Below are 72,089 nucleotides of genomic sequence, written 5' to 3' on the forward strand. Positions count from 1 at the left end.
AATAAATAATATACTATTCTCAATATTTTTATAAAAGCCTTTCATTAAGAAACTGGTTTAATGTATTTTTATAACGTAATTAGCACCTCCTATCATCCATGACCTTCCCCTCCCAGACCACAACTCCCTCACTCCCACCACACTAACAGGAAATCTGGATGCTACGTTTAATATTCCCTGCCTCCTTTTTCAATTTCTTATAACAATGCATATTTTCACTATATTTTATATAGTTTTCTGTGTCTTGTTAATTCACACAAAAAACACATAGCTGTATATATTCGTGAATGACTTTTTAAAAATAAATCCTCATGACAAGTATATAGAGAGATATTTAGAGCCACAGCACATTTATTTTCATATATATGTAGTATTCAACTTTGTGAATACACAGAAATAATTGTAATTTATATTCCTAAAAATTGATAATAGGGGTGGTACTTTATTTCCTTTTGCTTTGTTAGGATAAACAGTTCTACTCTAAATATACATTTACACATCTCAGTGTTGCACACAACAGCAAATAACTGCCAACAATTGGAATTTTGGATAGAACAAATACATTGTAACTTGGTGCAGACAATGCCAATGTGTCTTTTTAATGCTTGCTATATGAGTTACTTGGTCTTGCTAGATGAGTCTTCACTTGGTCTTGGTGTACACATATTTTTAATTATTGATTGATAGATCAATAATTAAAAATATGTGTTATTTTTGGCTTGGCCAATTTTGCTTTGACTTGGAACACTGAAAAACAGTTTTAAAGTTTACATTTTTCAAATTCCAAATGAACTAGTAATAACATACCCAATTCTTGTGTGTTTTTTTAAAATACCATTTTTTACAACCAAAGAGCCATTTTAAAAGGTAAGAATTCAAAAAAAGGTAAGAATTCCATACCTACAATGATTGAATAAATTCATGCACTTGACCTACTCAAGAAACTGCTACCAAAGAGATGAGAATTTTATGCCGATAGCAAAAACTCAAATTTTCAAATGTACCCAAATCTTAAAGTACAGTTAATACCCAAATTAATATAGCTCTATGAAAAACAGTGCTATGTGTTATTTTCAATAATTCCTACCCTTCCGCATAAAGGTACTCATTCTTAAGAGATTTATGGAAGAGATGGTTTTCTGGGATGCAAGAAATAACTTCATGGATTCATGAAGTTATTTAAATATGAACCAGTTCTGTTCTAATATAAGGACCTTGTTTAATACCTAACTTCTACTTTATTCTGAAATTCATAGACTTGAGCTTTAAGAAAAAAGTATGAATGAGCTGGATGTGGTGGTGCACACCTGTAATCCCAGTGGCTCAGAAGGCTGAGGCAGGAGGATTGAAGGTTCAAAACCAGCCTCAACAACTTAGTGAGGCCCTAAGAAACTTAGTGAGACTCTGTCTCAAAATTAAAAAAAAAAAATAGAAAAGAAAAGAAAATTTAAAGATGGGCCTGCAGATGTGGCTCAGTGGTCAAGTGCCTCTGGGTTCAATTCCTGATATTAAAAAAAAAAAAAAACTTCCCTTACAAAAGGCCTTGATTTCACAGACTCAGAATTGATAGCTAAGAAATAACTGTAAAATTGGATTCTCTAGCAATATCGTATCTAGAAGAGATCATCTCTTCCCTGCACTTTGCATTTAACAATGCAATCCAATTTTCAAAAAACACCAACACTGAAGTCCTATAGTATAGCAATGAACAAAGCACTAAATTCTACTGCCCATTGTAAACCAATCTCTACTTCTCTAACATGGGAAATAAGCAAAGACATCCACTGTAAAATATTTTAAAAGAGTTTATAGTTTTCTGTCATTTTACAGTTTAAGAACTTCAAACCCAATTTTTAAAAAAGGAAGAAAAAAATCACTCCATTTCTAAGGGATATATGATGTATTCTACCCAGGACTGGAAAATTCACTCACCAGAATAAAGAGCAAATGCCAAAATGATGAAAATAGATTTGAACCATAATGTGAATAAAGACATTGGATTAAAGTCTGTGGAAGAAATCCTTCAAACAGTTGTTACAATGGCACACGGATAAATTGCCTGTTTTCAAAGGATAGGCAAATGGAATCCAGGGCCCAATATTATAAAGTTTTTACTTGTAAAGAAATTTCTCCATTCCCAATTTTCCAAGAAATCTCCATACTGCTTTCCATATTGGCTGCACCAATTTGCAGTCCCACCAGCAGTGTATGAGTGTACCTTTTTCCCCACATCCTCACCAACAATTGTTTGTCTTCATAATATTGTTTGTCTTCATAATAGCTGCCATTCTGACTGGGGTGAGATGAAATCTTAGAGTAGTTTTGATTTGCATTTCTCTAATTGCTAGAGATGATGAATATTTTTTCATATATTTGTTGACTGTATATCCTCTTCTGAGAAGTGTCTGTTCAGGTCCTTGGCCCACTTATTGATTGGGTTATTATTTTTTTTGTATGTGCTTTTTGAGTTCTTTATATACCCCACAGATTAGTGCTCTATCTGATGTGTGAGGGGTAAAGATTTGCTCCCAAGATGTAGGCTCTCTATTCACCTCTCAGATTGTTTATTTTGTTGAGAAGAAACTTTTTGAGTCCATCCCATTTATTGATTCTTGATTTTAATTCTTGTACCACAGGAGTCTTATTAAGGAAGTTGGGGCCTAATCCCACATGCTGGAGATCAGGGCCTATTTTTTATCACTCTCCTCAGACTATACCCAAAGGACATAAAAACAGCATACTACAGGGACACAGCCACATCAACGTTTATAGCAGCACAATTCACAATAGCTAAACTGTGGAACCAACCTAGATGCCCTTCAATAGATGAATGGATAAAAAAAAACGTGGCATATATACACAATGGAATACTACTCAGCAATAAAAGAGAATAAAATCATGGCATTTGCAGGTAAATGGATGGAGTTAGAGAAGATAATGCTAAGTGTAGTTAGCCAATCCCAAATAACTGAATGCCAAGTATTTTCTTTGACATAAGGAGGATGACTTATACTGAGATAGGGAGAGGGAGCTTGTGAGGAATAGGCAAACTTTAGATAGGGCAGAGGGGTTGGAGGGGAAGGGAGGGAGCATGGGGTTATAAATGATAGTGGAATATTATGGTCATTATTATCCAAAGTACAGGTATGAATACACAAATTGGTGTGAATATACTGTGTATACAACCAGAGATATGAAAAATTGTGCTCTATATGTGTAATAAGAATTGTAATTGTAATGCATTCTGCTTTCATAAATAAATAAATAAATAAATAAATAAATAAATAAAAAGAAACTTCTCCAGTTGCTCAGATTCCTAGTCAAAGTAAACTATTCCCTCTCTTTCTACAAAGGCCTTCCAAGAGATGTAACAGAAAGCCCAAGACAAACCTCTGTGAAAACATTAGAAGGAGTATATGACCTTTAGATCTTTGGATAAGCCCACACATGAACCTGACTGCATTTAAAGTAACATTTTCACTTGAAATTGTGTCTTCCTGGTTGGAGTTGTAGCTCAGTGGTAGAGCACTTGCTAGCACATGTGAGATACTGGATTTGATCCTCAGCACCACATAAAAATAAATAAATAAAATGAAGATATTATGTCCCTCTACAACTAGAAAAAGAAATTGTGTCTTCTTTAGAAAAATAGGAGCCATTATTTCTGCAAGGAGCAATTTGAAACAACACTCATAACAATACTACATACTAGGGTTTCCTAGATTCTCCATATGACCTACTTCACACAGAATGATAATGGATTTAAGGACAATAGTTCTGTAAGATGTGGCTATCTTGTTCACTTTTCCTCCTCATCTAACACCTTCTAGCTATGTTTTTTATTGATCTTTGAGTGAGGAGCTAATGGGGGTAAGACAGATGGCCCATCACAAATAAAATACAAAGGTATTTTGTGTTCTCCATGGAGGCTGGAAAGTAAGTCATAAGAGGTGCCTCCTAAGAATTCCCCAGTAGATCTTCACTCAGCAGGAGACATGGGGACAAGTTGACCTTATGATCTTCTGAGGAGAGTGAGTAATAAGTGTAGCTACAGATCCTAAGACAGATATGATATGTGAACTCTTTCCAAGCAGATGAATTGGAATGGACTGACAGAATCAAGCAGGAGAAAGAAGAAAGAGAAGAAATTTTAATTCAGTAAGTATCTATACCTAGTAGCAGTTTTAAAAACTAAATACATATGGGAATTGCCTGGAGAAATCTTAGTCAGTGGATGTGACATCCATCAACAAGACTGTGACTCAATAATTAATAGATGAGTGCTCGTCATTGGTATGTTTGTAAAGTTTCTTGGGTGCAAGCCAGGTGTAGTGGTGCACGTCTGTAATCCCAGCAGCCCAGGAGCCTGAGGCCAGAGGATCACAAGTTCAAAGCAACCTCAGCAATTTATAGAGGCCCTAAACAACTCAGTGAGATGCTGTCTCAAAATAAAAAATAAAAGAGTTGGGGATGTGTCTTAGTCGTTAAGAGTTCCTGGGTCCATTCGTGGTACAAAAAAAAAAAAAGAATAAAAAACAAGTTTTGGGTGTAGCCAGATGTAGGGCACCCTGGAAAAGAGAAAGAATAGAATGTAAATTTCTGGGATAGGAAATAAGAAAGGATGGGGATTGAAGTACAGACCACACCATTGGTCTCCACTGGTGAATATTCTTACAGTTTATGTTAAATGATTTGAAATTTATCGTACTTTAAGTGAACCTCAGGCCACTGATGAACCTTCTCCAAGCCCTCAGCTCCTAGAATGTGGGTGTCACTCAGAATGAAGCTTGCCATTCTTTCTGAATGTGTTGTTACTCGAAATGTAGGTATCCTTAGAAAGATGCTTCCCATGGTCACCATACTTAGCTCTAAAGAACTCAGGGATCCTGCCTTCAAGGAGAAGCAGGCCACTAAAGAGCTCTGGAACTTTTCTCTAAGCATTTACAATAGCTTATTAGTAAATCTAAACCACCTGCCCTCACAGAAACAGCAGTTGTTGTGAATGAAATTGGGAGAAGATTCATAGACCTAATGAAGGTAAAGCCTAGATTCAGGTCACTAGTGTGGGGAACAGAACTCAAATAAAAATGCTGGGAGGAGCCCACCTGTGGAAAGAACAAATAACAAGCACTGACCTTAGAAACTACTCCACCCAAGGTGATTCAATTCCATTAAATTAGCTTGTAGAGGAATTTGTCTCCCAAGACATAGTTATAAACAATTGAATAATTTTCCAATGATTAGAGGAGCATAACAGGCAGATGTGTTCAGATAAAGAGTGGGAGAGCCTAAATTGTACTGCTGTCATTCATTCCAGGTGACTCTAGGCATGCCCAAAGTTGTGTCTCCTTCAAATGCAACAGCAGAGACTTAACATCATTGGCTGAAATGAGAGTGAACAGTGCTAAAATCACCCAGCCAGTCAATAAATAAAGCAACAACCAACAAATGAAAATGAATATCCTGGGGAGTGGAGTAGTAATTAAAGTTTTCCAAAGTTCCTCCTATATATTTTCTAAAATATTAAATTACCAACAAAGAGGAAAGTATGATCCATACACTGGGGGGAAAGAAGGCAATAGTAACTCCTATGCAAGACATCAAATGCTGGATTTGAAAGGAAAAAAACTTCAAAGCAGTTGTTATCATTTTGTTCACAGAACTAAAAAAAAGTTGGTTTAAAAGGTGATAGAAGATATGATGATGATGCCACACCCAATAGAGAATATCAATAAAGAGATAGGATTATGTTTCCAAAGAGAGGCAAATAGAAATTTTGCAATTGAAACACAACGAAAGCAGTTTTAAGAGGGAAATTCATCACCTGGAGGTCATTCCTCAAAAAAAGAAAAAAACAACAAATAAATGATCTCACACTTCATCTCAAAGCCCTAGAAAAGGAAGAGCAAAACAACAGCAAATATAGCAGAAGGCAAGAAATAATTAAAATCAGAGTGGAAATCAACGAAATGGAAACAAAAGAAACTATTGAAAAAATTGACAAAACTAAAAGTTGGTTCTTCGAAAAAATAAATAAGATTGACAGACCCTTAGCCATGCTAACGAAGAGAAGAAGAGAGAGAACTCAAATTACTAACATACAGGATGAAAAAGGCAACATCACAACAGATACTACAGAAATACAGAAGATAATTAGGAATTATTTTGAAAACCTATATTCCAATAAAATAGAAGATAGTGAAGAAATCGATAAATTTCTTAAGTCATATGATTTGCCCAGACTGAGTCAGGNAAGGAGCTTGATATCAAATCAGAAACACGCCGTCTGATAGAAGAAAAAGTTGGCTCCGATCTTTTATACTAGAATACTGTGTGTAGTATGTCAGACACTGTTTTAAGCATTTTGTATGCAAAAAATAATTAGATAATTATAAATAACACTATTTTTCCCTTTTTACAAATGAGATAACTTACACAACAGAGAATATATGCAATTTTACAAAGTCACTAACCTAGTATGCCCAAAACACTAAGACTTACAGCACAGTTGTCTAGCTCTTAGCTCTTAGTTCTTAACAATAAACTATAATTTCTTCCTCATAGTACTGAGAGGGAATCACTAAAATTTGATTTTCTTTATGAATATGGTTAAATTAATAAATGCTTTTGTAATACTATATGCATCATAGAATACTTTAAAAAGAATGAGCCAATTTGTATATAATGACCATAAAAGAAAGTCTTATTTAAATGTCATATGAATAAAGTTAGACACAGATAAGTTTATATAATGGGTTTCCATTAAATATGAAAGCTCTAGTTTAGAGAAATATAAAGATTGAGGTGATGAAGCTCCAGAGACTATTCTATGGCTCTTATTCAGTCATTCCCAACTGTAGTTGCACAATACAGTCATCTTGGAGGCTTTAAAACAGACCAATGACTGGAGATTGAGGAAGGAGGATAGCAAGTTCAAGGCCACCTTCAGCATCGTTGTGAGACCCTGTCTCAAAATAAAAAGTAAAAGGGACTGGGGAATGTGTCTCAGTGGCAAATCTTTCCTGGGTTAACTCCCCAGTATTAAAAATAACCAATGACTAAATGAGGACCTAAGTTGGAAAATGAAAATCAAATCTTAGTCTTGAAGAAGGAACTTCGATGCTAATGTTTGTATCAAACTCTCCAGGTGATTATCATATCTATCTATCTAGGTTTTAAAAGTACTAGCTATATTTGTATAGTGTAGTTCCTGGAACTTTACTTTTCTTTCCTTCTCTTATCTCTGTTCAAGAAAAATTGAAAATATTTCACATTTTATCTAATTTGAAATGTATAAAAATACTTATCGTTTTCTCCCTTGCTTGTTAGTTTGTGACTTATTTGTCCCCTTACTTTGTGAGGTAGGCATGCCTTTGATAATGTCTGCATGAGGCAAGTTCCAGGTCACTTCCAGGACAGGAGTCTTTTGTGTGTAATCTCTATTCACTCTTTTGTTTTCCTTCTACAGCCATCTTAAAAAGAGACTCTTCAACAAGGTAGAAGTCGACAAGGGAGCAAGAGTGAGCAAGACAGCTGCAGTCTCCTTTTGCACAATGCTTCCTGAGGAAGGTAATATGGAGCATAAGCTGTAGTGGCTTATACATGTAGAATTGCTGGCAGGACTTTTCTAGGTCTTGTCCTTCTGATGAAACTGCTCTGCTTCTCTGAAGTATAAACAAAACCCTCAAAAGTGTATGCACCCTTAAATGCAATACAGGTGATGGTTGCCTTAAGCATTTTTCCATCTGTCTTGGTGAACATGCTTATTTCTTGTCCATATTAGGGGTAGAGGAATGAAGGGTATGCTTACCCTTAAGGAGGAATAAAGGAATATAGAAACTCAGGAGTTGTAACTGTTCTCTCTTAAGTGGGAGGATGCAAGAAATATTCCTTCCTTCCAATTCCATTCATTGAAACTTGATGGGGCTGTGTAAGTATTCTGAAAGTTTCTCTGCAACATTCTTCCAAGATACCTGAAGAGGTCCAATGGCTAACTTCTCACTTGAAGACTCAAGTTGCTTTTTTCATCATGTTGGCATTTCATCTTTTTTCTGGTGAATACCTTTTCTAATTCTGTATAGAGCATTTCTCATGCCCTAGAAAACGAAGGCAAGATTTGATTTCACCCAAGAATTGGTTGTTTGTTTAGTTTAATTTCTTTGAACTGGTTAACCAAGTTGAATGCAGTGCCCAGGCCCCTTTAAAATTACATTGATGGATTTCCCCTATATCATAAAAACAGAGGAATCATGTGGCAAATATGTATGGTATCTGAATGTTCTGGAGCATGGAAATTTATCTCTTTTCCCACCTCTGGAGCTAGGGTACTTCAGCTAATTCCTTTCCCCATTTTTGAAGTTCATATTCTCCTCTGGGTTTTTTTAGAATAATCTCAATTATTTAATGTCTAAGAGTTTTACTTGTCAACTCTAACATCAAATCATTTTATCAAGTCAGTCTGCATTGATAATTCTGGGGACAATTAGTCTACCTTACGGCTCTTGATTGTCTTTACTTTCCTTGTGAGGTAATTCATGATGGCCTTGGAAAATTATTGAAAAATAGAGCAGACAGTTTGACTCTACATTCTAATTAGTTCTCTTCATATTTGACTGACCTTATATAAGTTGTTGTCTTTCTGGGGCGCCAGTTTCCTCATACATAGAACATAGGAAACAAGGAAAATGATAACTTTGAGAGAGGGTGTTAATGTTTTAAAAAATATAATATATATATACATATATAATATTTTATATAATATATTGGAGTTAGCAAAAATGTAAGATCAGCACTGCTGATTTTAGAATTAAGAATCAGTTTTGCAATCTTGTTTCCATATATATCAGTGACATAGGAGGCTCAGTTCACGGCACAGTTTCCTAATTGAAAGACCTGCATCCATTTCTTCACACAATAGGTGGGACTATATCAAAGAAGACACCAGTCATTTAATCCTTTTTTTTTTTTTTTTTTGCAGATCCTGTATTGCCTCAGGAAGCTGATGATGAGACAGAGGTAAGTTACTTTTAATTTATAAGGAGTTGGAAAATATTTAACGTTAAAAACTTCAATATTCACTGCTATGACAGAAACAACTCATTATAAAGTGAATTTAAGTTGGTATCTTTCTGTAGGATAAGATACAGCACTCCAGAAGTGGTTTTACTCATGCAGACAGTACTCTCTATTTACTAGCTGTATAGAACTCCATCATGCAGAAGTACAAGAGTTAATCCAATCTTTTGTATTTCAGTGTTTAAATTGTTTCCAACATTTGCAGTGACCTTGTGGATATGTATTTTTGAAGTAAATTTTTAGATAAGGAAATGGTAGGAAAACATGTAAAAATATATGGGGTGTTGTTAGATATTATCACGAATTTTACCACATGGGAAAATAAGATCCTCCACAAAAGTCATCCTAGTTTGCAATCCCACTAACAATGATGACTGCACCTTGGTCCTCACAGCTTTGCCAACAGGATATACTATCTTTTTTTAATTTTTGTGGATATCGTGTGTGGGAGTGAAAATTTTATTTGTATTTCTCTAATCATAAATGAAATGGGACATATTTTCATGTATTCTAGATCCATTTTTTTCATGTTCTATAGGATTTTTTTTTTTTTTTGCTTATACATTCTATGTACATTATTCTTGGGATTTGGTTTTCTATTGTTATTTTGATACATTTTAAATGTATTGAAAATGTGCCAGGGTCTTATAACTTGATTATAGGGCTTGTTTGCCATGTGAATATTTTTATGTAGGTTAAATTTGGTTATTGAGTCAGATTTAGAAAACTTTCAACCATCTGATTTTAGAGGAATTCACCCTTGGTAGTATCTAGTGTTTTTGTTATTTCATTTTGTACTTAACTTAGACATGTTGGGAGTTATTTTTAAATATAGTATGTGGAACATCTTCAACTTTAACTCTTTTTTTATTTTGGAAATGGAAATAAGTTTTCCCCAAATCATTTATTGAAATGTCCACCTTTGCCCCAGTGCCCCTTCATCATATATTAAACTCCCAAATGCCCTTAGTCTACTTAGGAACTTTCTCTTCTCTTTTGTGCCCGTTCTTTGAGTTGTAGCACATTTTCAAATTCTACAACTTTTATACCATGTTTCAACATCCAGTAGAGCAAATTCACCCAGCCTACAGATTTTGTTTTACAACATTTTCTTGTTGATAAATGCTGTTTTTCCCTGTAAACTTAAAGGTATCTGTTTACACTATGTTAAAGATGTTTCGTCATCTTATCTGAAACAGATATCTTTCCAATTTTCTAAGAATATTTTTGTTTTATTCAACACTGTTTATCATTTTTCAAGAGATTTATGCACTGCCTGTTAAGTACATTCCGAGCTACTTTGTCTTCTTTGTTGTCATTTTAAAGAGGTGCATTTGACATGAATTTTATCTTCCAACTGACTATTTTTTGTAAATAAAAAGACAATGAAGTTCTATATACTAATTTTATATCCTGGTAATGTATTGCATTCTCTAATAGTTTGATTTAATTTTAATCATTTCCTCAATCATACTGTTGCAAAAGATACAATGAGTAACTTTACTTTTTGATTTCTATTTCTTATGCCCTTTAATTGAGTTCTCAAATACAATATTAAATAATATTGGAGATAATGAACTTCTTTTTTTTTAACATTTTATTTTTTTCTATTTGGCAAAAATGCCTTCAGAAGGGGGCTGATTTAATGATGCACGAGTGTACGTATTAAGGAATTGTCCACTAAATTCTATATTCTTAAGTATTTTATTAGGAATTTATGTTGAATTTGTCAGTATTTTTAACATATTTATAGATATGAGCAAATGATTTTTTTCTCCTTAATATTATTAATGTTGTGTTGTATGAATGCCTTTCTAATATTGAATTATTAGGAAAAGATCCCATTTAGTCATTGCTTTTTTAAAAAATCGTGTTTGATCCTGTTTACTAATATTTTATTCAATAACAGCATAATTTGAAAATGGTATTTTTTAATTTTTTTTTTATCAAGCTTAGGTATATATATGGTTTTTGCTTTGTCAACACGTTTAAATGTTCCTTAACTTTTCTATTCCCTGAAACAGTTTGTATGATACAGGGACTATGCTCTTTTGAGAGTTGGACTCTCTTTTGAAATACTTTGGGCTTGCCCATTTTTTGTATGTGATTTTACTTAGTAAATGCTTACACTTTTTAAGTGGAAACAAGTCTTTTAAGTTTTCTATGTCCAATGGAGTTAAATTTGACAAACTGTGTTTTGTAAAAGCATCCATTTCTTATAAAATTTGGGGGGGGTTTGTAATAAAGCACACAATATAGTCTTTATACTTTTTCTAAGTTATTGTATTTCAATAAATTTTGCTTCTTAGTTTACATTGTATTGTTTTGACTTTTACATCTTTCTTCATTAATTTAGCTTGCTTATTTTATTTTTTCAAAGAACCTATTATTGATGTATTATTTATCCAATCTACTGGACTTACTTATGATTTTTCATTTTTCTAATTGCCTCTTTGTGACTTTTGTTTTTAGCCATTTGTCTATTTCTAACTTTTTCATTGGAAATTTAATTTTTTTCTTTTTTTCCATTTTTGTTGATATTGATAAGTACATAAAGGTATGAGTGTGATTGCTACTTTAAATGCATCAAATTGATTCTAATAAGGCTTTTTATCATTCAATTGTATTTTAGGAGTACTCTAACTTGAGTTTTTATTTTTCCTTTCATGCAAGTATGTTCTAAAATATTTTTGTTTATTTCAGGAGTGATGAACTTTCTTTTTGTGTTTTTTATTTTTGTTGTTTGTTTTGTTTTTGCTGTGCTAGGAATTGAACCCAGGACCTTGTGCATGTGAGGGAAGCACTCTTCCTAGCCCATTTGTTTGTGTTTTTAAAATTTTATTATTAATGTCCTATTTTATTCAATCATGATTAGTATGTCATTTATTTTAACTACATGAAAATTACTGACTATTCTTATCGTCTAACATAGAGGCTTTTTTTCTGAATGTCCGGTGTGTCCTTGAGGAGAAAGTATATTCCAGATTATCAGAATATCTCATTCAACATATATACATAAATCTATAATTATATTCTTTAGTCTGTGTATTCTAACATCTTTCTTGTCCAATGACGTGTCTTGAACTGAGAGTGGTATGATACAGTCTTCTGTTATCATTGTATTCCCTTCTTTGAGTTTTTGTTTTATAAATGTGCTTTTCCAGTTATGTAATATTTAGATATTTATGACGTTTTGTCTTTCTTCTTAATTGTAGGCTTTAGCATTCTAAAGTACCCTTTCTTATCATCTTGAGTGGCTTTTACTTGAACTCTGTTTTGTCTGATTGTGAAGTACACTCTGTGATTTCTCAATTCTGTTGTTCACCACATAATTGTGGTAAAGTTTATGCTATTTTTTTGCAAAAAGTGGGGTGTGATCATTATTTATGTGTTGGTTTTCTTTTAAAAAAGTGCCTGCATTACTTAAAAATCATTTATTATTAAACTGTTATTAGTGCAAGATTAAGATGAACAGAATACTTCTTTGTACACATTTATATAAGGGCAACAATTATGCGGTAAAATACGATTTATCCTTGTCCAGTATACATTTGCCTCTCTTTAGTTTGAACTTTTAATTCACCTCATCTTGAGTTTATAGCATATTAATATAGCCAAATTTAAAATCTGTTTTAGTTAGTGAATTCAATCCTTTTTCAAGTATTGATATAATAGATAAATTTGGTCAAAATAATTTTGCCATATAATATATATTGCTAAAATTACCTTTTGCTATCCTTTCTTATTGGTGTTTATTTCCCATGTGATTTTTTTCTTTGTTTTTATGTACTATAAAATGTTTTTCATTTAGAAAGACTTCTTCTGGTAATTACTCATAGTTTTATTCATTTTTCAATGCTTAGGGTTCTCTTTTTTAAAAAAAATCATATTTAATGAACAGAATATTTATATAATTATATACTTCATTTATATAATTATAATTTATTTATTAAATTATTGATTTATTGTGCTACTGGGGATAAAATACAGGAGCATTCTATATCTGAACTATATAGTTGGCCTCTTTTATTAAATTTTATTTTGAGATAAGGTCTCATTAATTTAACCAAGCTGGCTTCAAACTTGCAATCCTCCTGCCTTAGCCTCCTGAGTAGCTGGAGTTACAGGTGTGTGTCACAGTGCTGGCTTACAAAAAACAATTATTTTTCTAGTGTGTTTCTGATTTGTCAGTGTGTCATGACATTTATTCTTTCTCTCATCTATTCCTTATACACAAGTAATGAATTCATTTAATTACTTTTATTTATTTCCTCTTCAATATAAGTTGCATTTTTTACTTTTTCATGAGATATTTTCCACATTTTTTCCACTTGGGTTTCAGGATTAAATAAAAGTTAAATATATTAAATGCTCAAAAATCAGTTCTTTGATTAACTTTCCTCAATAATCCCTTATTTGGATAAAACCCATTATTAGTAAAATGCTAAAATAGGCTCAGTGTTGCTTAAGTAAGTATAATTTTTCTATTGCCTTAATATTTGTTCAGCTTTATTCTGTATTAGGGCCCCTTGTAATTTGATATTTATTCCTGAAATATTTTCACTTTAACTTATATCCTTTGCCTGAATTCAATTGAGTGTTGCTTCACGCATATTTTAAACAAGCAATATTGGTTCTAGAGTTCACATTAGGTAGAAGGATTTTTCTTCACATCCCCAAAAGTTTGCTAGTGACTATTTAACTCCTTTCATTATGAACATTTCATGAAAGGTTTATTTTGTTTTATGATTGTGTACTTTGGAGGTTAGGGGTTACAGCTTTAGGTATTTGGGTCTCAATTTTTTGTTGTTTATTTTTTACTTAAAGAAGATTTACATAGATGGAGACCACATTTTTTCCTAAATTTTCATGGACACAATTGTTTGGTAATGTGGAACCCTTTATAGGTTTCCTAGTAAAGAGTGCCCTCTTCTGACACTATAGAAAATGTGGTTATTTGTGTGTGTGTGTGTGTGTGTGTGTGTGTGTACACGCAAGCGCACGCGCATGTTTATTCTTTGGACTGCTTACTTCTCTCTTGAACTGCATTATTCTAAACTTCCTCACATGCTTCTTTTACATGTACCATTTACATTTTCATTTCTTCCTTCCCTCTTTGTTTTCAACTTTCACAGAAAAGGAATGTCTTTCTGAAATTTCCACCATGATTCTTACTTGGTTTTTAATTTCCTCCCTCCAAGCATTGCCTTGTCAACCAGGCTTTTTTGATTGTTTTTTAGTTTAGTTTTGTTTTATTTTTGTAGTTGTATATAGACATCATGCCTTTATTTTATTAATTTTTTTTATGTGATACTGAGGATTAAACGCAGTGCCTCACATCTGCTAGGCAAGGCCACTGAGCTACCGCCCCAGCCCCTTGATTGTGAATGGTGGTGGGCAGATCACTCTGTGGGAGAGTTTAGCTGCACCTTAGGTTCCAGGTCTCCACTTCTCTCTTTGCAGTTCTCCACCTTCTGTTCTTTGTGAGAAGTTTGATTGCACTGGAGTTTAAATGATAATCTTATCAAAATTTGGTTATTTTTGTACATAATGATAATGTCAAGTTAGTAGCTATTTTTTTTTGTCTTCTGGCTATGCTGAATACAAATGATTTATGTAGTTTTATGAGTTTTTCTTGTTAATTAGTATAATTTTTAAAGGATTCATAGAGATTTGGATAGTCTTCATTACCTTTAGTCTACCTGAAAATTAAATGCATGTTTAAAAATATTACCTAAATTTCTTCTGTGTGTACTTTTCTTAATAAAGTTATTAAAGCATATTCTTCATGCCATAAAATTCACTCAATTAAAATTCATGATGCAGTGATTATGTGGAATATTGAAGATTGAACCCAGGAGCTCTTTCCCCCTGAGCTACATCTCCAGTCATTTCCATTTTTTTATTTTGAGACAGTCTCACACAGTTGCTAAAACTGGCCTCAAACTTGCAATCCTCCTGCCTTAGCCTCCTGAGTCACTGAAATTACAGAAATGTGCCACTTTTCCCAGCCATAATTCAATGATATTTTTAAAATTAAATTTATCAAGCAGCAAAATTAAATTGTGATACAAACTATCACATTTGTAATACTGCAATTAGATTCCAGATACATATTTACTGTTCTTCACATTCCCTGCATCTCCCACTTTAGGAAACCACTAATGTAGTTTTTGCTTATAGGTTTACCATTTTTAGACATTTTATGTTAATTTGATTGTACAATATGTGATCTTCATGATTGGCTTTATTCACTTAGTATAGTGTTTTCAAAATTTATCCTTACTGCTACATGAATCAGTACTTCATGAATAATATGTCATTGATTGATCACATATCAAAGTTATTTATCCATTCATCAATTGATGGGCACTTGAGTCATTTCCACTATTTGTCTATTATGAATAGATTTAAAGGTCCCACTGCATTATAACAACCAGGAAAGCATAATTTAAGGATCTACCCATCTACATACATTGTAACAAAATAATTGACCAACTAATTCAAAGAGATGGTCTTATGTGTGATTAGAAGTTTTATGAGTTTTTCTTGTTAAAAATTAACAAGAAAAGGCTTGTAAGGCTTTAGTATAAATCCAAACACCCTAAATAAAATGTTAGCATGCAAAGTACAAAGTACATCAATATATAAAAATATTGTGAAAATGTAACAAAATTTTCTTTAGTAGCAATCAAATTAGCACACAATGCATTATATACTAAGGTTAAACATTACATCTTTATAATTCAATAAACAATTATAAAAGCTTTCAATGAATGTAACTTATATTTGATAAAATATTTTTTAAAAACTGGAATCTGTTATGGTGAATATAAATTTCAAAAATATCTAAAATTTAACAGTACAAAGTTTTAGTATTAACTACATATATGGTGAAAATACAAAGAAAAGAAGGTGAATGACAAATATAAAATTGAGACTAATGATTAAGTCTGAAATAGGAGTGGAATAGAATTTAAGGAGAGCAGCTGGTAGAGCTGCAAAAGTTATTAAAATGTTTTATTTTTCATTTGGTTTCTGATTACAGGGAGGTTTATTTAGTGATGGATCTATAATAAAAACATACAGATTCCTTATTGTCATTTTCATGTATGGTGCTTAATAATAACATTAGGAAGATTATTTTCAGATGTATCATCTCTATTTATACCTTTGTTGTTTCTGAATTATACAGCCAGGCTGTAAAAGTTACCCAAGACTGTTTTTTGGCAACAAGTCAAAGAGTCCAATTTGTGCTTCTGATGGCAAAACCTATGATAATTACTGTACATTTTGCCATGCAAATAGGTAAGAGCACACTAGTAAACATTTGCTTCTCTTGGTTGAACTAACAGTCCAGTATGCTAGGAACTACTATGTTTCTCTTCATCTACAACCATATACACAGTGAAAGAGCTGTTTTATTCCTGTTAAAACTTGAACAGACACACTTCAGTTTTAACCTAGAACTTCCACGTCTGAAAGTAGGTTAGCTTGAGCCATAGATATAGTACTGGCTTGTTTTCAAATACTTAAAATCAATTAACCATACTTCACTGAATATCATCTTTTATAATTACTAGAAGTAGACCAATAGATGTCAAGTGGGAGACTCAAGTAAACTGTGGCTCTCTCTCCTCTCCTTCCTCAGGTCCTCAGGCAGGACTGAGAAAGAAGCCCCACAGCAGGACAGAGGACACGTGAAGGGTCTGGTGGGTAGCAGGGTACACTGTGTAAAGTCGAGTACAAGAGTTCCACTTTATATCTTGTTTAAATATTTAGTTGTGGGGAAGCTTTTGGACTGACTTCTTGCTCTTTGTTTTTCCCTTTTTTTCTGAAGAGAACATAATAGCAAAATTACTTTAAAACACCTTGACAAATGCTAATCCTTGTGTTGTGGCGCTAGCATTCAGAGGACTCCTCTTATAATCCTGATCTGCTGTTGGATTCAACAGAACATTAGCCTCTAGGGTCTTATTAAAAGTCCTAGATGAGTAGGTGAATCCTCTTTTGGAAAGCCAGGGGAACCTATAAGGATTGGGAAATCCTTGTAATTTTCAATCCTCTAATTTCACACTTTTACTTTTGTCTGTTCAAATATTAGATGAAAATATGAAAGATCATTAGTTTAATTATATATTTATATCCTGAAATAGAAGACATTTTTCAATCATTAAATACTTTTATTGCATGTTACATAGTATTTACTTTATTAAAATAAACTTTACTTTTGTGATTATGCAGTGTGGTCACACACACAGGTGAAGTGTCAGGAAATCTACTCAGAGCAATGTTTCCAAATTGACTTTAGTGTATATGAAGAGTATAGGTAACTGAGACCCTCCCAGTTCTAATGGATCAAATCTTCAGTTGAAAGCTCTGGTACTTCTGGAGAAATTTTAACCAGTGACCTAGGTTACACACTTTTGTTCCTAAAATAAGTTTAGCATTGAAAGAAATGCAAATTCTATACCAAAGTGTGGGAATTTTTTTTTTTTTTTTACTATATTTGTTAGGGTACAGGGTAAACCAATAGAACAGACACAAAGAAGCATATACAGCTTAATCAATTTGTGATTTTAACCTATTTCTCCCATAATGGTTCTAAAGTGGGCACAAAGACTTGGGTTGGAAGAAACTCTACTCTCCATGACTCAGCTCTTCCATTTTCAGGTAACACATGTAGTAGTCCATTCATCTCTGTCAGTCAATGAGGATGGTGCTTAACTGTGAGCCCAAATACATATTTAAAATCTATTTTACTAAACAACATAGAATTAATCTTCAAAGACAACATTATTTCATAATCACTATGTCAAGCACTATTCCATAAATATTTGTGGTAATGGAAGGGTGAAAAATATGAAGACTATTTACTTAGCATCACAAGTATTACTCTTTATATATCCATTAGAATGAACTTTATTGTGCAACCATAACTTGTCCTCTGATATATTTGGTGTTAACCAAGTTTTTTTTTTTCTTTTGTATAGATCTTGTACAAGATGTGCCTTAGCAAACATTGATATAGTTACACAGGTATTTGTTCCTTGAGAGTTGACATGTTTATTAAACATCCAGCATATATCAGAATCTATGCATACTGCTAGACAGTAAACAAAGCAAGGTATGGTTGCTCCCCTCAAGGATCTGACAGCATATTATCTGACAGTCAAATTTATTTTCCAATAGTAAATGAGCAACTACTCAGTACCAAGAGCTCTGCTGTACAGTTTCACAAATACCAGACTTTTAATTCTTGTCAACTGGAGATGTGGACACATGTAAGGCTTTTATCAACCTCAGTTTATGTGTCCCCTTATGAGATTCATAAAACTCAAAATGAAAATTCAAAATGAAAGGAAAACTGCATTTTGCTTTACAGACAAATGTAATTCCACCACCGGCTTGACATGGTACAGGGAAATTGTGTTTTATCTGAAGGGTAATTTGCTTTGAGGCAAACACAACCTTGTGCTTAGTTGAAGAGTGAAACAAAACCTTCCAGACAATATCATAAGTCAGAATTTTCAGATGACTATAATTTTTAAATATAATAAAGTGGGCAATAAACTGTTTTCAAAATTGAAATGCTTTGAGCTTTTCTTGTCTTAATCAAGAATAAGTTTCATTACCTGACTAGTCTTTCATCCTTGGCTAACCAAAAGGTGCAATTATACCTTGTCTGCCTCCCCTTGTCAGGTCTGTGATTACCCAGGGTTTTCAGCATTTTATTTTTGAGTTTCAAACTTCTTTACTTATTCTAAATGCAAGTTCCTTATCAGATACATGATTTTCACATATTTTCTCTGGACTTTCCCTTCCTTCAATTTCTTTCTTCTTTTCTCCCTCCCTTCTTTTCTTCTTCATTTTCTTTTCTTTTGTTCATTTTTTGCAGTGCTTTGGGATGAATCCAGTGCTCCATACATCCCAGGCAAGCTCTGTATCATGATCTATATCCCCAGCCCTTTCTTTCACTTTCTTGAGGTGCCTCTTGAAATAAAAAAAATAAAAAATAAATTTTGATAGTGTCTAACCTATCTTTTTTTATTCTTTTGTTGTTTATACTTTTGATATCATCATGAAGAATCTGCTCCCAAATTCAATGTCACAAGGTTTGCTTTTGCATTTTCTTCTCACAGTAATGTAATTTTGCTCGCTATTACATTTTTTTCTTGTTCTCATTTTGAGTTACTATTTGGTGTGAGATTGGGGTCTAACATTTTTATTTTTAACCCATTAAGTCTAACATTTTTATTTTTAACCCATTAAGTTTTCAATTCCACAAATATTTAAAGAAATTGCCATGCATTCACTACTCTTATTTTCTTAGGGGCTCCTTGAGGTACTGTCTCCTGTCTTACCTGCCTCAGAACACTGATGATAGCTGGTATACTATGGAACCTGAGAAGTATGAAAAACAAAAACTGTAGTTTTAAAATAATGAGATAGCATGTGCCTCAACCTCATACCTGGTTTAGCATGAATTGAGCAGGCAGAGAAAAAACACAACCTGCATCTTCTCAAAAAGATGAAAGAAACAGACTCTGCCTAACATTCTGACTGTCCTGGGACAATTACAAAGCACTGGCGTTTGTCTTGCCTGTCCCAGGGAGCTGACAGACTCTGGTATACTCTATACACCTGAGAACAAAGGTATTTGAAGCAGAAAGGTTCAAAAAGCTCCCAGCATCTTCCACTGGGCTGATTGGTAAGTGTATTCTCAAAATGAGGCCAGTCAGGAAAGACTGGGAAAGGTGGCTGGTTTACAAAATGCGCTGAAACAAACTCAAAGTCAAGAAAATATGACTTTAAAAAAACAAAGGAATAAAAAAATAGAACAAACAAAAAAATTTAAAAAGCGAAAAAAAAAACTCAGAAATTGACCAAAAAAAAAAAAAAAAGAAAAAGAAAAATATCCAGAAATTGACCCTAATAAACTGAATACATATGATTTACCTGACATAAAATTCAAAACAACTGTCTGAAAGATGCTCAACAAAGTGAGGAAAATAATGAACAAGAAAAATGAGAATTTCAACAGAGAAATATAAAAATGTACTAAACAGAAATCACAGAGCTGAACAATGCAATAACTAAACTGAAATATCCACTGGAGAGGTTCAACCACAGACTACATTAAAAAAAAAAGGATCAGTGCCCTTAGTTTGGGATGCTATAACAAAATGCCATAGCCTGGGTGGCATGTGAACAGCCAACATATATTTCTCGCCATTCTGGAAGTTATGAATTCTAAGATTGAGGTGCTGGCAGATCAAATGTTTGGTGAGGACTCATTTGTTGAAACAGATAGTATTTTATTACTATGTTCTCATATGCAAAAAGGCATGAACTAGCTCTCTATAGTCTCTTTTTTAATGCTTATCATAAGGGCTCCATCTTTTTGACCTAATCACCATCCTGTTCCATTATTTTGGAATATTAGGGGTATTATTAGACCAATGACTATTGGGAGCCACAAATACTCACACCATAGAAATAAGCAAATACAAAAATAGATATTAGAAATGATCCAATCAGATGATCATTAAGAAAAATTAAAGAAAAGGGGCAAAGCTTAAAAGGTTGATGAAACATCATCAATTGAATTAATATATGCATCATGAAATTCTACAAGAATAGAGAGTGAATAGAGGAGCTTATTCAAGGAAATAATGAATGAAAACTCCCCAAATACAGAGAAGAAAATATCTAGATCCAAAAATCTTAATGATACCCAAATAAAATTCAAAGAAATACACACCAAGATGCATTATAATCAATTGTCAAAAATCAAAGGCAAAGAGTAAATATTGAAAGCAGCAGGAGAAAAAAAATGACTTGTCACATATAATAGAAACTTTCAAAAGACTATCAGAAGATTTTGCTGAAGAAACATTTCATGCCAGAGGTAGAGGGTGATACATTCGAAATGCTAAATTAGCAACAAATAATATTATGACTAACTAAACTATCCTTTAAAAAGGATAACAAAGGCATTGCATTCCTTAGCTAATAAAAATTAAGACCTGCCTTATAAGAAATGCAAAAAAAAAATAATTCTTTAAATTGAAATAAAATTCTAAAGAGTAATACAAAAACATAGGGATACATAAAAGTCACTAGTAAAGGTAATTGTTACAAATAACAATGTAACTTACAATTATGGGAAATCACTTTTAATTCTAGTATAAAATTAAAATACAAAATTATTAAAATAACCATAACTATTTAAAGATATTGAGGACTATACAAGATGAAATTTACAGCTGATTTGTTGTTGGAGTATAGAACACAATTGAAATACACATTTTGTATCCTGTTTCTTTGCAGAATTCATCAAGGAAATATTTTTTACATATTTTTAATTTTCAATGCACTTTTATTTAATTAATTTATTTATATGTGGTGCTGAGAATTGAACCCAGTGCCTCACACACACTAGGCGAGCACTCTACCACTAAGCCACCACCCAGCCCCAAGGAAACAAAATTTCAGTCCAATATACTTGTTGAACACAAATGCAAAAATTCTTAATAAAATATCGGCAAATCGCATACAAAAACACATTAAAAATATAGTGCACCATGATCAAGTGTTTTATTCCAGGGATGCAAGGTTTGTTTACATATGGAAATCAACAAACATAATTCAACACACAAATAGACTTGAAGACAAGAACCACTTGACTATCTCAATAGATGCAGAAAAGGCATTGGACAAAATACAACATCCATTTTTTGGTACACCACCAGCGAAGCTACTTGAGGGGTCTTTTACTCAGTACTGAGCCATGGGGGAATTAAGTCTCCCCTTGGGAAGGATCCCAGCATTTCCGTGTGTAGACTGCCCAAGGGGTGAGATCTCTGTCCTCACTCTACTAATGGGTCAGCTCTAGTAGCTCTGCAGTTGGGCATAATCCACTGGGAACTAACAGCCCATACCCTACCTTATTTGGCAAAAGAACATTCCATGGAAAACCTTTGAATTTTCCTTATATAAATAAACCAAACACAGGCTCTTGCTCTCTCTCTCTCTCCAGTGTGAAAGCTCAAACCCAAAGATGGAAGAACGATGTTGCCCGCACCTTTCAAAATTTTTGTGTGGTGTGGGTTTTTTGCTGCCTTTTTTTCTTAGCTTTATTTCACAGCCAGCTCACTCCATGCAAGGAACCCCAAATTCCATTACCCGGCAGGATATTGGAGAGATCATTTATGTTTAAAACACTAGAAAAAACAGGGATAGAAAGAACATAATTAAAACTGTAAAAGCTATACGTGACAAACCCAAAGGCAACATTATTCTAAACAGAGAAAAAACAAAAGCATTTCCTCTAAAAAGAGGAACAAGACAAGGATGCCCACTTTCACCTTTTTTCTATTCAACATTGTCCTTGAAAGTCAAGCCAGAATAATTAAGCAAAAGAAAGAAATTAAAGGGATAAGAATAGGTAAAGAAGAGCTCAAAATATCCGTTTGCCAATGACATGATTCTATATTTGGAAGACCCAAAAAAAACTCCACTGGAAAACTTCTAGAACTCATAAATGAATTCAGCAAAGTAGCAGGATATAAAATTAACGCCCATCATTTGCATTCTGATGAATCAGCTGAAAAGGAAATTACAAAAACCATCCCATTCACAATATCCTTAAAAAAAATACTTGGGAAGCAATCTAACAAAGGAGGTGAAAGACCTCTACAATGAAAACTACAGAAACTAATGAAAGAAATTGAGGAATTTTGCATGTTTTCTGCTTTAATAGTACCCTATGGTACATTATGAATTTATGTACTGACTTCACCTTTTAATTTATTTTAGTATCCACCTCTGCACAATAGGAAAGACATTTTCTGTGTTTTAACGCATTTGTTGCAAGCAAAAATTTAAAACTTCAATTAAATGCTAGAGGAATTTCTTTGTGTTATATTTTTGTGGCTGAAGAAATAATTTCATTCAATTCTTTAAGAAATCTAACATGACATTCTTTAATATGAAGTTTTAAAAAATTCTATAAAGAGAGAGAGGCAGACATATAGCAGCACAGAAAATTAAATTCTTGCCAGAGGTTTTCTTCAGCTAATTAAAATGTAAACCCAGTAAGATAGATACGTTAATTAAATCTTGGTTCCAGGAACAAAATTTCTCTTGAAAAAGTTTAAATGTCTAAGAATAAAGTACTAGAACAGCATATTATTTTGGGTGCTGGCAGTATGACCATTAAGCAATGAATCTGGATTGATTTAAATAGTTAGTTTCAGAAAATCAACACAATTCACCCCACATCAAAATTCCCTTCATCTTCAGCCAAGCCTAATGTTCCATAGAGCTGACAGAGTCTGTAAAATAGATTGTTACTAGTCCAATAGAATTACACAGAAAATGGGCCGTTCCAGCATTGGTGCAGATTGCAGCAAGAATTCTCCTCCACATTATTTTTAACATATATTCACACTTTCAAAGATCAAAATATACAAAAGTTTACCTCCCAGGCTTTCTGTCTGTACAGGAAACAACCAAGTTTAACAGCACTTGTCGTAAATTGGCATCTCAATACCCAATCTCAAATTATACTACAGAGCTATTGTAACAAAAATAGCCTGGTATTGGCATCAAAACATACATTAAGACCAATGGAATAGAGTAGAAGATACAGAGACAAACCCACACAGATAAAGTTATCTCATCCTTGACAAAGTCACCAAAAACATACACTGCAGAAAGAACAGTCTTTTTAGCAAATAATACTGGGGAAAATGGACACCATGTGTAGAATGAAACTATATTCCTATCTATTACCTGCATAAAAGTAAAGTCAAAGTGGAACAAAGATCTACAAATTAGAAATTTTGCAATTGTTACAAAAAAACATAGAGGCAACATTTCAGCATATATAGGTGCAAGCATCAACTTTCTTAATAAAACTCCTAAAGCTCAAAAAATAAAAACCAAGAATCAGTAAGTGGGATAGCACCAAATTAAAAACTTCTGCACAGATAAGGAAACAAAAGCATGAAAATTAAATACAAGGGATGGGATAAAATCTTTTTGTGTTACTCTTCTTACAGAGAATTAATGTCCCAAATGCACAAAGAACTCAGAACAACAACAACAAAAAATCACAAATAACCTAATCAATGAATGGGCAAATAAACCAAATAGACATTTCTCAATAGAAGAAATGCAAATGGCCAACAAACATGAAAAAATACTCAACATCCTTAGTAATCAGGGAAATGCAAATCAAATCTACATGGAGATTTCATCTCACTGTTGTTATAATAGCAACCATCAAGTATATAAATAATAAGTGCTGGCAAATATGTGAAGAGAAAGGTACACGTATACATTATTGCTGGGACTACAAATTAGTACAAACACACTGGAAAGCAGTGTGGAGATTCCTCAAAAAAATTAGAAATGAAACCGCCATATAACCCAGCTGTTTCACTCTTTGCTCTTTGGTATTTATCCAAAAGAACTAAAATCTACATACTACAGTGATACATGCACACCAATGTTTATAACAGCAATGTTCACAGCATCGAAATTCACAAAAGCCAAGTTATGAAACTAGCCTGGATGTCTGCCAACAGATGGATAGTTAAGAAAAAGTGTTGTGTATACACAATGGAGTTCTACTCAGCCCTAAAGGAGAATGAAATTATGTAATTTTCTGGAAAATGGATGGAACTGGAGAACATCATGCTAAATGAAATAAACCAAACTCAGAAAGTCAAGGGATGGATGTTGTCTCTCATATGCAGAGAAAGAAGAGATTTTAAAAAAGAGGTATCTTAAAAAATTGAAGACAGATCAAGAGAATTGGAGGGAGGAAAGGGAAAGGGAAGGAATTGGGGAATGAAATAAATAAATTATACTATATGCATATAGGAATCATATCACAATTAATACTACTTTTATGTTTCATTATAATACACCAACACACACACCCACACACACACACACACACACACATACAAACACACACATGACTAGTGGAGTGAGGGATGGGGTAGAAAGGCTGATAGGAAAAGAGGAAGTGCTAGGGAATGAAATGTAACACATTATGTGCATATATGAATATGTCACAAAGAACCCCACTATAATGCTCCAATTATAATGACAATGCACCAAAAAAGCATTTTTTACTCTAATATTAATATAAGACTTCCAAACTACAATAGAGTCAAGACCTTATAAATTAAATGGAGTGGAGGGAAAGATGTTAACATTAACGCCTTGCGTTGGGTTTAGGTACCTCCAATTTGCCTACACTTCTCATCATTTATGAAACAGATCCTATAAGAAAACGAGGCGATAAGTGGGCTTGTGGGAGTGACAGATTCTTACATAGAGAATTTTGCCTTTTGTGATTCTTTTTTTGGTCCATAGACTAGAGAGTATAGGCTCGCTCTTTCTTTCCCTTTCTTCCTTCCTTCCTTCCTTCCTTCCTTCCTTCCTTCCTTCCTTCCTTCCTTCCTTCCTTCCTTTCTTTCTTTCTTTCTTTCTTTCTTTTGAGGTTTCCTGGTTGTCACCTTCTTCAGCTCCTAGACTGGGATTTATAGACACAAAGAAACATCAGGGAACTCCCCCTCATGTCATTGTTCAGTCCCACAGGTCCTTAGCTAGTCTGTCTTTTCCCCCCAATTCAGAATCTTCTCATGTTTATGTAATATGCAAATTCCAGGGTTATTGGTTTTATTTATTGGTCAAAATAGGCAATGGATACTTACTCCATATTCTCAGAAACATCTGTAATGTTTCACATATTTCAATTGTGTTAGTTAATAGTGTTTTTCAAGCCATCTCTAGCCTTTCTAATTTTCTGTCATCTTGTTCAACCAGTTAAAGAAAAAGGATGCTGAGATCTTTAACTATTGTTCAGTATTCATCTATTTCTCCTTTCACTTTTGTCCATTTTTTTCTTTATTTACTTTGATGCCCTGTAACTTAATACAGACACATTTCAGATTGTTATCTCTTGAAGTCTTATTTTAAAATATCTCTCTCTAAGGATCTCTGGCTATATTTCTTATTCAGAAATCTAATTTATATACCATTTCAGCTTTCTTGTAATTGGTATTGGCTTAATATATCCTTTATATTCATCTAATTTTTATATTTTTATTAGTGCATAATAATCATAATTAATAATGGGATTTGTTGTGACAAATTCATAAATGCACATAACCTATTATAATGAATCCAAGTTTTATATAGTTATAATTCACCATTCATTTACTTTTAAATGAACTTCATATTATTCTATATTTTAAGTGGGATTTTTGAAGATAGAATATAAAATTTGCATCTTGAGTTTTTCTGAGCACTGACAATTCCTTTTAACTAGTGCATTTAACTCATCTGAATTTAGTGTAATTATTAATATGATTTGGTTTAGGTTTTTTTATTGCTCTTTTTCTTTGTAACATCAATTCTTTTTTTTCCTTTTTTTTCTGACTTCATTTAGATTATCAACTTTCTTATAACTCTACTTACTTTCTCCTATTGGATTATTAGTAATGTATCTTTTTAATAGTTGCCCTAAGTTTTTCAGTGTATATTCAGTTTATAAGACTACCTTCAAGTAATACTATTAAATTTTTAATAAAATATGTGAATCTGTAATGCAACACCATTTTCATTTTCTCTACTCTTTGTGCTTCTGTTGTCAGCCTTTTTACTTTCATACAATGTTTTGTCAGTATTTTTACTTTAACTGTCAATTATCTTTTTAAAGAAATATGAGAATTCTCTTTTATGTATACTCACATCTTCACATTTCTGCACTCTGTTTTTATGTGTAAATCTCATGAGAGATTTCTTTAGCTATTTTTAGTTTGAATATTTCCTTTTTCACCTTCATTGATATAAATACTTCACTGGATATAAAATTCTAGATTAGTGAATTTTCTTCAATTTACCATTAATTTTTCCCCATAAAGGGAAAAAATAGCTCTGGGAAAAAACTAGATATCCACATTTAGAAGAAATAATGGACACTTACCTTACTCCATGTACATAATCAAACTCAAAGTGGATTAAAAACTTAAAATGTAAGACTCAAAACTGTAGAATTAGTGAAGAAAATGCAGGTGAAAATCTCCATGACATTGTGTTGACCAATGATTTCTTAGACATGATCCCAAAGTATAGGCAACAAAACCAAAAATAGACAAATGAAGTTACATCAAACTAAAGAGCTTCTGCTCAGCAAAGTAACATCTGAAGAATACAAGAGAAAACTCACAGAATGGGGGAAAGTATTTGTAAATCATACATCTGATAAGGGGCTAATATCCAACATATGAAAGGAACTTAATAACAAGCCAGAAAACAAACTTATTAAAAACTCAGCAAAAGACCTGAATAGACATTTCTCAAAAGAAATATTCAAATGGCCAAAATAAATAGAAGAAAAAATGTTTTTATCACTAATCATCAGGAAAATGCAAATCAAAACAACAAGAAGATACCATCTCACACCTATTAGAATGGACATTAGCAGAAAGATGAAAAACCGCATTGGCAGGGATGTGGAGGAAGCTGAACCCTTGTACATTCTTTGTGAGAATGCAAATTGGTACATTTGTTTTCAAAAGTATTATGAAGATGCCTTTAAAAAATTAAAACTAGAATCACCATTTGATCCAGAAATCCCAATTTTAGGAATTGAAATCAGTGTGTTGAAGAGGTATCCACGCTCATGTGGTGTTGCAGCATTGTTCACAATAGCTAAGACATGGAATCAACTGAGTAGCCATTAATAACAAATTGATAAAAAGAATGTGGCACAAATGGGCAATGGAATACTATCCAGCTTTCATAAGAAAGAAATTCATTTACAGTAACATGAATGAATCTAGAGAACAATATGCTAAGGAAAATAAGGCAGGCACAGAAAGATAAATACTGCATAATCTCACTTATGTGTGGAATCTAAAGAAGTCAAACTCATAGAAGAAAGGACAGAATTCTGGTTACCAGATGCCCTTGGGACAGAGGGTGGGAATGTTGACAGGGAAAGGGAAGATCTTAGTCAAAGGGTACAAGGTTAAGTTAGGAAGAACAAATTTTAACCATCTATTGTACATTATGGTGGCTATAGTTAATAATAATGAATTGTACGTCTCGAAATTAAATTGACCTAAAATCTACAAGTAGATTTTAAATGTTCTTTTTGCAAAGTAATATAAGTAGGTGAGGTGATATATATGTTAATTAGCCTGATTCAAACATTATCCATGCATTATCACATTGTACCCTGTAAGTACATAAAATTATTATTTTTCAATTAAAATAAAATAAAATTTAAAGCAATACTAACAAGTATGCTTTATGATATGTCTTTCTAAAAATAGTTTAAGAACTGCAATATTACCAAAGTTTGGTAAATAATAGATTTATTAAATACCTAGATCATTTCTAACTAAAAAGTTACTGAAATATTCACCACCAAGACCAACTTAAGATTATGAACTTTTGGTTTCATAATTTTATAGAGAAACTGTATATGAATCTGCTTTAATAAGCATATTTTTATCATACTGAAAAGTTGTACCATGAAAAGGCATATGCCTATAAAAATATGATACAGTCATAAAATTGGCTAATATGATACAAAGTTCCTTTTTTATTTGTTCTAATTAGTTATACATGACAGAAGAATGCATTTAGATTCATTGTACACAAATGGAGCACAACTTTTCATTTCTCTGTTCAGGATGTAGGGTCATACCATATGTACAGAAATACATGCAAAGTTCTTATATATAATTCACAATTCTCTACTTCCTGGTTTTTCCTAAAAAAGAGAGGTTACAAATGGCTAAAATTATAATAAATATGTTTTTCATCAAGCTGTTAGAAAAAATTAAAGTGAAAGGAAACAATTTTTATAAAAATATAGAGGAATGTAGGATGTGTTTTTGCTAAGACGAAAAGGAAGTAAATTTATCCTCAGTTGATAACTAGTTGATTTTTGTTAAACAAAGCAAAAGGTAACTTTTTTCCATTTCCAAGTTTTACCATAGGTCATAAACCCAGAATATAAGCAGTGAAGAACAAGTTGATGGTTTAAGCAGGCTAACAAGATCAGATTTGTAATTTAGAAGTATCATTCTTGAAATGCCTATATAATAAAGAAAATGGAAAAATTGCCCTTGCAGGTAAAAAAATAAGGCACATTTCATTCATGTATAGAAAGACTATATCATAAAGCTATTACTTTTCCCTAGTTAAAATTTCAGAAGTGTTGTTTCTTGATAAACTGAGAAGGAATATCTCTAAAATGTATCTGGAAAGACAGTTTTGTGAAATACCTAAGAATGCAGGAAACCATCTTCTAAGGTCTTCTTTGATTTCTCTCTTGGGGTTCTGTAGTTTTCATTGCATAGATCTTTCACCTCTTTCCTGGGAGCAAATTTACCCCTCACAAAATTATAAGACTGGATGGAATATTTTCTTTCTTCTTCCCATACACATTTATTGAATAAGTATTACGTGGTCTTGCCAGTGACCCGCACTGATGAGATGAGCTGGGTTCACCTCACAGATTGTTTCTTTTGCTGAGAAGAAACCTTTTAGTTTGATTCCATCCCATTTATTGATTCTTGGTTTTAATTCAATAGGAGTCTTGTTAAGGAAGTTGGGGCCTAATCCCACATGATGAAGATTAGGTCCTACTTTTTCTTCTATTAGACACAGAGTCTCTGGTTTAATTCCTAGGACCTTGATCCATTTTGAGTTAAGTTTTGTGCATCGTGAGAGGTAGGAATTTAATTTCCTTTCATTGCATATGGATTTACAATTTTCCCAGCACCATTTGTTGGAGATGCTATCCTTTCTCCAGTGCATATTTTTGGCACCTTTATCTAATATAAGATAATTATAATTTTGTGGTTTAGTCTCTGTGTCCTCTATTCTGTAAAACCATTGGTCTACCAGTCTGTTTTGGTGCCAATACCATGCTGTTTTTGTTCCTATTGCTCTATAGTATAGTTAAGTTCTGGTATAGTGATGCCACCTGTTTCACTCTTCCTGCTAAGGATTGCTTTAGCTATTCTGGGTCTCTTATTTTTCCAGATGAATTTCATGATTACTTTTTCTATTTCTATGAAGAATGCCATTGGGATTTTGATTGGAATTGCATTAAATCTGTATAGTACTTTTGGTAGTATGGTCATTTTGATAATATTAATTCTGCCTATACAAGAGCAATTAGTTATACATGACAACAGATGATGTCCATCACATTCCACCACCCTTGCTAATTCCCTGTCCCCTCCCTTTCCCTCCTACCCCTCTTCCCTATCTAGAATTCATCTAATCCTCTTCTAAGGTCTTCTTTGATTTTTCTCTTTAGGGTTCTGTAGTTTTCATTGTATAGATCTTTCACCTCTTTCTTGGGAGCAAATTTTTACACCTCACACATCAGATAGAGCACTAATCTCTAAGGTCTGTAAAGAACTCAAAAAGCTAAGCACCAAAAAAACAAATAACACAATCAACAAATGGGCCAAGGACCTGAACAGACATTTCTCAGAAGAGGATATACAATTAATCAGCAAATATATGAAAAAATGCTAATCATCTCTAGCAGAGAAATGCAAATCAAAACTATTCTAAGATATCATCTCACTCCAGTCAGAATGGCAGCTATTATGAAGACAAACAACAATAAGTGTTGGCAAGGATGTGGGGAAAAAAGTACACTCACACATTGCTGGTGGGACTTCAAATTGGTACAGCCAATATGGAAAGCAGTATGGAGATTCCTTGGAAATCTGGGAATGGAACCACCATTTGACCCAGCTATCGCTCTCCTCGGACTATACCCAAAGGACTTAAAAACAGCATACTACAGGGACACAGCCACATCAATGTTTATAGCAGCACAATTCACAATAGCTAAACTGTGGAGCCAACCTAGATGCCCTTCAGTGGATGAGTGGATAAAAAAAAATGTGGCATATATACACAATGGAATTTTACTCAGCAATAAAAGAGAATAAAATCATGGCACTTGCAGGTAAATGGATAGCATTGGAGAAGATAATGCTAAGTGAAGTTAGCCAATCCCCAAAAAACAAATGCTGAATGTTTTCTCTGATATAAGGAGGCTGCCTCAGAGTGGGGTAGGGAGGGGGAGCATGGGAGGATTAGATGAATTCTAGATAGGGAAGAGGAGTGGGAGGGAAAGGGAGGGGACAGGAAATTAGCAAGGATGGTGGAATGTAATGGACATCATTATCCAAAGTACATGTATGAAGACTCGAATTGGGTGTCAACATACTTTATATATAACATATATGAAAAAATGGGGTATATATGTGTAATAAGAATTGTAATGCAAAAAAACCCAAAGTATATGTACAATGGCATGAATTGGCATGAATATACTCTATATACAAAGATATGAAAAATTTTACTATATATGTGTAATAAGAATTATAAAGCATTCTGCTGTCATGTATTTTAAAAAATAAAATCAATAAAACTTAAAAAAAAGGCTTTCAGGGATTCTAAAAAAAGAGAGAGAGAGATGACTGCCACATTAAACTAAGAAAACAGTGAAGAAATCATGCAACCCATGGACATGAGTTTCTCAGATCCAGGGTGGGACTGCTCTACACCCTTAAGGATCAGCTTCCATGCTGGAAGGCGCTGGAAAAAGAGTGTGCCTGGAATCTCTTTATTTTTACAGGAGGGACACACAAAGGATTTTTCGATGGAGTGTTCTTCACCAAATAAAGTAGGGGATAAATTTTCAAAGGGGGGTTGTCCAATCCCACTGGGTAATGCCCAAGTCCAGGGATAGAGCAAACTTCTTTGCCTAGCGAAGGTGGAGGCCACTTGCTTCACACAGTGTGTGGCATGCAATGCCAGACCAAACATCCCCTTACTCAAGGCTGAGAGAGGATGCTGAGCTCATGGGCAGGGTGGCCTCCCACAATGTGGAAAGAGAGAGAGAGAGAGAGAGAGAGAGAGAGAGAGAGAGAGAGAATTTATTCACTATGGCTGAAATCAGGCATACAGGTTCTTTTCCTTTACAAAGCCTACAGTGTAGTTACATGGGAGGCAGTACTTTGAAAGAATTAAAAGCACTGGTTTTGAAACAAGTGAAATCTAATAATGGCAAAAATTAAAGACGATGGCTAAGTAAGGCAAAATGCATCTTTCACCTGAGATGTTCATAGTACTATTCTAAGACTGTTGTAGTGTTCAATTTATTGTCTATGATAAATGTAGAAAAAGCCAAAAAATTTTAGTTAATCCCATTGTTCTCCTTCATTGTCAGTAATTCCAGCAAATGAATCATCCTAAGACCCCATTTCTTTTACTCTTATACTGCCGCAGTCTGGCTGGGCAAACAAAAGGGGGGGGTGACAAGCAACTTGTGAAGATTGATACAGCGGGAGCCACTTTATTAAGGGACAGAGAAGTATATATACCCAACTAATTACACACAGCTTAACTTAATTAACATAAACTAGATACAGCAGTCAACCAATAAGGAATCCTCATCATCTTAATGATTACACACAGCTTAACTTAATTGACATAATCTAGACACAGCAGTCAGTCATTAAGGAATCTCCATCATCTTAATGGCTTGCTGGTATTATTCAGAAACCACTCCTCCTAGCATACTGCCAGGCGCCATCTTAACTTGGTTGTGGCCCTCATCATTATACAAAATCCAGAATGCTATAGACCTTGTAGTACTGTTGCAAGGAATAAATGTGATGAAGAATGTAAATAAACTACACAGCCAACTGCTGAAAGGGAAAAAGATCAGTGAAAACGCAGATCCCAAGGTATGATATGGAATGGAGGATAAAACACAGGGAAAAGGTAGATGATGAAACTTCCAGAATTTTAAAGTGAAAATGGTAAAGTGAGACCAATACATCCAGAAGCTTGTTTACTTAGTAAAGAAGAGGTGAAATTTTCCAGTAAAGTAATGTGGGTGGGAAACGATCAGATAATTGGGGAAAAGTAGATAAAAGAAAGGGATGTTATAGGACAGGCAGCATAAATAGTAACATCACGTTAAATGAGAGGCTGTCTCAGGCATCTAGAGGATCAAAGCAAATAGTGAGAAAAATAGATTATAGATTCCACTGTATACAGTCCATTTCTTCTCTCCATAGCAAAAGTCTGGAACAGGAAAATCAGCAGAATGTGTCCCGATTTTGGAAGAGGGTAGGACATCAAGAGATGATGGATGTGTCAAAGAGCTAACTATAAATATCAGACTATAGGACTGAGCCTGATATGGGAGTATAAAGCAATGCAGGGTACCAACTACTCAAAGGCAATTTTCCAACTTGCCTTCATGGAGGTGTAGTAGAGGGCAAGATATATAGATGTTGGGGTGTTTGGACATTGCAAATATTGTTGATTGGGATATTTGTTTTCCAAAGCTAACAGGAAAAAAGATTGGGGGGAAAAATGAAGCCTAGAAATATACTGGGGAACGATACAAGATTCAGCCTGGTATGGAAAGCCATTACTTCTTCTCATGAATCATAACCAGAAAGCAGCAAGTACAGAACCTCCAGGTCTGTCCCTGCCTGCTGGAGCATGAAAACTCAGAGTGGGTGGTTCAAAAAGGGATCAAATTTAATAGTAGTCATTAGCGTCAACTCATGCCAAGCAAGTGGTTATTCAATTAAGCAAGGAGGCCAGTGCCTTTGTCCTGAATGCCCCTGGCCATAGACTCACAGGACAACTCTTCTCAAAGCTAGCTGTGACTTCAAGGGACTTTAGTAGGTTCATATTCAACCTCCTCTTTCAGATAACTTCTCTTTTCCTCATCTATTCTTTGGCCAAGTTGGTAGTCAAATCTCTTCCGCTCTCCACTCTCTCAGGAGCTTATCTTGTTTTTTAGTTTTTGTTTTCCCCCAATACCTTCCTTCTGTTTCCTATGCATACAAAAGTAGGAGAAACTTCACTCTTACGAAGAATCTCCCTCATTGCTTTCTATGACCATGGGCTATGATTTTGAGAAAAGACGGAATGGAGTAAGGTATGAGGAAGTTGAGGAAATGGACTTACTCTTCCAGGTCCAGACTGTGATTTTAAATTGGTTACTCTCCCCTCCCCTCCAGGGGGGAGGGTGGAGGATGGGAAAGGCAGCGGAGCACAACAGACACTAGGATGGCAATTTGTAAATCAATGGATGTGTAACTGATGTGATTCTGCAATCTGTGTATGGGGTGAAGGTGGGAGTTCATAACCCACTTGAATCAAAGTGTCAAATATGATATGCCAAGAAATTTGTAACGTTTTGAACAACCCACAATAAAAAATTAAAAAAAAAAAAATTGGTTACTGGTAGAAAAAGAGAATTAGGATTTTCTATCTTTTCTTGAGCAGAAAGGCTCTCTGAGGCCTGAGTCCCTGGAACAGAGACTATCATGGCCCAACAGGTATAGGTGACACCACCTTAGAGTATTGGATTCTCTCATGTTTGGAAAGTTAGCTGTGTAATAGATTAGAAATGAACTAACTTGAGCATTTTCTCAGGCCTCAACCAAGAAAGTGATACAATGCAATCAAATGGCTGCTTGCTCTGCAAGGTCACCTTTGTTCTGGTGTCCTCTACCTTGACACATCCTGCTTTTTCAGGTGAGTAATCTTGGAGTTTTGAGGAGATAAATACCAGACTTTCTTAAATTCATAGGAAAGAAAAAGAATCATTTGGGACTAGATGGCAAATGTTTGGCTTGAAAAATCCAAATTGTATATCATTAAAATGTGTTTTCCTAGATGGAAAAATTAGCCTTTTTTTTCTACATTGTCAATTGTAATCCTCATTTCTTTTAATCAAAAGAAATTCTCAGGAGCTGAGAAAGTTCTAATGTTTTACTTTTAACCAATACATCATCTGAATATAATTCTTTCCCTAAAAAAAATGCTGCATTTTCTTCTGGGTTTCAAAGGTTTATTAAAATATAATGAAAAACCAGCCAATGAAGAACAAAAGGTATCTGTGTGGATTATATTGGGTTGTCATTTGGGCCTTACTAGTTAGGTAACAAAAATTATGCTCAGATGATCTTTAAAAGTTGGTCTGTGAGTTAATAACTTCACTAGAAAAGTGTAAGACATCCTACTGATCCACATTATCTGCAACAAAGATATTGTCTCAACTTTCCAAAAATTTAGCCAATCTAATCTCACTTTCACCTTGATTTGCATTACCTAACCACTGGGAATCTTTATACAGTTTATAACCATATGCATTTTGTGTGTGTGTGTGTGTTATTTTTCTTCAAATCTTTTGCTGTTTTTAGACTGGATTGTTCTGACTCACAGATGTAAATACTTTATGAACTTGTTTTAGAACAATTTTTCCTCAAAATAGTTCTATAACATGATAAACTGTTATTCCCTTTAATAAGTCTTCTTTATTAGTAGAAATTCTTAATATTGAAGGAGTAAGCATTAGCAGACCTTTCATTTACAACCTTCTATTATCTTATTTTACCAAATAAATTCTTCCTCTCTTCCTCTAAAATCTAAAATTTATGCATCTATGTTTTCAACTAAGAAATGTTTATAAATTACTAAATAAAGTATAACTGATATATGATAGACTGCATATCTGAAGTGTACAATATAAGTTTGATATATTTATATATCTGTGAAATTATCACTATAATCAAGATAATGAGCACAGCAGCCCTCATTCATAAAAGTTACCTTGATTTCTTTTGCTTTTCTTCCTCCTACTTTTACCACTCTGCCTACCCTATATCCCATGATATGTTTTTATCATCATGTATTAGCTTTCACTTTCTACAAACTTATATAAATTCAATCATTTTATATATAATATATATAAACATATGCATATATATATACAAATATATATCGTTATATATATTTGTTTTGACATCATTTGTTGAAAAGTGGAGGTTTTCCCCCCTGAATTGCCCTTTGACCTTTGAAAAAATTACTTCTTCATAGATGAAAATACCTCTGAACTTTTTATTCTGTTCTATTGGTATATTTGTCCATCTTTATGCCAATATTATTCCATATTAATTCACTGTAGTTCTGATATTTTGGATCCATGCTACGTCTCACATACAAAGAAATTAGTTTATAACATCCTCAAGAATTGAGGAAACACTATAAAGGTTAATATAAATAGAAACATAAACTAAACCACATTTCAAAAGAAAACTATTTCCACACTGAACTAGGTAGAATAAAACTAAATCCAAATATATTTAAATACAATATTTTAATTCTATACTTTTGTTCTAAAGACAAAAGAAATTTAAGCATATGTTGAATTCTAATTTGTCACAGAATCATGAAATATGAATTCTGGAAACTATATTGTCAGGTTCTAAGATTGAGCAAACAAGTAAATATACTGTGTATAAAAAGAGAGATTTCTTGTCATTGGAAAAGTAAGTTACTCTGAAAAGTCCCCCAATATTTGAAAACTAAATAACATGCCTCTACATAATACATGGGTGAAGAAAACTTATAAGAACAATTTGAATTTTTTTGATCTAGGGAAGTGAAATAAAACAAGCAAGAAGATGTATTCAAAGCTGCCACGACCAGCGTTATGTTTACTCAGTTTTCCCAAACTTGGGCTGATGAGGGGATTAGAAATAAGAACTATAAGAAATAAAGACAAAGACACAATTATAGGTTAAAGCGGCCGGTGGGTGGATCAACCCTGGCCAGGTCTGATTTCTAAGAGCAAGAGCCCATGTGTTTTATTTTATAGGCAAGAACAGCAAAAGGATTTATTGTGAGAAAGAATTTCTTCAAGATAAACAAAAGTGAGGCTGTGAGAGCTTATCAACTTACACAGTATTCCCCCTCAGGCAGCAGGCGCCTCAAGGCCGTTTGGGCACACTGATATCTTTTCCACCCCAGAGCAGCTACATAGAAGACAGAATTTTCTCAGAGCAGGGCATCACTAATGACTGAGCTATCTCCAATCAGTGAGATATCACCAAGAGTTCTCAGAAGAGCAAGCCGCTGCCCTCTTGAGGTGACTCAAAGAGCCCACAATTCATTCAGAGCTCTCACACATCATTTCCATTTCAATTGTGCTATTAGCTATTTAACTGATCACATTGGTCTCTATGTGTCTTAATTCTTTTTGTTCAAATAAACTTATACACATACATTTTGCTATTCCTCTTCTTTTTTACATTAAAAAGAGCACAAGTTTGTATCTTGTTTTTTTTGTCTGTGAAGTCACTACCTGTGTGTTTGAAGGGATCTTCCTTATTGACTTATACAACTGCCTAGAACTTCTCTGGGTGGATGGACCAAACTACTTACACATTGTTCTATTGTTTGAGCATTTAGTTTGTTTCTAGTATTTTGCAACTGCTAACAGTGCAGCAATAAATAATTTTATGAAATTTTTTATTGTTGGAGATGTATCTGCAAGAGAATTTCCTTGAATTAAATGTAAACACAAATACAGTTTTGCTCAACAATTGACAAATTTTATTCCATAATGGTACCAACTTTCATTCCTACCAGTAAAACATGAAAGTACTTCTTTCTCAACAAATCACCTGAGAGGTGAGAAATTGCATTTCAGTAGTTTTAATTAGCATTTTTCTTATTACAAAGAAGATGAATATTTTTTACTGATTTAAGGATCATTTCTGTGTCTTTGTTGGGCATGTAGATGTGAATTATATACACATATATATTGTCTACTCTTAAACTGGGTTTTTTATTACTATTATACGCCCATTTTATTTTTATGTTATTGTATTTTTGTTTTAATTTGGTTTTGTGATGCTAGGGATTGAACCCAAGGCATTATGCATGCTAGGTAAGCAATCCACACTTAAGGTACCCCCCAGCCCTCAATTTTAAGGAGTACTTTATATGTCAGGAATATTAGTCCTTTATCTAACATCTGTCTTAGTTTGTATGTTTGTTCTGCTGTAAAGTTATTTTTCATATAATAAAATATTAGTTTATTCTGTGAACATACTTAGAGAAATCATTGTCAGAAAGTTTTTCTTATATTAAGATTAAAAAGGAATTCTGTAATGTTGTATTTCAATCCTTTTATGGTTTCGTTTTTTTAACGTTCAGATCCTTATTAATTTGGAGCTACTTCTATGTATGTTGTGCAATATAACTGCATAATTTTTATTTTACTTCTACTAGATCAAGGTCCCTACTTTTCATTTGTAATGCCCATCTCCAGTTATTCTATCAGTCAAATATTCTGGGGGGCTGGGGATGTGGCTCAAGCAGTAGCGCGCTCGCCTGGTATTCGTGTAGCCCTGGTTCGATCCTCAGCACCACATACAAACAAAGATGTTGTGTCCACCAAAAACTAAAAAATAAATATTAAAAATACTCTCTCTCTCTCTCTCCCTCTCTCTTTAAAAAAATATTCTGGCTTTATAAAATTAGATAAAATCATTCTATCTTTTTATTCTCAAGCAAAGTGTATAAGTAATCTGCATGATCTATTCCTGGAAAGACTGATAGGATTGTTTCGTGTAACAAAAATAGTAGAATGAAACAGACATTATTACTGTATGTATGTATATGACTGTATGACCAATATGATTCTACAATATGTATACTCATAAAAATGAGAAATTAGATCCTATGTATGAAAAAAAGAAAATATTTTTAAAAACCATTTAGGATTTTTCTTTTAAATTTTTTGAATTCTAATGTTTAGAAATTCAGAATATTCTGGGACATCTTAAATATCATCTAACAAAGGTAAGACAGAGCTGCAGTAGACAACACTGTACTCCTCACCGAACCAGTCCACAAAATTAGACTCCTGAAAGAGAGAAATCTCCTTCAGTTTTCTTATTATGACTGCACCTTTTTTTATTTCAGTATCTTAATAGGAGCTGGCCTAACACAATTCTTACTGTTACATATTTAATTTTACAACCATCTTTCAAATGCATATAATTATCCAACTTGTACCAAGAAGAATCTACAGCTATAGCAAAAGCCAATCACTTAAAATTACATAAAATAACATTTTAAGTTATACCTACAGCCCCAAACCATTTTTTGCTAAATGATATAGCAAAGTTATAAGTGAAGCTGAAATTGTAAAAATAAGGTCTAGAATTAATAAGTGAATAAAGTAGTTAACAAAAGTGTCACTTATGAATTCTGTTGCTATAAATTCTTTTTTGAGTATGATTGTGAACTTGGGTAAATCGCATTCTTTTTTCAATCAGTGATGCAAGCATGGAATCATATCTTGTGGAGGACTATTTCTTTTAACTTGTCACGTTTGTACTTTATTCACAGCACTTTTTAAACCACATGACCCTTCTACATGGCCTCAGGTAAATTTGGAAAGTGAAGGTACTGGGAAATCACGTTGACCAAATTATGTCATATGCATGTCTAAATATGGCATAATAATTCCACTGTCATGTATTATTATAATGTACCAATAAAAATCATACACAGGCCGGGCAAAGTGACACACTCCTGTAATCCCAGCAGCTCAAGAGGCTGAGACAGGAGAATCATGAGTTCAAAGCCAGCCTCCACAACAGTGAGGCACTAAGCAACTCAGTGAGACTCTGACTCTAAATAAAATACAAAATAGGACTGGGGATGTGGCTCAGTGGTCAAGTGCCCCTGAGTTCAGTCCCCAGTACCCCCCAAAAAATCACATACAAAATATTTTAAAATGATAAATACATAAATTCCACAGAATGGGTTCTCATTCTAATCTGATCACTCTCTTCATGAGAGTGATCTGAAACTTCACAGAGGTAAAGTAGAATGGCCGGCTTCTCTGTGGCCTTGGGTATGTTCCTTAACCTCTAAGCTTAAACTGTCATGTAGCATAATTATTATAATATAATAATATATTTTAGTAAAATAAATGTTTATAGTCTAATAAAATGTGTGTGTGTGTGTATATATATATATATATATATATATATATATATATGACAGAATAATTTGTTATTTCTCTAATGTTTATATTTGCAGCCTCCATGCAAAATGTATTACCCAGTAGATGATTTATATACAGCAACCTGTCCAAATATAGAGGCACGTGTTTGTGGCTCCAATGGCTTGACTTACAAGAATGAGTGTTTCTTTTGTCTTGATCAGTGGTAAGTTCAAATTAAAATATAGTTACTGTATTTTTCTTCTATAATTCACAGAAACTTCAAGTAATGCAAGCAAAGGAATTGGGTTTTGCTGGTGTATGGATATAATTTTTTAATTCACAGAAATTCAAGAAATGCAAGCAAGGGAATGGGTTTTACTGGTATATGGATATTTTCTTAAATATCCTCTATTCTTAATAAAAGATTGAGGAGATACTACATACACAATGAAAAGTATCTTTTTAAAATTTAGTTACATTCAAAATTGACTTAGAAGGAAAAGTTTACATGATTTTTTTGAGAGAATTATAGAGTTCATATGTGTAGGAAGTCCATAGAAAATATTCAAGCAATAAATAGGAATGCGTTTTTTTAAAAAATAACTCAAATTTTCTTTCACAGTGATGGATAACACCCATCTATTTATCTATTTATCTCTATATCTATAAATATATCTATTCATCTCTATATCTCTGTGTTTATCTCTATATCTGTAAATATAGATATCATTTATCTATATCTATAAGATAGATATAAACAAAGATATATATGAAAACATATATATATATATATATATATAGAGAGAGAGAGAGAGAGAGAGAGAGAGAGAGAGAGAGAGAGAAAGAGAGAGAGAATCTGTATCTATGTCTAGGATTTCTTATCTATAGACATAGATACAGATCTAAATATGACACACAATGTACCAAAGTGTTTATATGGTCTTACATAGATAAAAATTGATAGTTGACTTTTAGTATTTTTTGCCTTTCAAATCAATTTAGTGGGAAATTTAGATTAAATAGTAATATTCATTGTGATATATTTTAGCTCCGTTTGAAACTGTTTTCACAAGTCAGGCTTGTGTCTTGTGAGTAACTCTTCCATGACCTGTCCAATCCTCTATATTTGTTGTCCCTAAGCTCCTCTCAGATCGTAGGTTTACCAGGACTCATAAAATTCAGAAAAGTTCCTATACTCATGGTGACTATTTTTTACAACGAAAAGAAACAAATTAAAATCAGGCAAAGAAAAAGGCATACAGAGAAGAATCCATAAGTTATCAGGCACAAGCTTGCAGCTACAGTTTCCCTATTGAAACCACTCAGAAGATGCTTAATTTTCCCAGCCATGATGGGTTACAACACATATGAAATATCACCACGCTGGGAAACTCACTCACAGCTTGGTCTCAGGGATTTTTATTGGGGCTCAGTTGCATAGGCATGTAACACTTGCATGGCTGATGTTTTCCAGCTCTAACCCCCAAAGCTCACTGATACAAGCAGCTCAGAACCCTAAGCAAATGAAAACAGGTATTCACCATAAATTATACTATTAACAAAAATATCTGGCAGACCCAAGTACTAAGTATACACAAACACTCTTATCCATCAGACTATCTTCCCTTATAATTCTGACTGGTGTACAGTGACCACTTTAGGTGTTATTTCTCAATCTGATAATAAATAAAGTGTCCTTGTTGGCTAAAAGAGCAACATGGTTTAGTAACTTTGTAGCCAATGTGAGCACAGTTCATTTCAAATATAATTTAATTCTGGAACACAGGAAATTAATGCTATTGCAGGAATAATGCAGTGACCTGTACATTTGCTTTAAATTTCCCTTTAACTTGCATGTATAAACTTAACCTTCATGCCATTTCCATAAATTGGAGCAAAAAGTACCAATTCTCTTTTGAGTGCAGAGAAGGGTAATTCATTAATCTCTGTTCTCAGCAATGTTTAGAAGTCCAGTGAAATAACCACCACTTGTAAACAATATAAAGCTTTGAAAACAATTGAAAAACATTGAAGATAGCATGTCTTGGCTAGAATTGATACAGAATCATAGACACCATCCTTAAAGGAATCCAAACCTTAAGTGACAATAGACCCAATCAGTCTAGAATCCTGATAATAGGTACCAAGAAACTAGTTGTATGAAACAGACCCCAGACTTTTTAGAAGTTTGCAATGTTATTTGGCAAAAAAAAAAAAAGTAAATGCATAGCAAAATTGATAACAGAAAGCAGCCTTGGTTGTATTGGGTCAAAATCGTATTCTAATAAATTTTAAAATAGTTGACAGCATTTCAAAAATCAGATTTTTACCTAAAATATAAATTACAAATATTATATTTAGAGTAAGCAAGGATTTCACAAGCAGTAAATAAGAAACATCTGCTTTGGAGCAGCTTGCTGTTTAAATTGAATTTGGGCATTCCAGAGAGCTGTATTCCCACCTGCCTTCAGTAGTAGAGGTGGCTCACATCACTTATTTATATTACCCATGTGGTGCCAAGCATTAATGTTTGCGATGCCTAATCCAATTAAGTAGACCAGATATATATCAAAAGTGTTCCCAATTATGGTGGTTGAGGTTGGAATCTCTTAAGTGGAAAAAAAAATATGTAAAGGATTTTAAAGAAACAAGATACACAAAACAAAATGGATTCATTAATCTACACAGTGATATTTGTAAAACATAGAATTGAGAAATTGTACATTATAGTGAAAGGAATGTTGAGATTTAGAGAATATTAATATATAAGATGAAAAGTCAGGCAGAGGCTAGTCTTCTGTAACACAAATAGAACAAAGAGAATAGACTCTGTTCTATGGGCAATGTGAACTCTGTATACGTTTTGAGCTGAGTGAATTTTGGGTACCATTATTGCCATGGTTGTCTTTTACCTCTTGAGGAAAGATTCTAGTACTGCCTTGTTGAATGGAAAAGGCTTGAGATGGGACTGGGGTTAAGGGATGGAAAACAACATTGAAAAACTTAATAGGACACCTTTTGAATAGTCAAGACATGGAGAAGGAAGGTGCAAACTGGTGGTGACAAATGGAAACAGTGAGGATAAAGCAAATTGTAGCTCCCTTTATGGGATTTCATTTAGAAGATTTAGAAGATAATGGAGAGTACATAAAAGAGCAATGCCCAATCTCCTCATGACCCTAATCTTTCTTTTCTTTTCTCTAGGGAATTCGGTGCTTATGTTCAATTTGTGAAATATGGAGATTGTAGCTAATGGGTAACATGTACTTTCACTTGCTTATTCTCTTCATGGCTTGCTTCTAAAAATAATTTCTTTTAGAATTTAATGGTACAAATTAAGCAATTCATTCCTACATTGTACCCAAATTTGGAACCAAATGGGGCACAGAGGAATCAAGATAATGGAGAACCAAAAATTACATTTGTTGTAAATTATCGTAACAACAAAAGAGATGATGATTTTTGTAAACTGATTGCTTAAAATTACCTTCCACGGGTGGGCTGGCAGGGGGAGATAGATTTCTAAGGTCTGTCAATCAAGTTAGCTTTCTAAAATTCCCCTAAACTAGACTTATTACAAACTTCAGGCCTCTCTGCAGGATTATACCCCACCCCACTAATCTCACTTGATGACACAAAGCTAAGGAGAAAATATTCTTCCTGTCATAGACTCCAGAGGAGGGAGTCAATGAATTATACAGGAATGGTGCTACATTTAAATTCCTCAAATATATAAGTTATACCTCCCATGGTTGGAGAAGTAAAATACCAGAGAGGGATGAAAAGTGTTCTACTAATAGAGGTTCCTACTCAAAGAAAGAAAGGACACTAGTATGGAAATAAGATCTGAAGTCTGCCCTCAGTTTTGCCATTGACTACTTAATTTGGGGTCATATTATCTATCTGCGTCACTGATCATAGTGGTTACAAAATTTTCCTGGCTTGGTTTATTGTACTGTGTATGCTGAAAAGTAACCATCCAATTTAACAGGTATCTGACTTTAAGTGTAATGAACATTCTGATGAAAGTCAATGTTGCTCCTCCACTTGTTAGTAAGAAAGATTTGGATTCTTCAATCCACTATGAGCTTATGAGTGATATCAGAAATAGTCCAGGGAACAACATGAAGTATTGCTAGTAGTGGACATGGAACCAAGGATGTCAGAATCTAATCGACTGGGCATCTTTTGCTGCTGTCTAAATATCCAGTCATCTGTATTCTAGTGAATGAAATTAGTGTTATGTTAATCAACTTTTTATCACTGTGACCAAACTACCAGACAATAGCAACTTGGAGGAGGAAAGGTTTGTTTTGGCTCACAGTTTCAGAAATTTCAGTTCACGGTCAGCCAGCTCCACTGCTCTGGGCCCATCGTGGAGCAGAACATCATGGAAGAGGAAAGTTGTTCAACTTGTGAAAGCCAGGAAGCAAAGTCAGAGAGAAAGATGCCTACTCCTGGAGCCACACCGCATTATCCAAGGGAGGTAAAAGTTCAGGGTATTGCAGGGTGCAATAATTGTTCAATACCTTTTACTCAGGACTTAAAAGTGTGTACACAGCTACTGTTCAGAGAGGCTCCTGACAGATCTGGATCTGGAAGATCTGGAAGAAAAAAACTAGAATCCCTGGATTTTTGTTTTGGCAAAAATCCTGGAGGGGTAGGGGGGCAATACCATGGTGAGGATCAGATATCATAAAGATATAAGAAAGATCTGTGGAAGGAGGAAGGAGGGATGGAAAAGAGGAAGAAATATGGAATAACAAAATCTCAATGTATGCATATATGAATATAAAAGAAATTTCACCTTCATGTATATAGTAAGTACCTATCAAAAAGAAAGAAAAAAGAAAGAAAGAAAGAAAGAAAGAAAGAAAGAAAGAAAGAAAGAAAGAAGGAAGGAAAGAAAGAAGCCAAGGGAAAATCGGTAGACTAGATGGAGAAGAATGGGAGAGGCATGGGGGAGGGAAGGGGGGGAGAAAGAGGGATTGAAATCCATGCTTGTATGATTTTGTCAAAATGAACCCAACTATTTTGTGCAACTATAATGGTCTAATTAAAAAAAAAAAATCCTCTCCCAAAGCCTATTTGTATTGGAAACTGGGGCTTTTCTCTGGTCACAAAGGCAGTGTGGGCATCTCATCAGGGGCATTTTTGTGTATACAACATGATAACTTTTATAAAAAGTTTAATATAGATGGCATGGTTATGGAAAGTCACCTTGCAAAACAATTTCAGAAGGTTCACTAGCTACATACTCAAATAGAACCTTCCTAATCAGGGCAATAGAGCATTCCAGAGAACAAAGACAAGCTGTTCTGCCACTTGGGCACAGTTTTGGACAGCAGCCTTGCTGCAGTTGTTTCTCACATCCTCTTACTATTCTGTGCCCCTTCTCTCCAGTGCTTCTTTCCATGGCTTCCTTCCCTCTTAAACATGTTCACCATAATACCAAGATCCTCGGCTGTATGTCAGGTAAATTCACCTATATGCTCATTCTTGTCACTAAGTGCCACTTGCACCTCTTGCCCTCACTGACTCTGGCATATAGAACCCCAAGGACACTTTTTTTGGTACCAGAGGTTGAAAACAGGGTGCTTAATCATGGAACCAGCCCATTTTATCTTTTGAGACAGGCTTTTGCTAAGCTGCTTAGGGCCTCCCTAAATTGCTGAGTCTGGCTTTGAACTCACAATCCTCCTGCCTCAGCCTCCTGAGTGCTAGGATTACATGCATAAGCCACCACATGCCTCCCAAGGACACTCTAGATGTTGAAGTAGTGGAGAGGAGGGGATGCCTATGCTCCTGGAGGACTGGAGAAGGAATTGACATTGTCTTAATTTTCTGAGGCTGCTTCCAGGACATTGCTCCTCTACCTGCTAGAAAAGTGATGTCAAGGCACATGACATCTGAATCAATCCTTTTGCATACTTCATCTCTGTTTCTTAGTAACCCAGTGCTTTTGGCCCTTAACAGATAACCTTGCTTTGCTGACATTCATGTCAACCTAGGCAGCTTCAATGTCCACCTGATTTATTCCTCCAAATCTTTGGCCTCACCGTTCCCCAGCCCAGATATTTCAATTGTCAGGTGTGATGCACCCAGGGTACTTACATGTCTGTGATACACATGTGGGCCATTCTAACTTAGGATTCAGTCCTGTTCTAACAGTTGATGACAAATTAGATTGCAAGGCACTCAACACCTCTAGGCTCAGTATTAGCGACTGAATTTTACTTATGCAGAAAATGCCCTGACCCTAACACAAAAGAACATTCAGTGATGCAGAGAACTGATGAACTGAGAGAGGGACCTGCAGCCCAGAGACTAGGGCTTACGTCCTCACTCATCATATGTGATTTACATTCCCTGAGCATCTCCTTCCCTACCTTTAATAAGGTTTTTACACCTAATGTACAGAATTACTGCTAACATTTAAAAAGAGGGACATTTTAGAGGAACAAGTGTGTGATTTTGGTCAGTACATTTTCTAGAAAGTGGTTTATTGCTTTATATATCTGTCCATTCTGTTCTTTCAATCGACTCATTTCACAAGGGCTCCAGGCTGAGGTAAAATCTACATTGGACAAGACCCCAGGATCCAGCAGGGACAGCTTTTAGGCTTACTTATGGTAGAGAAAGCATTCTTCTCTTTTCCCACTTACATTAACGAATGCAAAGAAACAGAACTTCACCCCCAGGTAGAAAGCAGGACCTGGAACATGCTACAAATGTTCTGGTGGTGAGATTACTTTTGAGAATTCATGATAGAAAATATACAAATTTAAAATAATATTATATTTATCAACCTTAATATTTGGTTATGAAACTATTTATATCATGCCAATGTTATTTCATTTAGTCCTCACAACAGAATTTTTCATGAGGATATCCATTCCCATTTTGCACATTCTACATATGTTGCTTCATTTGTTCAGTGAGTGTGTGTTAATAAGCTTATAGATTCTGGTAGATTTGTGCAGATCCAAAGAGGAAATTACAGATGGTATTACTGTCTGCATGGAAGAGAAAAACAAATATCCAAAAATAAGACCACGAAGAATAGCACCTTCAATTTTGATTACTGTGGAGTTGACTCACTTACAAGATGTCTAGGCAAAAGCACCCTCTAATGTCTGGTTCTAGAGACTGGAATTATGATGAACAAAATTTGGAAGTCATTAGTGCGTGGTCCTGGAGGAAGGAAAATCAGGTAAGACGCGCTCCCCTCAACAGCCCATCCCCACACATACCCACAGCTGCTCACAGCCTTCTGCTTTAATCTCACAGGCAAAGCCCATGTCATTAAAATAGAATAATGGCCATATGCTGACTGAACGAGGGAGAAGGCGGGGTCTCAAATTGAGGGAACCATTTGTGACTGAGAGAATGTGGCAATATCATTTGACCACTTAGTCTCAGTGTAGCTAATGTCTACCCCATCTCATCCTTCCCATTGCATCTGTCAATAAATTCCTTTACTTTTGTTCTTACCCTGGTTCATAATACATCACTTATAACTGAAATACCTAATACAGAGGGATGAGGACATTATTGTGTTTGAAGGCTGGGGACATAAAATCTGTAAAAGCTGTTTGCCTTTGCCTCATGGGTTCTGGGCCATTGCCTGCTGTAACCACTAGATGTCAGCCTCACTCTTCTCTCCTTGTTTTATTTGACTTGCTCTTTATTTCCCTAGATGAGTCCAGAGAGCAGTACATAACTTGCCCTTCTCCATCACCTCTCCTGAGGAGTGCACAATCTATCTTTACTGGCAATGGGGACCTCCATCCTTTTCCATTTTCCTCCTCGCTTCCCCTGTGCCCCCTGGCCCTTAGATTCTGGGGGTGTCTGGATATCTTCAGACCTGGGGAAATAGAGTTTCATGTCTTTCAGGTCCAAAATCATAAAGCATCTCCTAAAATGTAGATCTTTTCTTGTTCATATCAACATCTCCTAACACTGTTTCATTAGTTAGTCTCTCCATTTCTGCCTTCACAAAAATAACAAAACCAAAATACTCTCTCCAAAGAGAGCAACCCTGTCCTACCTACCACATAATAAAATGGGGGGATTAAGGAAAATTCTAAACTTTCATTTTCCCTCTTCAAAATGTAGAGGGTCTGCAATTATTGTGTTTTAGTGGGGGAACAAAAAGGGCATAATTTAGAAATTTTTGATTAATTCATGTCACCACTGCTGTGTGAGAATCCCTGCTGGCTGTGAGACAGATGTGAGCACAGGCATGAAAAGTAACAAGTTCAGAGGGGACAAAGGAGGGCTTCTGGGTGTGAACTGAGATTGCACATAATCTTCCCAGACTCCACATGAGAACACAGTGCTCCAGCATAGCAAGGGGGCAATGTGACACTGGCAGAGGAGGAATTTCCACCAAAATTAGCCCTATTCAGTAAACACCTGCACCATGCCAAGTGTCATGGTGCATTTTATCTCAATTAGTCCCCTTCACAGTACTATCAGCCTGATTCTCATTGTCACCCCCTATGTACAGATGAAGATATTATATTCACAAGTGGTACTTACCTCTCGTGATGCCATCTTGTACTTTGTAAAAGAGAACTGAGATTTGAGCTCAAATTATGTGCTCCGAATCACAGCCCTGTGTTATCTAACTGAACCCCACTGTAATTAGAGAAAAGATGGTAGGCAGAGCAATTATAAAAGATCTTTGAAAAGACACAAACTCATATTCCTTTAAAAATATCAATCTCTGGGCAAGGCACAATAGTATATACCTGTAATCCCAGAGGGTAGGGGGACTGAGGCAGGAGGGTCGTGAGGTCAGAGCCAGCCTCAGCAAAAGCAAGGCACTAAGCAACTCAGTGAGACCCTGTCTCTAAACAAAATACAAAAAAGGGCTGGGGATGTGGCTCAGTGGTGAAATGCCCCTGAGTTCAATTCCCGGTACACACCCCCAAATCCATCACTATTAAAGAAAATATTGTGGGGGCTGGGGTTGTGGCTCAGCAGTAGAGCGCTTGCCTCTTACGTGCGAGGTCCTGGATTCAATCCTCAGCATCACATAAAAATAAATAAATAAAATAAAGGTATTGTGTCCAACTACCACTAAAAAATAATATTAAAAAAGAAAATATTGTGACTAGATGGACTAATAGCATATCAAAATAAGATTCTGTTTTCAAAATCATGAAAGCTATCCTCAGATGGTGGTATAATTCTTTGCTTACTTTTCAGACATTCAACATCAAAGAGCCAATATTCCCTTAAAATAATGTTTTGGGATTTAATCTACTATTTTTCTAATTTTTTTGTCTCCAAATTAATTTATTCTCTAATTTAAAAATAGAAAAAAAAGATTTAGAAAACAAGAAAATAAAAAGTAATATTTATAAAGTCCTTGACACTGAGCAGATAAAGGCCCTATTCCTCTGGAGTTCCTATTTCAATGGGCTTGTCCAAGAACATGGTACTGGGGAAAATAATAATAGAAAGCAAGCAAACATAATATGATGGCTGGAAAGTGATTTGATGCCAAGGAAGGTGGCTTCAAACTGTTGACTTTTAGCTCAGCCAGGAATAATATGGAGGAAAAGGCCTTGTGAAAGCTAGGAAAGAGGGACTGCAAGGTTCAGAGTAAATGTGGCTTCCGTTGAGCAGAAATAGCCAGAGCATCTGGGAGAAGTAAAATCCAATGTTGAGATCAGAGAAAATCCAGGAATCAAATCATGTCCTCTAGGTAGCACTCACAGTCCACATTCTGCCTCGGTCTTTTTCTAAATGGGATGAAAAACCATTAAAAGGGTTTATACTTCAACATTTTGAAAATTTGAGCCTGGACCAGATACAGTTCTGTAACATCATTTACCTATAAATACAATGACAGATTTTTCACTTCTTTTCAACCTTCAGATTTTCCAGCCCCTTGCTCTCACTCTTTTCTGGTTAACAATGAAGAATTACAGTCTCATCTCAGGCATACTGGGTTAGATTCTGTCAAGATCCACAGGAGTTTTTAATGCACATTAAAAATTGAGAAGCACTTGTTTAGAGCCCTTAGAGGAGTCTTTCAGAAAGATAAGTGTCATTTTTTTTAAATCAATGGTTTTGGATTTTTCCCTGAGAAATGAAAATTCTCAAGTCATTTTGTGGTTTAGTGTATAAACAAGGTTAACCTCAGCATCTTTAGTGGTCAGGAATTAATGCTTAATACTATAACCACCAAGAAATAAGCCAAACTCAGAAAATCAAAGGGTGTATATGTTTTCTCTCATCTGTTGAAGCCAGAGAGGAACAAGGAAAGAAAGTGGGGAGAGGGAGTCTCATAGAAATCAAAGGAACAAGGGGGTGGTAGGTGGTGAAAGAAGGGGAAGTGCTAGGGAGTGATATTGGCCAAATTATATTGTTCTGTTGTGTGTGTGTACAAATATGTTACAACAAATCCCCTCATTATGTACAACTATAATGCACCAATATAAAAAATGTGAAAAGAGAAAAAAAAAAAAAAAAAAAACATTGAGAACCCAACTTACAAAATAACTAACTAAATAAAACATGTGTTGTACACCATAAATAGATGTAATTATACATGTCTTCCCACAGGCCAGCTCCTCTTCCAGCTATTCCCATTTCAGTCTGTGGAATTTCATATTCTCAGTCCTGAGGCTCAAAAAACTTATTCTTCCTTTTATTTTTCCATGACTCCACCTAGAGGAACATAGTTGCCAAACACTTCAGTGAATTTCTTAAACCACATGTGTTAATGACATTTCTTTTTTCCTTTTCCAAGCCTTTGGAGACCAATATTTTGTAGAAGATAATAAAATAAAGGTTTAAAACTTAAATGATGAAATAATCATTAAATGTACAAGCTCAAAATTTATTATTAAGTCAGACATAAAGATAATTTTAATAAATAAGTACAAAAATTTACTGCAAATATACTTGTAGGAGATTAATTCAGTTAATTGCTATTAAATTTATAATTTTTGTTTTTCTGCAACTATGAATATTGAGTTAAATAGCAGTTGCCCATAGGTAACACTGTCATGAGCATTTTGAAAGTTCACTGTTCTTGTAGCTATTAACAGTGCTAATATACTCCTTGCTTGTTAACTTATTTAACCTGTTGCCAACAATGCTGCCCCAAAGAATAATATATATTTTTTAATGTATTTAGTAATATATTTTTAAAACGATGAATTTTTAAAACTTCTTTGTGTTATTTTATTTTTAAAAACACTACCTTTTAAAAGACAATCTCACAGAGAATATTTACATGAATTTTATTTATTTATTATTAAATTATTCACTTATTCTAATTTGTTATATATGACAGCAGAATGCAATTCATTTCATATTACACATATAGAGCATAATTTTTCAAGTCACTGTTTGTACACAAAGTATTTTCACACCATTTATGTCTTCATACATGTACTTAGGGTAATGATGTCTAACTCATTCCACTATCTTTCCTACCCCCATTCCCCCTCCTTTCCCATCCCTCCCCTTTGTCCTGTCTAAAGTTCTTCCATTCCTCCCATGCTCCCCGCCACCATGGCCATTATGAGTCAGCATGTTCATATCAAAGAAAACATTCGGCCTTATTTTTTGGGGGATTGTCTTACATCACTTAGTATTATATTCTCTAACTTGATCCATTTACCTTCAAAAGTCATTATTTTATTCCCTTTTAATGCTGAGTAATATTCCATTGTGTATATATACCAAAGTTTCCCTATCCATTCATCTACTGAAGGGCATCTGGGTTGGTTCCACAATTTAGCTATTGTGAATTGTGCTGCTATAAACATTGATGTAGCTGTATCTGTAAACATATATTGGAGAAAAGATAACTTCTTCAATAAGTGGTGCTGGGTAAACTGGAATCCACATGTAACAAAATGAAATTAAACTTCTATCTCTCACCATGCACAAAACTCAACTCAAAGTGGATCAAGGACTTAGGAATTAAACCAGAAACCTGTGCCTAATAGAAGAAATAGTAGGCCCAAATCTCCATCATGTTGGATTAGGCCCCAACTTCCTTACTAATATTCCTATAGTGCAAGAATTAAAACCAAGAATCAATAAATGGGATGGATTCAAACTGAAAAGCTTCTTCTCAGCAAAAGAAACAATCGGTGAAGTGAAGAGATAACCTACAGAATGGGAGCAAATCTTTACCATAAGCAGATTAGATAGAGCACTAATCTCTAGGACATATAAAGCACTCAAAAATCTTAACACCAAAAAAACAAATAACCCAATCAACAAATGGGCCAAGGAACTGAACAGACACTTCTTAGAAAAAGATATACATTTGATCAACAAATATATGAAAAAAATGTTCAACATCTCTAGTAATTAGAGAAATGCAAATCAAAACTACTCTAAGATTTCATCTTATGCCAGCCAGAATGGCAGTTATCAAGAATACAAACAACAATAAATGTTGGTGAGGATGTGGGGGAAAAGTTCACTCATACATTGCTGGTGGGACTACAAATTTGTGCAGCCGATATGGAAAGTAGTATGGAGAATCCTGAATCCTTGGAAAACTTGGAATGGGAACTACCATATAACCCAGCTATCCTACTCCTCGGTTTATACCCAAAGGACTTAAAAACAGCATACATAAATTTTAGAAAATCATATTTTAAAGTGATTTCAGCAAGCTCAGGATATTCAGTTTTCCCTTTTGTACAAAATGATGGAAGTGACTTTGTATTTTCAAAATTAACCTTCAATTCTTCACCAGTAGCCAATCCAAAATTCACAATGTAAAGTTATAGTTAATGTGAAATTACATCATATGCATGGATGTTCTTTTGACAGAAAAGAGAACATGTAAAGTCAAGTACTTAGGAAGTGACTGAACAAATGGATGAAATTGTATCTTGATTGTTGAGTGAAAAAAATTAAAAAGAGGGACACTAGGGAGATAGAACTAGCAGGAATCATTGCCTCAATATGGAATGTTAGGGATAGAGAGTATCCTTTCCTATCTTACTTTAAGAAATACTTAATACATACTTTGATTGAAGTCATCAATGAACTCTGAATTAGAGTTTCAGTGGCAAGTTTTATTTTCAAAAAGGATCCTCTGCCCACAGAGCATGGATTCTTAGAGTTGGGAGGCAGTATTTTGGAGAGGCTAATGGTGCTCACTTCTACAGATCAGCACAGGAAAAGAGATCAAAAGTGCAGGCCAGGAAAGTGATAACTGAGCAACAAGCTGACAGAATGAGGCCAAGAGAATTGCTGGAGGGTAACATCTGAAAACAAAGGAAGGAATAGTATTCTAGAATAAGGGGTAATGGTCAGAGAAGTGAAAACAGAGATTTGAGTTAATTCCCAGATCTGCTCATTTCTAGCAGTATAATACAGCAACAAACACATTTAATTCTCCAAATTCCAGTTACTTTCTCTCTAAGATGGACTGAACACAGTATATATCACATAGTGGTGCTGTGAGGATGATAAGGCTAATAGGAAGTAGCACAGTGCTTGTCAGATAGATTGATAGACAGGCAGAAGTAAGTGTGAATGGTTGATACAATCCCCAGTGTATTGAGGTAAAAACTTTTATGGCAGATTATCATGGAGGGTCTCTTTAGTGAAGGAAGAGTTGACATATTACATAGGGAATAATAAACATGTGAATTGAATAGTTCATAATTATGAAAAAAGAAAGGTTAAACATAGTGCCTGAGATATCATTAGATGTAAGTAAAAGAGATAGAGATAGAGAGAGAGAGAGAGAGAGAGAGATATTAAATAAATGTATGTATTTGATGTTGTATGTCAGGGTCGAAAATAAAAGGATTTATGTAAAAAGGCCAAGATGTGAGTTTCTCTGGGTCAATTCCAAACACTGAAAATTTAGACAAGGAAAGAGAAACTACATATATTCCAATTTCAAGAAAGGAGAAGCATGTTATATAAGTCAATCAATTGAGAGGTTCAGTAGCATATCCAGACAGGGCAAAGCATGAATCCCAGGCAGGTGAAGAAAAGAATAACAAGCAAAGGAAGGAAAGAGGGGAGCAGAAAAGTGTGAAAATGAACAATTTTGACAAAATCAAAATTGTAGAAATGTTGTAGTGAAATGGAAATAAAGTTATGGAAAGAAAAGCAGTAGAAAAACTGTAGAGTATAGCTATTGTTTGAGTTATTCTGCAGGGATGTTCCAATTTTCCAAAATGGTAATAGAAATTGTTTATCCTTAACTAAAGATCAAAGTAACATCTTAGAAGCAAATAGAGCTTACAAAACTTCTCATAATTAGAATGAATACCTGAATTTTAAAGGAATTCAGCTGATAAGTCTGACATGTCATAGGTTAGGGATCTGATTGGTGAATGTCCTCACCTTACCATCAGCATGTATAACCAGAACTTTTCAGCCTGGCCTCTTCTTGATGGAGCAAGAAGCATTGGAGAAGATAACAGGTAATCCTCTATGGCAGGTCCACACCAAGTTAGCCAGTGCACTGGTCATTTCATGAGCAAGAAGCCTATGTGTAAATTCTATTACCCACCTCCTGTTCCCTGCCTGGGATTTACCTACCAGCTCTCAATTGCAGTCAGTTTATTCAGGTGGCTTCTTTTTGTCCTTTCTATCTTCATTTAAGTTACTGCCACTTAATAATGAAGGGAGTCCCTTCTATTTCCCACCCTGTTGGTGTGGGATGATTCCCAAGATTTATCTTCTAGATTATCTTTCTAAATCAATGACTTCTCAAACTTTGGTCAATACCAATAATACCTAGGGAACTTGGTAAAAATACAAAGACCCAAGTCCATCTTGTTTTAATGAATGTGGCTTCCATGTTCTGTATTCATTCTCCAAATGATTCTAATACACACTTAAGAACACTTGAGAACCATTTTTAAATCAAGTGTCCCCATTCCAGCCTATCCTCAGCAATGGGTGCAGAATGATAAAAACAAGGAATGAGGTTGCAGAGGAAGTGACAGCAGGAAGAGAGCTTCTCTAGGGGCTATTTTACCTCCAGCACAATGAATGCTTCCGTGGCTTTTACAATGACACCCACTTCCTCTTCTCATTTAGGCTAATACTACCTCCCAGGCTTCTTTTAATATCTGGGCTGTGACCTCAATTTTCTGCTCCTGCATTCCTGAACACTCACATCTCCTCTGCTCCCTCCCTCCTTTCTGTTCTCACCCTCTGCTCTTTCATCATTTGTTCCTGGTTTATTTATTAATCCCATCATTCGGTCTCTTGTGAGGCTCTTGTTCAGTTTCTGACTCTCTCGTTTCAACAGTTTTTATTCCCTCATTTTCCCCAGTTGTCATCTTAATGTAGCCAGATGTCTGTCATCTGCTGTCCTTATTACATCAACTTCTGTCATTTGTAAGTGCTGTTCATCTTCCCAGAGATGATTGTAAGGAGGCTTGTCCCTCATGGCTCTTCCAGCCGTGGTGGTTTGGCTCTCTTCAGTTGCTCTCTGCTTGTCTGCTGCTGTTGACCAGAGCTGCACACCTCCTCCAATACACATTGTATTTTTGCTCTTGGCTGGTTCTTTTACTCCTCAGTTACTCACTGATCCCAGCTACTCCGAAGCATAAACCACATCTCTTTCACAGTCATATCTCCTCCACCATTTAATCCACTTGATGTGCATTCCATCATTTCCATCCTGCTCACTTCTCTACCTTTTCTTATTCTCTTCTAAGATGTTAGGCACCTATTGTAGCTCTCCCTTGCCCACAATCAAGTTGTTCTGAGGCTCTCCACCAATCCCCAGACCCTGTCCACAATGCTTCTATCATCACAGAAAAACAATTTTTTCGATTGTTTATTAGCCTGGCTGTCTCGTTTCTTTAGTTCTTTAAAACTTTTTAGTGAATTCTATTTTTTAGCCTTTCTCAGACTTTTAAAATTGTTTCCAAATTTTCCCAAGGACATCATTTACAACCCTCATTTGCTCACCTTCTCTTTTCATCCAGTTGCTCGTCTCCTATTCATTTGACTTCTAGCAGATGTTTGAATTATACGCCTGTTTATTTACTAAGCTGATACCATACCCTACATTACGTATCCAGTAATAATCCCTATCTGAACTTAACTGAACTACCAACATTGAGGGCATGATCCTTCACAAGAATGCCTGTATTCAGACACAAACTCTAAGTTTAGGGGTTCTTACAAGATTTTATACTTTCCAAGATTTTCTAGAAGAACTAACAGACCTCACTGAAAGCTATTTTACTCATGGTTACAGTTTATTACAGGAAAAGATACAGGTTAAAATCAAAGAAAAAGCTTATTTTATCTTCTTCCTGTGAAGTCAAGATGTGTTATTTTCTGTGTGGAACCAATGTACAACAATACACCCAGAGTACTGCTAGCCAGGGATGTTCCATAAACCAATGTGTCCAGAGATTTGTTTAGGGCTTCATGACATAAGCATGACTAACTGATTAATTAATTGCCCACATTGTTGAACCCAGACTCCAGGTCAATTGACACTTAGTAACCTAAAGCCCCCACCCTAAATCACATGGTTGGTCTTTCTGGTATGGCCAGCCCTACCTCAACTGTCAGGTACGACAGGCCCAACTCTAAAATCTGGTGTGGCCATCCCCTCCTCTAAACAAAGACACTCCTATCAGAAAAAAACATAAATCCTATCCCAGATGCCAGGGGCAAAGGCCAGACCCTTTTTTGAGCAAGGCCAAATTCTTTACCATGCAATCCCATGTTCTCTGATGCTACTGTGTCCTACTCAGCTTAGGGTTTAATTTAGTGCTCACACATGCCATTAGCTCTTCTTCTTCATAATTGTTATCCTATGTCTTTAGCCTTTTTTGTCCTATTTTTTATTTTTCAAAAATTGTCCAAATAACCTCTTCTTTTCCCTGGTTCCTCTTTTATAACACACGTTGATCATTTCATCTCCTAGATAAAACTGACATTGCAGACTATAAGAAGAGCTCACAATTTAATTTAAAATGCCACCACTGGCTTCACCTGTGTTCCAGTCCTCTTGACCTGCCAGGCATGCATCTCTATGGCACAGATTTCCCTCAATATTATTCCAGTGTCCATGGAGACTCCGTTTTCCTGCTACTCTTTTTCCCCCCTGAGACCATCTCCTATATCAAGGCTCAGGCTCAAGATCTGGTCTCATTTCTCCTTACCATTTTTTGAAAAAAAAAAATTCTTTTGGTGTGGAAACAAAACCATGAGGGTGATTTTCATAGTAAAGAACTTCACTCCAATTCCCATTAAATAACCATTTCATTAATAGCAAAGAACAACTTAGAGGGTGTAACTATACAAATCTAAAAGTTGAAATTTCATCTTTATTGCTTTTCAATGCTGTGGATTTTCTGATAAAGAATTTTAATTGGGTTGGGGCTGTGGCTCGGTGGTAGAGCACTCACCTAGCAGGTGTGAAGCACTGGGTTCGATCCTCAGCACCACATAAATAAATACAATAAAGGTAGATAGGTGTGCCTCTATAACTAAAATAATATATTAAAAAAGAGTATTAATTTAAGATATTTTTGACATCCAAAAAGGATATATTACCCTGTCCTTGTTAAATAATTTAAAATACTATATGATTATATCAAACAAATTAAAAAGTACTATAATTAATAATTTTTCTTTAAGGTGATTTTCTTTAAGATCTTCAACATCAAATATGAAAAAATTAAAATAAGCATATTTATAAAAGTAGTAGGAGATTTCTATCTACATATTGATTTTAGTAGGTTAAAAACAAAACTAGCTTAGAGAAATTTATAAAGGAAATTAACACATTGTATATACATTTTATATATACGTATATAATGTAAAACATCTCTCAAAAAACATTTTTATAACTAAGTGACAAGTTCTAATTTTTTTCATATTTTTATTGTTTTATTATAGTTGTATCTAATGATTTGTTGTTACATATTCATACATGCACACAATATAACAATATAATTTGGTCAATATCCTTCCCCAGTATTTTTCCTTTTCCTCTCCTCCTCCCTCAAACAGTCCCTGTTCTCTAGATTTCCCTTTAATTTTCATAAGAAGCCAAACACACACATACATTTCTTTTATTTTTTCCTCTCTAGCTTCCACATATAAGAGAAAACACAACCCTCAACCTTCTGAATTTGGTTTATTTCACTTACATAATGGTCTCTAGTTTCATCTATTTCCCTGCAAATAACATAATTTCATTTTTCTTTATGGCTGAATAAAATTTCATTGTGCATATATACCACATTTTCTTTAGTCATTCATCTGTTGATGGATACCTGTGGTTGATTCCAGAGTTTGTCTATTGTGATTGTGCTACTATAAACAGAGGTATGCATACATTATTATAGCATGATGACTTTAATTCTTTAGGCTAAATACCAAAAGTAGTATAGCTGGTAATATGGTGGTAACAAAAACAGCACGGTATTGGCACCAAAACAGACACATAGACCAATGGCACAGAATAGAAGACACAGAGACAAACCCACATAAATACAATTATTTCATACTAGACAAAGGTGCCAAAAACATTCATTGGAGAAAAGATAGCCTTGTCAACAAATGGTTTGGGGAAAACTGGAAATTTATATGTAGCAAAATGAAATTAAACCCCTATCTCTCACCATGCACAAAACTCAACTCAAAGTAGATCGAAGACTTAGGCACTAGAATAGAGACCCTGCACCTAACAGAAGAAAAAGTAGGCCCAAATCTTTCATGTCAGCTTAGGATCTGACTTCCTTAACAAGACTCCTAAAGCACAAGTAAAATCAAGAATCAATAAATGGGATGGATTCAAACTAAAAAGATTCTTCTCAGCAAAGGAAACAATCAATAATGTGAAGAGAGAGTCTACAGAATGGGAGAAAATCTTTACCACATGCACCTCAGACAGAGAATTAATATCCAGGATATATGAAAAACCTAAACAATTTAACACACACACACACACACACACACAAATCCAATCAATAAATGGTTAAAGAGACTGAACACACATTTCACAGAAGAAATATAATCAATCAACAAATATATAAAAAATATGTTCAACATCTACAGCAATTAGAGAAATACAAAATCAAACTACTCTAAGATTTCATCTCCCGTCAGAATGGCAAATATAAAGAATACAAACAACATGCTATTTTATTATCTTGTTCTGAATAAAATGTATTTGTTTTAAATAAACTGCACATTATTTTATTAACTTGATCTTAACAAAATGTTTGTTTTAAATAAACTGCACTCTATGTTATTATCTTGTCTGAATAAAATGTATTTGTTTTAAGTAAACTGCATGCTATTTTATTATCTTATTCTGAATAAAATATATATGTTTTAAATAGACTGCATGCTATTTTGTTATCTTGTTCTGAAGAATAAAAACAACAAGAAATGTTGGCAAGGATGTGCAGGGAAAGGCACACTCATACATTGCTGGTGGAACTGCAAATTGGTGTAACCATTATGGAATGCAGCACAGAGATTTCTCAGAAAACTTGGAATGGAACCAGCATTTGACTCAGCTATACCACTCCTCAGTTTATACCCAAATGACTTAAAATCAGCATGCTACAGTGATACAGCCACATTAATATTTATAGCAGCTCAATTCACAATAGCCAAACCATAGACCCAAACTTGATGCCCTTCAACAGATGAATGGATAAAGAAAATGGGGTATATATACACGATGGAATATTACTCAGCCTTAAAGAAGAATTAAATTATGGCATTGCTGGTAAATGGATGGAGCTGGAGAGTATCATGCAAAGAGAAATAAGCCAATCCCCAAAAAAACAAAAGAAGCATGTTTTCTCTGTTATGCAAATGCTAATTCACAATAAGGGTTGGGGGTAGGGAAAAATAGAGGTACTCTGGATTAGGTAAAGGGGAGTGAAGGGAGGATAGGGGGTATGAGGGTAGGAAAGATAGTAGAATAACTCAGACAATATACCCTGTGTACATATGTGATTACACGACCATTCTACAGTGGAATTCTACATCATGTACAACCAGACGAATGAGAAGTTATATTCCATTTATGTATGATGTATCAAAATGCATTCTACTGTTATGTTTTAATTAATTAGAACAAACTTAAAAAAACACTCAGATAAATAAATAAATAAATAAATAAATAAATGGGAGCTAATGGCACCTATAAGAAAGAGTCTGCTGTGGTCATATTTGTGTTTTAGACTGAATAGTGTAGATATAATTGGAGGAAAATGAGCTTGGAAGAATTTTGCAGTTTATTGATGTTATTTGAGGCAGCCCTAAAATGGGGCATATGTCATGAGATTGAGAAGAGGTAAGGATTAGTTTTAGCACTTAAATGGGAATCAGAGTTTATTATATGACTAAAGCTTTGAAACCATTTTCTTGAGTTATTACAGTGTCAATTTTCTCACTCTCAACTTAAACAGGGGTTATATATTCTTTACTTTTTACTTTTTTATTTTTTATGTAGAAAAAATAAGGAAACAAACACTAGCACACAAACTTAATAACCAAATAAACCCTATTATTTCCACAGACAGGGCCATGGCTTGGGTATAGTTGAAGTATATTCCCCAGAGTTTCATGTGCTAGGCACTGCATCGTCAGTGTGTAAGGTTGAGAGGCAGTGGGAGCTTAAAGAGGCAGAAATTGACCCCTCTCTGTAGTCTGACTTCCTGTCTCGTCATACAGTCCCCGTATTTCTCACATGTTCTCCCACCATGATGCCGTCTGCTATGAGGTGATGTAGCCAGTTGTGTTCTCACCAGAACGAGCATTTGGGCTTTCAGCTTCCAAAACTGTGATCTAATAACACCCATTTTCCTTATAGTTGCCCAGCCTCAGGTAGTTTGTTGTAATAATAGAAAACAAATTAATAGAGAGAGTAAAAGCAGTATCCACCCCTCATCCAGTTTCCCTTTTTGTGGTTTTAAGTTATTCAGTTATTCAGAGTACAATAATATTAAATGAAAAATGTATGAAATAAACAATTTGTATGTTTTAAGTTGCAAACTATTCTAAGTAGAATGATAAAATCTCTCATTGATCTGCTCCAGCTCAACTAGGACATGAATCATCCCTTTATCCAGAATATCCATTCTGTATACACTACCCTCCCATTAGTCACTTATTAGGTTGTTATTAATCACTCAAGGTTATCTGATGGGCTATCTGAGTATTGCAGTGCTTGTATTCAAGTAACCCTTACACAAGAGCCTGGTGCAACATCACAATGTCTAGATCATTCACTTCATCTCATCTCATCATATCAGCATTATATCATCTCACATCATCATAAGAAAAAGAGTGAGTACTGTATAATAAGATACTTAAAGAAAGAGCAAGAGAGAAATTGCCTTTGCATAATTTTTATTTCAGTATATTGTCAAAACTATTCTATTTTATTACCAGATACCAAAATTTTTAATGTACCTAATTTATAAAAAATTATTATAGATATGGACGTACAGGGGAAAAAAAGTTTATTTAGGGTTTGGTATTCTTCGTTGTTTCAAGCATACGGTAGGGTTTTCAGAAATCATACCCAGCAGATAAATGGCTCTACAATAGAAAAAATAAATAAAGGTAAAATTCAAGAATCACACTTCCCCCATTCTTACATTCTGAACATAATTTTTTTGTCATTGCTAATGGGATGAGGCAAAATAGTGCAGTAGGAAGAAATGAATTTGTGTAAGTATTGGTAGGGTAAAAGGTGGGCCTGACTGAAATAAGCAATCACTATGGGCAGGAGATACTGATGGAAAAAGTAGGTAATAGAAAAAGATGGCTATAGATATGTGGATTTGTCCCTGCATCCTCCATTCTATTCTATTGGTCTTCATGTTCTGACACCACTTCCACACAGTTTTTGTTACTACAGCTCTGTAGTATAGCTTGAGATCAGGTATTGTGATGGTTTCAGCCTCATTTTAATTACTCAGATTGTTTTGCCTAGTTAGGTCCTTTTATTCTTTCAAATAAAATTTCTGACTGTTTTTTCCAGTTTTGTGAAGAATATCTTTGGCATTTGGATGGGGATTGCACTGAATTTGTACATCATTTGTGGTAATATGGCCATTTTGAAAATATTCATTCTTCCTATCCAAGAATATTGGAGGTATTTCCATCTTCTCAGGTATTATTCAACTTCTTCAATGTTTTATAGTTTTTATCATAGAGATCATTTACCTTCTTGTTTAGATTTATTCCCAGGTTTTAATCTGATGCCGTCCCACTTATTAATTTGGTGTAGTATGCTTTAAGATCAAGCATACCTGCACCTAATTAATAAGTGGGATGCCATCAAATTAGAAAGCTGCTGCATGGCAAAGGAAACAGAGAATGTGAAGAGAGGGGCTACAGAATGGGAGAAAACCTTGGCCAGCTACCCCCTGTCAGGCAGTTAATAACCAGACTATATAAAGGACTCAAAAAGTTTAATATCACAATAACAAATAGCCCAGTCAATAAAGGAGCAATGGGTTGGGGCTGGGGCACAGTGGTAGAGTGCTCCTCTAGCATGTATGAGGCACTGGGTTTGATTCTCAGTACTGCATATAAATAAATAAAATAAAGGTTCACTGACAACTAAAAAAAATAAAAAAGGAGGGGGGTGGGCAAATGGACTAAACAGATAATTTTCAAAAGAAAAATATATAAATGGCCCAAAAATATATGATAAAAATGTTCCAACACCCCCATCAGTGAAGGAAATTGCAAATCAAAACTATACTGAGATTTCATCTCACTGAAGGCAGAATGGCATTTTTCAAGAACACACATAATAATAAATGCTGGAAAGGATGTGGGGAAAAGGTACACTCCTATATTAGTGGGACTGCAAATTAGTAGAATCACTCTGGAGAGCAATGTGGACAGTCCTCAAAAGACTATGAATAAAATTACCATTTGACCCAGCTATTCCACTCCTTGGCATTTTCCCAAAAGAATAAAAATCAGTATACTCTAGTGATACCTGCATACCAATTTTATAGCAGCACAATTCATTAGAGCTACGTTAAGGTACCAAGATGGGTGCCCATCAACAGAAAAATGGATAAAGAAAATGTGATATATATATATATACACATACACAATGAAGTTCTACTCAGCCATAGAGAAGAATTCAATTAAGGCATTTGCAGGTAAATGGATGGAACTGAAAAACATCATGCTAAGTGAACTCAAAAAGTCAAGGGTCAAAAGTGGAAGCTAGAGAGAAATAAGATATTAAGTGGGGAGGATGGAGTACCATGAAAATAGAAAGGACCACAGTGGTGTAGAGGGAGAGGACTGAGGAAGGGGCACAGGAAAAGGGAGGAGCTACTGAATGAAATTGACCAAACTATGCTATGTACAAACATGACTATGCCACAGTGAATTCCACTTTTATGAATGTCTATAGAACACCAATTAAAAAGCAAAATAAAAATTAAAATAAAAGGAAGAACAGTAAGAGTGGAGGAAGAGCAGGGAAGAGAGAAAAGGTGGAGTACTAGGGGTTGAAATGGAGCAAATCATATTACATAAAAGTATGAGTATATCAAAATAAACCCAATATTATGCATAGCTATAATGTATTAATAAAAATACTGAAAAAAACATTAGTTGTCCTTCCTGACTGCTCTGATTCTACCAGTTTTACTCCTATTATTTCATAATCAATGTGTCTCCAAATCTACTTCTTAGATTCAGATTTAAAGGGAATACATCAAAATGACTAAAAAGTACTGGCCCTTCAGCTTAAACTAGCTACTTCTCTAAGTCCCTGATTCCTCAGCTGAATAACAAGGGGAATTACCATATTTGTTTCTTAAGATTGCTTTAAGTGTTAAATAAGATAGAGCACATAGCAGGCATAGCACAGTTCTAGCACATAGTAAATACTCAATATGCTTGTTTTCCTGATGATATTCCATTCCTACAGCCACTGTTCTGTCCCTGGATTACTGCCTTAGCTATGGTTCTGGGTTCTCTCTGTCCCTTCACCTTACTGACCCAGGAATTCCTGGTTCAGGCTCTACTTCAATTTAACTCCCTCATTTTTCTCTATCCCTTTAAGGAACCATCCTGCTCCCTCCTGTGACCCCCAAACTATTGGAAAAAAAATCTCTAGTACTCTCAAACTCTTGCCTTATTTCACTTTTATGTTTTTCTGCCCTCCCCAGGATGAACCTGTCTCCATGATAGATCCTCTTACAAAGCTCATGTTTATGCCCCCACCTCTGCAGGAATATAAGAAGGAATAAACAAGCTACCCGCAGCCTGAAATGGACTCATTTTATCTTCACAGACTCATTCCTCATCTCCAAAAGACCTTCCATGGCTTGGTGTCCAACATGAAAATTTCCTCTCCCTATAAATAGCTGCCAAAACCCAAAGCAACACTACTCCTAATCCATATTTTCTCATCCTTTTAAATTTAGAGAGCTTCATCTCCACCCAAACTTCATGTGCTTTATCTTTGAATACATCTGGAGGATCATTAACTCAGCCTCACCCCTGAGAAATTAAATCTGACACTTTGCCCTTTAGCCACAACCTGTGTAAATAATCCTTCATGCTTTCCACACCTACTAGATTTACATTTTGCCTAAACCTTGACCTCTAAACACAAAAAGGTTTATAATTTGCATAGTCCATCAGAATCTTTCAGAATACTTGACTCTCTTCCAAAGCTTGCTACCTCCTAACACAGTCTTTATGGTCCCCTCAAATCTCTGACATACTCATTTCCTAGGCATAAAATCACTGTTCTTCAATTATCATTTAGTGTCATAATGAACTTTGGGAAAAATACAGAGTGTGGTACTATGAGTGCTAAATTTGTCTAGTGGCCATCAGTTTTATATCCACTGTTAACTGTCTGATATATTCCCATCAATGACTGTGCCATGCCTTCTCCCTCTTTCTCAAGCTACCAAGCCATCTCAATTTTTCCACTGCAGAAAGAAACCCCAGCACTCAATTACCCAAGTCTGCCCCACAATGGGTCCCCCTTGTCCCTCTTTCTCTACCTATTAAAATATCAGTAACCATATTCATCTGTGCACTTGTCTTCTGTCTGTGTCAGTGGGAACAGTGCTTCATCTGTGCTCTTAATATTGTTCCCTACCCCTCAACAGCTTCTAGTTAGCCACCCTCCCTTATGTATTTTACATTTCTTTTTTTTTTTGCCTTTGATTTTAAGACATATGCAATCTACCCAAGACCTTGTTGAAGTCTCTGCTTCTTTTCCATTCCTCTTTTTTTGACAACCAATATACCAATCTTCTAAAAGCATAACTTACAACCCTACATTCACACATACTCCTGATCACCCCTCAATCCATTCCTACACCTCTTTGCTAAGAATACATTTTCAGAGTGTATAAATACACTTCAACTTAAAACATAATAGTTTTTTTATCATTATTCATTATCTTCATACTTTCATAGTAAACAATAAAACTGACAATTACCTTTCCTTATTAGAACCTTCGCTTCACTTTTTTTCCATGGCTGAACTCCATAGTCTCCTCCACTAATTGATGTCATGATCTTGGGAAGATGACTTAAACCTTCTGAGCCTTAACTTACTCACTGGTAAAATTAGGGTAAATAAAATTCTTTCTTCAAAGAGTTCATGTTCCATACCATCAGCTACCTATATGCAGATCTAATTATGAGCTTGACACCCTGATACATACACGTTCATCACACATTCACATCCCTAATAGATTGTTATATATTAAGCCATGCACTGGATAGCAATGTATTAGTCAACAACACACCACATATATGACCGTGGTTCCATAAGATTACAATGGAGCTGAAAATTCCCCATTACCTAGAAATGGTATGGCCATAATAATGTCAGAGTGAAAGAATTAGGAACATTTGTGGTGAGCTGTTATAATAAATAGCTCTACTGTACCACTACTTTATAAAAGTATAGGACATACATACAATTATATGCAGCACATAGTACTCATTAACAATAATAAGTAGTAATGGTACTGGTGTATGTATTTACTATCCTATACACTTTTATCATTATTTTACCATATGATCCTACTTATATAAAAAAGATAACTGTAAAATAATATGCTTTGGGATGCCTGCTGCAATCTCAAGGATCTCTTGCTTACTGTGGCTCTTAATTGCATCATTTTCTCCTGTGCTTGATTAATTTTATGTTTTGTTCAGAAGGCCCTGGGAGCAATAGTATGTGTACTATAAATAGCCTAAGTGTGTAGTAGGCTGTGTCATGTAGGTTTATGTAATTTCACTCTACAATATTTACACATTAACTAAATTGCCTAATGACCCATGTTTCTTAACACATCCCCCATTGTTAAGTAATACATGCTTCTATGTGTGTGTGAGCGTGTGTGTGTGTGTGTGTGTGTGTGTGTCTATGAAGATTTACTTAACACAAAAAAACACCCTGGATGATAAATATCTGTTTTAGAGGTAAGGAAATTAAACTATCTAGAGGTAACCTACATATTCAAAGGCACACAATCACATTTTTCAGAGGAAGATTGCAAATGAGATCCACTGGACTCAATGCCTATGTTCTTAACCACAAGATTATATTGCTTCCATAAGATAAAAGAGTTCAAACTTGAGCAGGTCCTTCTGTGTCATTTATTATTTACATAATATGTTTTGTTAATGCTGTGTTTCAGAAAACTAAATAAACCTGCTAAGCAGTGGACTGATAGAACAGTCTATTGCCTTCCCCCAGGTTTTCATACACATGTCCCTGAGCTCAATAGATAAAGAGAAGTTCTTTGGGCGATTGTGCCTGGCCAACACAAGCAATTCATAGAATTGACTCTGGGCTGCTCATCGATAAAATCAATAATCATGATACCATAATCAAATGCACTGTGCTATAGGACAGACTTTCACATAATAGGTTCCAATTACATAACTGTGTTGTGGCTAACAACAGACCTCAATGGACAGGCGATGAAACTTAGACTGTGGTGTGATCTCTGGGCTGTTTGCCAGCTACTTCCAGATCTCCCCCTTCTGGCCTTCAGGAGACAAGTAACCTCTGTGGTTGGGAAAGGCCAGTCAGTGACAGAGGGGAAATGGTAGTGGTGTTGCTTCTGAGCTGGGAGGTATACCTCACTGCTGAGAAGGCAGATCCTCAGGATTATGTCTTTGCTTCACCTTATAGCAATAATCCAAGCAGTCCTCAGTCTACTTGGCAGCCAAAGGGAAGGCAACACAGCATATCAGCACCCTACCATACGTGGGAACCCATTTATATTGTTATAAGTCATGAAATCTCAGGGCTGTGTTACCACAGTCCAACAAAGCTTTTCTGACTGATATGGTCTCATGGCTTATAAATGACTTATCCAATACCACACTGCTAGAAGATGTCAAAAGTAATATGGCAATGCCCCTCTTCCAGCCTCATAAATGCTAAAGCCCCTGTTCCTTTCATCAGGTCCCATTTTCTTTATATATGCATTGCTTCAAAAGGTTTTTTAAAAATATATTTCCCAGGAGCCAAAATATAAACACAGGTACAGGCTGAGCAGTCTGGGCTTGATATTTTCCATTAGTAAAATAAAGAAAGCTTGAATTTTTCACTTATTTCATAATAAGTGAAATAGTTAAACACTTCTATGTGAACTTTAGAATTCTAAGTAACAGTCAGAAGTATACCTCTCACCTTAAATAACCAACTTATTGGTCAAATAGGAAGTAACAATTAAGTGACAAGGACTGCAACATCGCCTGGGTGTGACCTGCTTTGAAATCCTTTCAAGTGCCAACACTGAATCTGGATGACCTCACAGGGAAGGTGGAGAATCCAAGGCTGGCCATATAAACACGATCCCTTTCCTAGGGCATGGCCCATTCAGTGGTGTGATTGTCTCTGGGAAGCCTCTGTGACATAGCCACTGGCACCATGAAGATCACTGGGGGTCTCCTTCTGCTCTGCATAGTGACCTATTTCTGCAGCAGCTCAGGTGAGTTAAGGGGGAATAGTGTTCCACACAGCCATTAGCATATTTCCCAAATAATCCCTCCTGGGATGTGAGTGTCTGAGAGAAATGTCTGGTTGGGTAGATTTAAAGTGTGCTGGTTTGTAAGAAAAAAAAAATCTCTGGCTTAAGCGAGACTCTTGTGTTTCAACTGGAGCTTGAGGGAGTTGGATCTAATGTTTTCATTTTCAAAGATTCTTATTTGCATCCATGGATTTAAAAAAACCTAATTTTTCCTAAGTCTTCCATTTTATAAGGACAATGGAAGTTGTCTGTGTTATTAGATACTATTATTAGTGCAAAGATGCAAGAAAACTCAAGTGTCTTCCCAAATCAATACAGGGGCATCAACATAAAACACATATCCGGAGATCAAGAATAAACAATTATAAGGTAAAAATGTGCCTGATTAAAATAAGGCATTCCATCACATTCCTTTATGGCTATTGGGAGGGAGAGGATAGCAAAGACGGAGCCTTGTCACAAGCAGCACTGCAATACTTCTTACTGTTATTGACATTGAATCACAATAAAAAGCACTACAAGCTCCAGAAGACAGCCCTTCATTAATAAAGAAAGGATATTTAGATAATTCTCTTGCCTAACCCTTTGGCCATTCAATTTCCTCAGCAAAGAACTGAGATTTTACATATAGTTGAGGAGTGTGCTGAGACTCACTGCCAAAGGAATGAGAACAAAACACTAGTTAATGAGATTTCAAGGCTTTGTTCTGTTCTTAACATTTCCATCTGTATCTGTCTTTCAGAAGTTGCCAGTCAACCTTTAAAAACAGTGAGTATGTTAAATAATACTTGGATTTCTACTTCTGTTGACTGTCAGTCAATGAATACTTGTGAAACATAGATGCATGATTAATTCAACATGTTTAGGGGAGCGTAAATGGGGAGGCAAACATGGACAACAACACAGTGCTCACAGAAGGTAGTTGAAGAAATATGACATAAATATATACGACCATACCTGAAAATTTTTATTAACTCCAGAATTAAAGAAAAGAGCTGACTTCCAGCCAAGAGACTGGTAACATTTTCATGGAAGGAAAAACATGTGAGAGGCAGAACAGAAGCACCTCAATTAATTGTCCAGGCTCTGGATTTCAATCCAATCTTACCACTTACCAGCATTGACGTTATATAAAAGTAACATCTCTTTCTAAGTTTTCCTTTCCCCTCCAGAAATAGAGGAAACAGCAGAATTTTCCCTATTCAATTGTTCTAAATATTAAACAAAGAATATTCATGTAAAATTTAAGTGCCTGGCACAGAAATGCTCATCAGTTGCTAACTGAGTATAGTATTAAAAACAGAAATGGTGCTAGTAGAATAGAATTTATCAAATTGGTGATATTATTACTTATAAAAGTAACCTCAGCAACACCATAAGATCTAAGCTGAAACTTCTAGTTCTTGTAGCCAGGGTCACACTGCTTGAGGTCTGAGTAAAGAGCAGGGCATTCTGTTCTGTCTAACCAGGAGGTGGATTGCAGCATTTACAAGAAGTACCCAGTGGTGGCCATCCCCTGCCCCATCACAAACATGCCAGTTTGTGGTTCTGACTACATCACATATGGAAATAAATGTCACTTGTGTATCGAGACCTTGTAAGTATCACATGGGAAGAAAAAGTTCTGGGACCAGGGTTCTCAACTACAATCCATTCTCTCTCCAGGAGCCTGCTTAGCTCTCTATAAACTATTCTAATCTCCACCCAGAGTAGCTGATAGGGTCAGAAAACTGGCTGTTGCTCAGTCAGACCAGGGTTGGGCCTGCTTTCTGGCAACTGGAACTGCTCCCATCCAATTACTGAACCTCTGATTCCTATCTGTCAGTTGTGGGAACCTAACGAAACCATGAGTTCTCAGACTGCTGTCCTTGAACCCAGAGATCCTACAAAGGCAAGTCAGAAGTCACCACAAGCATTAAGTGGGCAATTTGGGGTGGTCTTTAACCCCAAGTTCAGTTTTAAGTAGTGGAGTGCCACACAACTGTGTTTGAAGACAGTGTCCAGAACTCCACAAGAAACAGTAATAGTAAACCGCTTTCCCACATGGCTTCCAAGATGCACATAACCTTAAAGCCGCTTGTTTCTTAGACTACCGTGGTTTGGGTTGCTTTATCCTCCCTTTCCTAGAGGCTCTAAGTATCTGTATCCTTACTGGCGGGTAGGGAACCAAAATGATTGTTTTTCTTTTATCTAAAATATGGGATGCCAGCTGTCAGTACTTAGACCAGAATCCCAAGGATATGTTTTGTTTAGGTATTTTGTTCGGCAAGCACAATGTTTTTGAAGAAATGTAATTAGGCAGATGTCACTTTTTTGATGCAAGACATGCAAATTAGTACTTCCTGTCTCACGCTAAGTCCACTTGGTATCATTTTAAACTCTTCTTTAAGCTACTAGATTTTGGCGACTTGTTTTAGATCTTAAGTTTTTCATCTCTGTAATTATCTCAGCAAGTTAGAATATCAAGTTGGGACTGATTCCAGAAGAACATATCTACAGATTTATTTCTATTTAGGAAGTTTTATTTCACAAAAGGAAAGATCTTCTAACATAGACACACTGGGCCCTTGGCCAGGTAATGAGCTGCATTCAAGGGACACTCAAAGGACAGAGCAGAAGTCCTCCCTAATGCAGGTCCAGTTCCATCAAAGGCCTTGCTAACCAGAGAAAGCTGAAGGACCAGCCCCTCAACTTCCACTGTCAGAATCCTCCTCTTTGCTGTGTCAAGACATGGTGATCAGCCAGGCTCTGTGATCTGCACAGACAGCAGACAGAATGGAATTATCCCTTGTCTTGGGGAATTTTGCTCCTGTCTTTGGCAGAAATGGCCTGTGGCAAGAGCATGACTTCAGTTGGAACTGTTTTTTCATTTGTAAAATAAGATTCTATCTCATAATAGCTATGGTTGTATTTTAGTCAGCTTTTTTGCCGTTGTGACCAAAAGACCTGGCAAGAACAATTTTAGAGGAGGAAGCTTATATGGAGCCTCACGGTTTCAGAGGTCTCAGTTCATAGATGGCCAATTCTACTCCTTGGGGCCTGAGATGAGATAGAACATCATGGTGGAAATGTGTGATGAAGGAATGCAGGCCAGGGCATGATGATCACGAAGCAGAGAGACTTCACTCACCAGATACAAAATGTGTACCCCAAGGCAAACCTGGCAATGCCCACCTCCTCCAGCCACACCCTGTCTGCCTGCAGTTACCATTCAATTAATCCTTATCAGGGAATTAATTCACCAATTTAGTTAAGGCTCTTATAATCCAATCATTTCACCTATAGACAAGTTTGTGTTGTCTCACATGTGAGCTTTTGGGGGACACCTCAAATCTAAATCATTTCAGGTTGTTTTTAAGATGTTATAAGATTTCCTCTTGTATTAATGAATCTTATTAATCATGTCTTCCCGCAGGAAAAGTAATGGAAAAGTCCAATTTCTTCACGAAGGACACTGCTGACTTCTGTATAGACATGGACAGAGAGCAGTGATGTCCTCATGGTTCAGTGTCCCTGGGCTCTCACTGACTTCCTTCAGTCTGTGCTGAGCCAGATTCGGAGCCACCTTTACTGAAAAGAGAAAGTTGTGCTCTTCCTTATGAACTCATGTCTTATGGACAGACTGGCTTCTTTTTACACCTCAATAAAGGAGCCTCCACAGAAAGTTTATCTTGGCTTCTGTTCATCTGTGTTTCTAAGATCAGATTTATTATCTCCTGAATACAATACTTGTTATTCAGGAGAAAATTCTGTAAAAAAAAAAAAATCCCAAATGGTTTCCAAGAAATATGTGTGTGTGTGTGTGTGTATACACACACACACACACACAATCAATACTTACACACACATAGACACAAATGCCAGTGAACACTTCACCCTCTCCTGAACTCTATTTACTAAGAACTACTCTCTGGATCATATTGGTTCTTTATATTGACCTCTTTTCCAGCGTTCCCTCAAAGGGAACATTTTCATTCCAAGGAGTTATTCCTAGAAAGAAGGTTTTCCTGCCCATTTTTTTCCTAGATGCCCACCATGATTTCTCATGGCCCAGCTCTACTAGAACACATATGGGAAAGCTCCTGCTA

The 72,089-nt window shown here is 35.1% G+C and overlaps 2 protein-coding genes across 2 annotated transcripts; both read left to right on the forward strand.

Moving 5' to 3' along the window:
- The first annotated feature begins 3,922 nt into the window (after positions 1–3,922).
- Spink13 (serine peptidase inhibitor Kazal type 13) lies at positions 3,923–43,238 on the forward strand. The gene is made up of 8 exons (XM_048811877.1): positions 3,923–3,936; positions 7,469–7,569; positions 8,978–9,015; positions 33,234–33,285; positions 34,612–34,713; positions 39,382–39,419; positions 40,081–40,208; positions 43,190–43,238. Exons 1-8 carry the CDS (start codon positions 3,923–3,925, stop codon positions 43,236–43,238), a joined length of 522 nt encoding a protein of 173 aa, XP_048667834.1.
- A 24,605-nt stretch (positions 43,239–67,843) lies between these two features.
- Positions 67,844–71,682, forward strand: Spink7 (serine peptidase inhibitor Kazal type 7). Its single transcript, XM_048811916.1, has 4 exons — positions 67,844–67,962; positions 68,744–68,769; positions 69,471–69,598; positions 71,417–71,682. The coding sequence occupies exons 1-4, from the start codon at positions 67,902–67,904 to the stop codon at positions 71,460–71,462; spliced, it is 261 nt and encodes an 86-aa protein (XP_048667873.1). The 5' UTR covers positions 67,844–67,901; the 3' UTR covers positions 71,463–71,682.
- The last annotated feature ends 407 nt before the right edge of the window (positions 71,683–72,089 follow it).

Source organism: Marmota marmota, unplaced genomic scaffold (genome assembly GCF_001458135.2).
Source record: "Marmota marmota marmota unplaced genomic scaffold, marMar, whole genome shotgun sequence".
Classification (NCBI taxonomy): domain Eukaryota; kingdom Metazoa; phylum Chordata; class Mammalia; order Rodentia; family Sciuridae; genus Marmota; species Marmota marmota.

Coding starts and splice junctions, on each gene's coding strand:
- Spink13 (XM_048811877.1), top strand. Junction 34,714..39,381: donor GACACATCCTGCTTTTTCAG/GTGAGTAATCTT, acceptor CTTTATTCACAG/CACTTTTTAAACCACATGAC. Junction 40,209..43,189: donor TTCTTTTGTCTTGATCAGTG/GTAAGTTCAAAT, acceptor TCTTTTCTCTAG/GGAATTCGGTGCTTATGTTC.
- Spink7 (XM_048811916.1), top strand. CDS start 67,902: ATGAAGATCACTGGGGGTCTCCTTCTGCTCTGCATAGTGACCTATTTC. Junction 67,963..68,743: donor CTATTTCTGCAGCAGCTCAG/GTGAGTTAAGGG, acceptor TCTGTCTTTCAG/AAGTTGCCAGTCAACCTTTA. Junction 69,599..71,416: donor CACTTGTGTATCGAGACCTT/GTAAGTATCACA, acceptor GTCTTCCCGCAG/GAAAAGTAATGGAAAAGTCC.